General features: G+C 43.3%; 3 protein-coding genes and 1 long non-coding RNA gene across 5 annotated transcripts; all 4 read left to right on the forward strand.

The window, feature by feature from the left end:
- The first annotated feature begins 14,987 nt into the window (after positions 1–14,987).
- Positions 14,988–26,733, forward strand: LOC133896631 (DNA-directed RNA polymerase 1B, mitochondrial-like). The gene is made up of 19 exons (XM_062337227.1): positions 14,988–15,963; positions 16,841–17,056; positions 17,153–17,286; positions 17,378–17,444; positions 17,544–17,602; positions 17,943–18,060; positions 18,520–18,633; positions 18,733–18,864; positions 18,959–19,375; positions 20,283–20,333; positions 20,450–20,520; positions 21,142–21,226; positions 22,895–23,047; positions 23,140–23,214; positions 23,870–23,959; positions 24,097–24,144; positions 25,084–25,198; positions 25,312–25,415; positions 25,996–26,733. Exons 1-19 carry the CDS (start codon positions 15,106–15,108, stop codon positions 26,104–26,106), a joined length of 3,018 nt encoding a protein of 1,005 aa, XP_062193211.1. The 5' UTR covers positions 14,988–15,105; the 3' UTR covers positions 26,107–26,733.
- An 8,716-nt stretch (positions 26,734–35,449) lies between these two features.
- LOC133896632 (uncharacterized) lies at positions 35,450–36,477 on the forward strand. Of its 2 annotated transcripts, none has more exons than XM_062337229.1 (2): positions 35,450–35,953; positions 36,043–36,477. In XM_062337229.1, exons 1-2 carry the CDS (start codon positions 35,734–35,736, stop codon positions 36,165–36,167), a joined length of 345 nt encoding a protein of 114 aa, XP_062193213.1. In that variant the 5' UTR covers positions 35,450–35,733; the 3' UTR covers positions 36,168–36,477. The 2 variants fall into 2 exon arrangements, with proteins under 2 accessions (XP_062193213.1, XP_062193214.1); XM_062337230.1 differs by having other exon boundaries at positions 36,155–36,477.
- A 10,229-nt stretch (positions 36,478–46,706) lies between these two features.
- Positions 46,707–50,942, forward strand: LOC133896633 (uncharacterized). The gene is made up of 2 exons (XR_009905809.1): positions 46,707–49,774; positions 49,923–50,942. It is a non-coding gene; the product is annotated as an uncharacterized LOC133896633 (long non-coding RNA).
- Positions 50,943–52,913: 1,971 nt separating this feature from the next.
- Positions 52,914–59,902, forward strand: LOC133896842 (uncharacterized). The gene is made up of 3 exons (XM_062337489.1): positions 52,914–56,100; positions 56,340–59,146; positions 59,741–59,902. Exons 1-3 carry the CDS (start codon positions 52,914–52,916, stop codon positions 59,900–59,902), a joined length of 6,156 nt encoding a protein of 2,051 aa, XP_062193473.1.
- The last annotated feature ends 11,910 nt before the right edge of the window (positions 59,903–71,812 follow it).

Here is a 71,812-nt window from a genome sequence, read left to right on the forward strand (position 1 = left end):
CCTGGATGAAGCTTTGGATGAGCTTCAGGACACCCGCAAGCACCTTCGTGATGCCGAAGCACAGATCAGGGAGGTGCAGAAGAGCCTCAATGGGATGTCTAGCTCTTCTGACTCAGAGGACTAGTCCGTCCACTCACCCTCTCCCAAGAGGCCGCGCCGCAGTGATCCTTCTAGTGAGGAGTCTTCGAAGGACGACGACCAGTCAACTGTTAAACCATCTGTCGGGTCACATGCTTAGGAGACCACCTGGAGCCAGTTTAATAAATCATATAGATCATTTGTGTCGTCTGTTCTAGTCTTTGTGTGGTCGTGTCTGTTTTGTGATCAATGTTTTGCGTTGGATCTTTGCGTGATTGTTGATGTAAGGTGGATGCTCTTTCTCCACGTTGCATCAGTTATCTTATAATATAATAATTAGTTGGGAACCTTTTGCTCTTGTTCTATCTGTTTCGGCCATATCTTGTCATCTTTGCTTTTTCCCTCTGTTCTCCGCTCATACCTTGGCAACCAGCAGATGGTGAACACCAAGAGAAACCCCCGCGCCGACAACAACAATGTCAACAACAACCAGCAACTGCCGCATCCTCCTCCGCCACCTCAGTTCAACATGGAGCAAATGATGGCCATGCAAACGCAAATTCTTCAGGGACTAGCTCAGACTATGGCAAATATGCAGCAGGCCCCCGTGCACATGCAAGCTCCTCCTCCTCCACCGCAGAATAGGTTGGGAGAGTTCATGAGAGCCAAACCCCCAGTGTTCTCATAGGCTGTGGAACCAATGGATGCTGACGACTGGTTGAAAGCCACGGAGAAGAAACTCCGGATAGCTTAGTGCAACGACAGGGAAAAGGTCTTGTTTGCTTCACATCAACTTTCTGGACCAGCAGCAGATTGGTGGGACGCATATGTCAATCAATGCCCATGAAGACACACAAGCCATTACGTGGGCGGAGTTTCGGACCAGCTTTCGCATTCACCATATACCAGCTGGGGCAATGAAACTCAAAAGGAAGGAATTTCATGAGCTTAAACAAGGAGCTATGTCTGTGAGTGAATATGTGGCAAAGTTCACACAACTATTTAGGTATGCCCCCGAGGATGTCGATACGAATGAGAAAAAGCAGGAGCACTTCCTAGAGGGCCTGAATGATGGTATCCAATATGCATTGCTTCCCCAAGACTTTGCAAGCTTCTGGGCTATGGTGAATAAAGCCCTGGTGGTGGAACACAAACGCCGCCAGATGGATCATAAGAGGAAAATATCTTCTCAAGGCCAAGGATTAAGTAGTCACTCTCGACCCCACTATAACCCACCTCAGCAAGGACTAATGTTCCGCCAACAGAACCAGTATCAAAATCAGAACCAGCATCAGAACCAGAACAAGTTACAGATGGAAGCTCAACGCTCGAACTTCCAAGCCCCTCGTCAGACCCAACCACCGGCACCTCAACAGAAGTTTGGCGATCAAGCACCTTCCACCGGAAAAGCATGTTTCATCTGTGGTGAAGTAGGGCATTATGCCAATAAATGCTCGAGGAAGAAACCCAACAACCCTCCCATGCAGTATGGCAATGGGAATGCTCCAAAGCCAGGACAGCATCAAGCTCCAGGCCGCAATGGGAACCCGGCACTAGCTCCAACCAACCGGGCTCAACAGAACTACGCACGTGGGCGAGTCAACCATGTCACTGCTGAAGAAGTCCAAGAAGCGCAAGATGTGGTGCTTGGTATGTTCCTTGTCAACTCAAACCCAGCATCAGTTTTATTTGATTCAGGAGCATCGCATTCATTCATCACTACAAGATATGTTGCAAAGTATAATATGCCAATTGTGCATATGAAGCAGCAAATGATTATTAGCTCTCCTGGAGGAGAGATGAGGGAAAAGTTTATATGCTCAAAGCTAAGCCTTTATATAAGGGGGGTAGACTTCTTAGTCAACCTTGTAGTTCTGGAATCCAGTGGAATTGATGTTATCTTGGGTATGGACTGGCTGGTGAAATATAAGGGAATCACAGACTGCGCCAGAAGAGCAGTTCAACTGACCAACAGAGAAGGCACGCAGGTCGAGTTTGTTGCGACTATACCCTCAGCAGAGGAATGCTCACTAAATCAAATGAAGGGCATCCCTATAGGAGAGATGAATGTGGTGAACGAGTTTCTGGACATTTTTCCCGATGATCTTCCAGGTATGCCGCCAGATCGTGAAATAGAATTTGTTATTGAGTTAGTGCCAGGAACTGCACCTATATATAAGAGACCTTATAGAATGGATGCCAATCAGCTGGTAGAGCTCAATGAGCAAATCCAAGAGCTGTTAGATAGAGGGTTTATCTGCCCTAGTTCTTCGCCCTGGGGAGCTCCAGTCATCTTTGTACCAAAGAAAGATGGAACGCAAAGGATGTGCATAGACTATCGGGCTCTCAATGAAGTAACTATCAAGAACAAATACCCACTGCCTCACATTGATGGTCTATTTGATCAGTTGAAAGGAGCGTGTATTTTCTCCAAGATTGATCTTCGGTCCGGATACCACCAGTTGAAGATTCGCGCTTCGGATATTCCAAAGACCGCGTTCATTACCCGATATGGCCTTTGTGAGTTCACGGTAATGTCTTTTGGCTTGACAAATGCACCCGATTACTTCATGTACCTAATGAATAAGGTCTTCATGGAGTTTCTGGACATGTTTGTCATGATGTTTATTGATGATATCCTGATCTTCTCCAAGGACGAGGAAGAACACGAGGAACACTTAAGGATGGTATTACAGAAACTCAGAGACAACCAGCTATATGCCAAATTGAGTAAGTGTGAGTTTTGGTTGACAGAAGTACATTTCCTTGGTCATATTATTTCATCAGGAGGTGTATCTGTGGATCCATCCAAAGTAAGGGATGTTCTAAACTGGAAAACCCCGCAGAACGTTTCGGAGATCCGCAGTTTATTAGGTTTAGCAGGGTATTACCGCCGATTTATAGAAGGTTTTTCCAAGATAGCGAAACCAATGACAGAACTACTAGGAAAAAGAGCAGAATTCAAATGGATAGCCGCTCGAGAAACCAGTTTCAATGAGTTGAAGAAAAGTTGACCACCGCACCGGTTCTTATTATGCCAAATACCCAGAAGTCGTTCTCTGTGTATTGTGATGCGTCTCGATAAGGGTTGGGATGTGTGCTTATGCAAGAAGGTCATGTGGTAGCATATGCATCCAGGCAGTTGAGGAAACATTAGGAAAATTATCCGACCCATGATTTGGAGTTAGCTGCAGTGGTTCATGCCCTAAAAATTTGGAGGCACTACCTCATTGGCAACCGATGTGAAATATATTCAGATCCTAAAAGCTTAAAGTATATTTTCACCCAATCGGATCTTAATCTTCGGCAACGTAGATGGTTGGAATTAATCAAAGATTATGATGTGGGAATACATTACCACCCTGGGAAAGCAAATGTTGTGGCAGGTGCCCTGAGTAGGAAGGGTTATTGCAATATGACTATGTTGCAAGGAAGTCAGCCAGAATTATGCAAGGAGTTTGAGAGGTTAAATTTAGGTTTTGTTGCTGACATGGATGCAACGGTAATAGAAAGGAAGTCACAATTGGAACAAGACATCCGAAAAGGACAATGGGAAGATGAGAAAATAAAGGAGATCAAAGAACTCATAAAAATAAATAAAGCACCGGGATTCTCGGAAGATAATCAAGGAACAGTGTGGTTTGGGAAAAGGATTTGTGTGCCCAACCGAAAAGTTTTGAAGGATTTGATTTTGTGAGAAGCACATAATTCTGCATATTCCATTCACCCCGGAAGCACTAAGATGTATCAGGATCTGAAAGAGTATTATTGGTGGTATGGTATGAAGAGAGATATCGCAGAATATTTAGCTTTGTGTGACACCTGTCAGAGAGTAAAGGCAGAACATCAAAGGCCAGCAGGATTATTGTAACCCTTGAAAGTTCCAGAGTGGAAGTGGGAAGAAATCAGTATGGATTTCATCATTAGGTTACCCCGTACTCAAGCAGGCTATGATTCTATCTGGGTAGTGATGGATCGCTTAACGAAAGTTGCGCATTTTATCCCACTCAAGATAACATATTCAAGTGCAAAACTTGCCGAGTTGTATATGTCAAGGATTGTGTGTCTACATGGGGTACCCAAAAAGATCGTGTCAGATAGAGGTACCCAATTTACCTCTCGCTTCTGGCAGAAGCTACATGAATCCTTGGACACGAGACTGGACTTCAGTTCTGCATATCACCCCCAAACCGATGGACAGACAGAGAGGACCAACCAAGTGTTGGAGGACATGTTAAGAGCCTGCACCTTGAAGTACAAGCAGAGTTGGGATAAAAGCTTACCATATGCAGAGTTTTCTTACAATAACAGCTACCAAGCCAGTCTCAAAATGTCTCCATTTGAAGCTTTATATGGTAGAAAGTGCATAAATCCGCTGTATTGGAACGAAACTGGAGAAAGCCAAGTGTTTGGGCCAAAAGTTCTTAGGAGAACAGAAGAGCAGGTTCAGACCATACGGGAAAACTTGAGGGTTGCACAGTCCCGACAAAAGAGTTATGTGGATAATCGATGGAGAGAATTGACCTTTCAAGTGGGAGATATGGTGTATGTGAAAGTCTCACCTATCAGAGGTCTCCACAAGTTTAAGGTTAAAGGGAAATTGACACCCAGGTATATTGGACCATTCAAGATAGTCGCTAGACGTGGAGAGGTAGCATATCAGCTGGAACTACCTTCTACACTGGCTGATGTGCATGACGTATTTCATGTATCTCAATTAAAGAAATGTTTAAGAATGCCAGAGGAACAGTTGTCCCTAGAAGAAGTGGACCCAAAAGAAGATCTGACATATGCAGAATATCCTATCAGAATTCTGGACACTACAGAGTGAATGACGAGAAGAAAGGTTATTAGAATGTGCAAGGTTCAATGGAGTCATCGCTCAGAAGATCAGGCAACCTGGGAGCGAGAAGATGATCTGAAGGCAGAATTCCCGCAGCTGTTCGAAGATCAACCCGAATCTCGAGGGCGAGATACATCCTAAGGGTGGTAGGTTTGTAACACCCAAAAATTTAATATTTGCAATAATTTAAAATTTTGCTAGAATTAATCAGGTGTTGCAATTTAGCTCAATAGGAAATTAATTTATAAATTTAACTTGGCCTAGGATAATTGTTTGTATGCATTCATGTCGTTGTAGATGCAATAAGGTTCTATTGGGTGGAAAAAGTTTGCAAAATTTTGCTAGGATTTGCCGCTTTAATACCTCATTTTGAAATATGTTGAAATTCAATTGGAAAAGGTTTTGGAAATAAAGAAATTGCGCTTGGGCCGAATTCTTTCTTCCGGCTCAGTTTCCCTTCCTCCCCTCCCTTCTTTCCCCTCCCGCGTGGGCCGGCCTTTCTCTCAGCGCCAGCACAAGTCGGCCGAGCGCCCGCCCGAGCTGACCTCTCCAGCCGGTTGCCGCCCTTGCTCTCGCTGCCCGATGGGCCCGGCTCAAGACGGTTGCGAGCCAAGCCGACGGCTCCTCTTCTCCTTCCTCCGGTCGCGCCCGAGCTTCAATGGCCGCCGGCCGATCCTCTTCCCCGGTGCCCTCCCCTCTCCCTATAACCGCCGAATTCAAACCCTTAAGCTCCACCAAGTGTTCCCCGGCTGTTTCCCTCTCTTTCCCCCCTCTCTATTGCGCGGTGATTGCAAGGAAACCCTAGAGAATATGAAACCTTGGTTCAAGCCACCATATCAAATTTGATTTTTCCCCCCACTTGTTGAGTATTGGAAATACTCACGCTAGCTATTTCAGAAGGTGAAACTTTGGAAGAATTCCCTGAGGATGATTTCCCTGAAGATGATGCCAAGTTCTAGGCTTGTGGAACTCCCGGTCGGCTGCCTGTTGGTGTGGAGCTACACTGTTCTGCTCCGCTGTGGTGTATTTTCTTTTAGACCCGTGTGTGGTTATTTTGTAATAATTAGCGTTGTAATAAGAAGCATTGTGTCTGTTACACTAATGAAGTCGCTATATGTATGAATAAACTAATCTTGGCATACATATAGTTTACATCTGGTTTTGGTCTTAAAACTGGGTGTGACAGGTGCTATATGATGGGCCAGACGATTAGACCTAGGAGCATAAGAGTAGATGAATGAATTGTCCTATGTGAACTATTTGTGAACGTGATATGTAATCATCGTCGATGAGCAATGAATATTTGGAATTTTGATCTAATTAGAATATGCCAACAAATTTGCTCCTCTTGGGGTCACATGTTTTAATGGATTTTGTAGCATTATTATTCCATGATATTGCCATAATATTGCAATAATATAGCATAAAATGTGTAGATTAAATCAATAACTAAGGAAACAATACACATGAAGATTATCCTAGTTAAGTACCTATTGAGTGCAGAAAGAAGATTGCTCAAATTAAGTTATCTATTATTTCACTAATGGGATTACGAAGGTGTCAAATGAAAATACGGAAAATACAAATTGACCTCCTCTTCCTCCATACGGATGCATGTGAAGCAAAAAGGAAGTGTTTTTAGTTGAATGGGTTGCATCAAGACTACCTTGTGAACATATAAGCTATTTGTAAAATTAGAAATTATTTATCCTAGCAGTGGCATCCATCATACATAGATATTGTCCTAGCATTGCTCTTCTTTCTCTCTGAGTCACGCCAAACACCCTGGCGTGACTAGGAACCTTGTCACGCCAAGGTCCCTGGTGTGACTAGCAGGGTTGTCACGCCGGGCCTTTACAAATTCCAGCACCCCCCCCCCCCCGGATCGTAGGGGGGAATGTGATCGGCGTGACCTAGTTGCCGTGTCACGCCAAGCCTTCTGGCGTGACTAACACAGGTGTCATGCCAAGGCTTTGCAATTTTCAGCACCACCACATTCCTGATGAGTCATGCTAAGGCCCCTGGCGTGACTAACTTTGTAGTCGCGCCAGGGCTTTGCAAATTGCAGCACACGACCGGGCCCGAGGTGGGGGGGGGGGGAGTTGGTCGGCGTGACTCTGACTTGTGTCATGTCGAAGCCCCTGGCGTGACAAAGAACTTAGTCACGCCATGACGGATGGCGCAACTACGTGTTTAGTCACGTCATAGGGCGCGGCGTGACTAACTGGTCAGCAATTTAAAATGCCACGCTTGTTGTTCCCAAACTGGATCAGATATCTTTCTGAAATATTTGATGCCGAGTGGTTCATCTCATCTCAGGCATGTAAGTCATTGTATTGTAGCTTTGTTCGTTCCCAACATATGTTAGTTTTATCCTCTATTATCATTTGCCTTAACAATTTCAGTTACTTTTGTCTGATATGAATTCAACAATAGAGATATTCCATATGCCTTGCAGTCAATTGCCCATTTTTACATTCTAGTGATCAACCATGTAGCAACCATTGTGTACAAACTACGGCACAAATACGAGGCATCTAGCAGGATTTGCAAAAATATATACTTAGTCTGCTAATTGTAAATTCGGAGACTTGTTATCAAATACGAATTTGTAAATTCAGAGGTTAACATTATGCGAAGCAGCAATGTCGGAATAGTACATATTTGGCGTACAAAGCAACACACGCAACTCGCCAAGCCAAAAATGTCATCGTTCACAACCCGGGGGTGTATGGCTTCTTCTTCCTCCTTTTGCGGGCCGTATTGGACGGAAGGACATTGCCACTCGCAATGTCGGTCTTATCTCAGTGACGTCGTGGGGGCTATGTAGGCTGGGTCGCTGGAGGGGCGCCTGCGAGCTGTGAGGTCCCCATCACATCCGCGTCGTACGATGGGTCTCCACTGTCCGAGCTCTGTTCCTTGCTCTCGGAGTTTCCTCTCGTGGGGCCTTGCCTCGTGCAGCCATGCCAACGGAAGTAGAGGTGGCTCCGGTCATACTATGCGACTACGTCCGAGCCACACTAGTACTGCGTGTGCGAATCCGGGTACAGTAATGCACCAGCATATGCTGTGTCGAAGCAGCCATGTGGCCGACAGATGGCTCCGAAGAAGGCCCACCGTGTGCAAGCTCCACATCCGGGGTCGTCATGCAGCTCATCTTTTACGCAAGGTGGCGATAGCTCCTACGAACCCTCTGCAAACAAGTAGGTGAAATTTTCTGAGTGCTTCAACAAGTAGGAGAAACTTTGCACAATTGAAAATTTGTCAACTATTACCTCTACAAAAGCGCGAAGATGGCCAACCTCCTCCGCTGAACCTGGAGGGACAAGCAAAGCTTGCCCAGCCTCATTTGCAAGGCATCCGAGTTGTTGTCCCTGCAAACATGATGTAATGCGTAAAGTACGGTACAAACCATGAATGAATATAATGTTGCTATTGCAAATTACAAATACCATGTAGTTGTGAAGCGGGGCACGCTCAGGCTGGAGACTATGTCAAGTGATCTGATCGTACTCATCTACGAGGTCGTCCTCGTCATCGGAGTCTGGCAAATCCTCCGCTCCAACTGCAACTCGAGGTGGGTTGATTGTCAACTTGGAGTTGTCGTGCAGCCACCTCAAGTACTCGCAGTACGGACCCGAGCGGTGGGCGGCTCCACCATGCACGATTGTCTGTGCCCGGTTGCTCCACTGCACCAAGTAGTTATGGTGGATGTCCCGCCAATCTCGAGCACCCCTTTGTTTCCTCCTATCAATTCTGCAAGATGGCAAAATCAGAAACAAATGTAACCTCACATAAACGATCCCTTGAACCATGCAAGAAGTATTTGTACTCACTTGTGCAAAGCCACGGATGTGTGTGTCGTGTTTGGAGGCGTACGCTGTAACCTCCCAAACTGTCTCATCACACGGTTCGAACAGTGCATCTCAACAATGTAAAAGCAAATAAGCGGGAGAACGGATCGCCAATACTCACTGTCTCATGTGCACAATGGGCTAAGACCCATGGAAAGGATCTCATGCCGGTCATATGGCTCCCACGTCACCTGAAAATTAACGAAAATGTCAATTGACACATGCAAGTGTGTGAAATAAGTAATTCATAACCAATTGCACTCACGTGGCTTTGCATGATGCAGTCTAGCTCGTTGGTGTAGAAGAGGTACCGCCTGCCTACGTTTCCAGTCACGGCCCGGACGTTCCTCCAAAGGAAAGCAACGGTCGAAAGCGAGCCCTCATCCTCGAACTACCAAACCAACAGTTCAAACGCATCATATCACATTTCAAAATATCCACTAACAATATGAATTTAAGCAGAACTAAAAATACGTACCCCGGGGGAGAATCAATCGGGTCTACCAACCGGCAGGCGCTCCTATATCCACACCTGCAGCAGGTACGCGCATCCACCAAGGTTGGCATGGTCCCCACTACGCCTGCAAGCATCACATAACTGTAGGTACAGCCATGCGAGTGTGGCCGATCCCCAACTGTAAAGGCCGACATTCTCCCATTGCTCGCCTAGTATTGGCAAGTACATCCACGAGACTGTGTTCCCACTCCCATCCGGAAACAAGTAGCCGCCCACAAGATGCCACAACCACGCCCGAGCGTACCTCTCGATGACATGCTCCAGTGCATCGTCAGGACACTCCGTGAAGTTCTGAGCCAACCAGGCGGAGCTGACGCCAGAAGGTTTCTTGTCCTTCGCGTCCTGCGCAGGCTCAGGTGGCCTACTACCAACAACCAGCTCCACCATGTCGCTCCATCCTGCAGGTTGCACATTCCCACACACAGGCTGCCCATCCACTGGAAGCCCGAGAATCATGGCCATATCCTGTAGAGTGACCGTGAGCTCCCTGCAGGGGAGGTGGAAGGTGTGTGTCTCGGTCCTTCAGCGGCCGACTAGCGTAGTTAGAGCTGCATTGTCGAACATCGGCAACCCCGCCATGACCAACTATGCCAATAGTAGGAATCCTGCATGCCCAATGTATGGGGCGTACCTCTCATCCCACCTAAGAGGGTTGTGAGTGCGAATCTGAAGTGGTGATAGCACCTGAAAGGAACATTGTAATTTCAAAATGTTACTGACACCTGCATCTTATGTAGCACTTAGATGTAAGAAGTACGGATAAATCATACCACGCCGTCATCGACCATCAGGTGTGCTCGGTGCTCCCTGTTGTAAAACGTCTCAAGGAGCAGGTAGTCGGGGTGCACCATCTCCCTATAATGTAAGTAGTGAGAGGATTATTAGAGAACGAAAAAAATATATAATTTACGGCACATATCAAACATTAAAAATAGAACAAATAAACAATAGCGAGTAGTTCACCTCTAGCTGTCTGCGATTTACTTCCCCGCTACTAGAATTCCCCTTTTTCCTACGATTTGGCTTATTCTTCGGGCCCTCCTTGTGTTGTTCCATCCTGTGCCCAAACCGGTGGCATATAGAGCAATGAATTTTAATAGGTGCCTCATCAAAGTCGCCTGCTCCATACATGTCTTCACCGTAACATTTACTGCTATCATCCATCTCATTCTGAAGACGTTTCCTCTTCCTCCTCCCTGCCTTTTGTTTCAGTAGACCACAATCGGGCACATATTCGTCGCCATTGTAATCAGGCCACTATGAAGCATCAAGTAAAGGCTCGAAGGTGGACTCACAAGTCTTTAGAGCCATCCTTTTAGAGTACACTGGGGTCAAGTAGTCGGGACATGTATGGTCAACTCTTCTCATCTGGCATGCTGTGATAACATGAGAGCATGGGATATGCAGGAATTGTGGGGTCCTGCACGTGCACTGAACTGTAGTTAAGTCGACTTTATAGATTCTGCCGCCGGAGCCCTCACCCCCCACGCAGGTCCAAAAAGTGGATCTCACGTTGTAAACATAGCTCCTTGGATCAAAGAGTTGAGCCTCCTGTGTAGCAGATATTTCCCCCTGCGTTGTGAGGTGCTTAGCGATGGCTTTTCCCCACACCTCACCAGCATCAATACCTGAACGTGCTTTCTTCCACCGATCGACAAAATAGTAGTTGCATTTGTGAAAAGTGTACTCAACGATGGCAGAAACCGGCATTGCACGGATGCCTTTGAGGACGTTGTTGAATACGTCCGAGATATTTGTGGTCATGGTTCCGTACCTACAGCCACCAGCATTAAACGCCAGCGCCCATTTGGACTTATTAGCTATTTCGCTCTTCAACCACTCTGTTGCAGGCTCGTTCAATATCTCCAATTCTACGAGCTTCTTGTCGAACTGTCTCTCCTCTTTAACCTTGCAAAGTATCTTCAGTTTGTTAAGTACCTCCTTGCTCTTCTACCTTCTCCAAATGTTCGCAGCAAAATGACGCATGCACCACCGGTGCACGAGAGGAGGGTAACCTTCCATGTGTTCCCTTGCTGCATTAAGGAGACCCTGGTGCTGATCCGATATCATACATACTTGGCGCCCCACGCCAATTACGTGACAGTGAACCAGGAACAAAAACCAAGACCAACTACAGTTTCGCTCTCCCTCCATCAGCGCAAATGCTAGGGGGATCAACTGATCCTCTGCATCGATGCCAACAGCAATCATCAGTGCACCCTTGTACTTTCCTGTCAAGAAAGTGGTGTCAACACTTATCACAGGCCGACAATGCTTGAATACCTTCACGCATTGATGAAAGCACCAAAACACACGCTGCATGATCGGCTTAATGACACCGCCATCACTGCCCATCATGCCACCAGTTGAAATGAACCACTTCGTCCAAGGATTGAAGTGTGAAATTGCATTCAAGATCCTAGGGACCCTCGCGTATGCCTCCTTCCAATCTCCCCATAGTAATGCCATGGCATGTTGCTTCGCTCTCCATGCCTTGCCGTACAATACCCGGTAATTTGTGAATCCAACTATAGACTCAATTAGAGAGACCACAGTCATGTCCGGATCCACCCTAACGATTGGGGCGATGTGTCAACCAAGACAAGTAGCCGCGCACTAGGAGTGCACTTGTTCTGGCCTTGCAGACCCGCAAGTGTGAGGCTATTTCACATTTGTGACCTTCCATCGTTTGCCGTCACCTGGGATACGACGGACCCATACACCCCATCCACAACCTTTCTGGCATTTTAAAGTGTACCTCTCCTTCGCATTCGAACGAACCACGTCGTACGGCCGGTGGTGCCGAACTGAGTAGTCCCTGAACCAGAACTTCACTTCATCAAGACTATCAAATAACATCCCCTTCTTAACCAACTCCTTCTCACTGTCTTGTTCCTCCTCCGTCAACATTAAGCCATTATCACAAAGAGCATTCTTTGTCAATGAAATGTCCTCGTAACTCGGCACCTCGGGCACATCCACATGTACCACCTTGAGTGTCCTTATCTCCTGCTCCGTGTAAATTCCGTCCCACCAAGCTGCCTCATCATCCTCTCCCGCTTCTCCTCCCACCTCAACACCCTCGTGTCATTGCCTAACATGTTCCACTTCTTCTGCCTCATCATCTTCGACGTCATCCTCACTGTTCGAGGAAAATATTTCAGTTTTCTCGACATTTCCCTGAGCCTCCTCATCCTCAAAATAACCATCGTCGAAATCATTACATACAACAGCCAGATCAAATTTATTGGAACCACCGGCATGTACTTCCTTAACAGATATCTGAGTTAACTCTGCAACTATACCATCTGCGAGTACGACGATACCGGCAACCTCTGCGACAATACATGGAATTTCCTGGGTCAAATGCTCAACAGGCTCCACTTCCTGGCTACTACTGCCCGGTACATCTTGAACCGATGGCATTGAGCTTCCTCTGACACCGATATCAACTACCAACTCCGCGCAACAAGTTTGAGAACCATTCAAACATTCCTTGTACAACTTCCAATCAATTTCTGACGCTAACTCCATAACAACATAGTGAGCCCTACCACCCCTGCCGGTATCCAACCTTCCCCGTACGGTAACATTACTTACATCCGCATCAACATTCAAAACTGCCCTAACCCGAGCAACAATTTCATCGAAGCAAGGAGGGTTTCCAAATTTCAACACTTCCTCCCTCATCTTATCGAACTCTCCATTTCTACTAACTGTGCCACCATAAAATATACGCACAATCCATTCCATCTACACAAACTATCCAAACATCACACGTGTACACAAGTATCATTGCTATAACACATTAAAAACCTACACATTATACATTTCAATTCGACTAAATTTCATCTCTACAATGCAAAAATTCCTCCGCTAGTGTATGCAAAAAAACATGCATTGCTCATATACATTTAGTATAGCTATATGTATTTCAATTTCCTACGCTCAACCAATTGCATGCAACAAATTTCACACGATACATATGCGTTACTATACATACATAGCGCGATATATGACCTCCGATCTAGACCAAAATGTATAAATTTTATAGATCAACCGAATCAAAGTCCAAACCCTAACTACCCAAAAACTAGCAATGCAAACCGAAATAACCAAAAATACTTGGAGGGATTAGAGGAGATACCTTCCTAGGACTCTTTCCCCTCAAATCTCCTTCGAATCGGGCTCCAAATCGGTGTAGAATAGAGTGGAGGAGGGCGCCGGCGACGTGGGAGCGGCTGCTGCCCGTGGCTGGTGCGGGAGAGAATGCCTTCGGTGCGGGAGAGAAGGCTGGTGCGCGGCCTGTATACCCCTGTGTCATACCAAAGGGGGTGGTGTGACTCCAATGCGCCAGCCCCCTTGGCGCGACACAGGGGGACAGACGGCCCGCCTGTTTGGCGCTCTGTCACGCCAGATTGGGTGGCGCGACTGGAGTCGCGCCATACACCCTAGCGCGATTGAGGGCTACCACATCGGCACGCCCTCGTGGCACGGGACCGGCCGCGCGCCAGCGTGGCACCCCAGTCACGCCAGGCTTCTTGGCGTGACCAAGTAGTGAGTCACGCCAAAGCCCTTGGCATGACAAAAGGGGCTAGTTTCTGAAAATTTAAATCCCCACGTACTATTATTAAAATATTAATATTAAATAGGCTAAAAAAAATTTCGCAGCTAGGCTAGCTTCAAGGAAGAAGTTAACTCCAAGGAAGAATTTTGTGCCATTAACTATGTGTGTAAGACTATGTGTGATAGCTAAAGTGTCTCTATGCAAGATTATGCCATTGAACTATGTTGTCTATGTATAAGTCTGTTATTTTCAATGTGCAAAACCTAGTCAATGTATGTGTGCAAGAACTATATGACGTAATCAGGAGATAAAAACATGTATGGTCAGTTATGCTACTATCTGTTACTATGTTTCTCAAGTGTGTCCATCTCTGCTCATCTGGTTCTAGAAGTGAAACACTTATTTTCATTCATATAACAAAGAAAATCATGTACAAAACACAGAAATCAACATGTTGACAGCCATCATCAACCACCATCAGAACAATGTACTTCGGCATATAAACAGGAAAATGTGCAAGCATTCTCATAGAAGAGTGTTGAACACAAGATCGATGCTCCTTCTAGCCTGGTCTCCACAGTCCGGCCGTCGGGTAGTACAACAGATATTGTTCCTGCACCTTGTGTAGTGGGATATTGAGCTGTTGTGCAAGCACGCCGAGCGAGTTAGCGTGGATGCTGGTGATGACATTGCCACTGAGCTCAATGGCGGCATTATCCCGTCGAGGCAAGACGTGTAGGCGCTGTCACCGGGGCACGAACATCCCTCGAAGACGAGCACGCGGAGGCTGAAACGGAGGAGCTGGTGTGAAATGGCGATCCTGCGCCGATGACAAGGACGGAGGCTACGACAATGCTCTAAGGTGCGATATTGGGTACAACTTGGTCCGACTGCACCCAAGCGTGGCGAGCGAGTTTAGGGGGTAGAATGAACATTTTCTGTTTGATTCCACGTCAGCAAGGATAAGAAAAATGAAAATACTAGATTGCGGTGGAAAATGCCTCAAAATAGAAATAAGAGTGTTTTTTGTTTCATGTGGTATTTTGACACATCAGTTTAGGTGTCATTTGGAAAAATAAAATAAAATAATTAAGGATAGAGAAAAATCTCCACATCTGAACCCCGAAATCGAGTGTCAGGTGGCAAGGGTTTAAGCCGGCCGAAGCGAAGTCGGCGTGCCACCGTCCCCAACCCCTGCTCCCGCTTGGCGGCGGCGCCACCCTCCCTGCCCCGCGCCCTCCTGTTGATGCTCTCAGCCCTAACTCCGACCACTGCGGCCGTCTACCCCTCGCCTCTAGCTCGCCCTGCTCTCTTCCCCCCGGCGCAAACCCTAGCCCCTACCCGCGCACCCCTCATGTGGCGCCGCCTCCCCGCCCGCCGCCTCGCCTCCGCCCTCCTCTTCTCCTCCCTCCCGCGCGCCGCCGCCCCGCACCCCCCTACTCCTTCTCTGTACTGCGAGCTCCTTCCCGCGGCCTCCGGTCTCCGCCCGCCCCCCTGTCTCCCCCCGTGGCAGCAGCCGCGGTTCGCCTCCTCCTCTGCCGCCGCGGCCGAGGCGGTGTCCTCCGAGGAGGCTGAGGAGCTGCACCACGCGCTCGAGGAGATCGTCCGCGCTGAGCCGAAGCAGCAGCCGCCTCAACGGGCTGCGGGGGAGGCGGCAGGGAGGAACCGGCGGCGGAGGAGCGGGCGGGGCCGGCAGGCGGCGGTGACGGCGGCGGAGCATGGGATGACGTTCCACAAGTACACGGCGCTGCGGCGGCGGCAGATCCGGATCGAGACGGAGGCGTGGGAGCAGGCGGCAAAAGAGTACCGCGAGCTGCTCGCGGACATGTGCGAGCAGAAGCTCGCGCCCAACCTGCCGTACGTCAAGTCGCTCTTCCTTGGCTGGTTCGAGTCGCTGAGGGACCAGATCATCTCAGAGCAGGAGCTCGTGGCGGAGCGCGGGGCGCGCGCCTCCCACGCCCCGTACTTCAACATGCTTCCGGCCGACATGATGGCCGTTATCACCATGCACAAACTCATGGGCCTGCTCATGACGGGCAGTGGAGACGGGAGTGTTCGAGTCATACAGGCTGCGTGCCAGATCGGCGAGGCAGTCGAGCACGAGGTATGTGGATCCTGGGTGGAGGGACTTTCTTGTTTGTTTGCAATTGTGCCGCTGCATTAAAAACTAGTTTCCAGCACAGGGAATTGGTGGTCCTGGTTTGTTGGAAATATGAAGTGCATGAGCATTGGTGGAGGTTCAGATGATTGAACTAATAATATTTCTGTTCTTGTCTCAATGAACTATTTTTTAATGGAAGAAATCTATGGATAGGCATAACCGGAAGCTGAAATGATTGGAGTAGTATTATTCTGGTAAAGATGGAGGTTTTAATCTACAATTGATAAATTACGTGAATCATACTTGATAGAAATGGGTGTGAAGATAAGCCCCCTTCTTAAATATGGTCAGGGTAAATTTAGGGGAAAGAGGCCTTAGAAGAAATACAGCACTTAACTGACTGGATAGCTGCTTACTAATTAGTATTCCTTCTTGGAGTCATTTAGGGGTAGGCACTGTCATTGTTTTTGCTAGTAATCAGAGATGTTGCGGCAGAAGATTATAGCCATCTTAACTGCTCTCCTGTATCTGGAAATGATGTGCGATTTTTTGCTGACATGCTAGTAATTTGTTGTAGCATGCCATAATCTTGAATTTTCATATACTCTGTTTGAAATCACCATTTTAAGTATGCCGCAATCTAGTGATTTCATGTTTTCTCTTTGAGCACACCATTTGAAGTATGAATTTCCAATCATTGTCATATATATTTGAAGTTGTGCCATCAAGCTGCTTCTGTTTTGTTACTTTTTTTGGTTTCTATTAGTCTGGAGTGTGGCTTTAAACTTATCATTATTTGGTTATTTCAGTGACAACATTTTGTGTCATGAGTATCAGTTACTAATGAACCATTTTACCTTTTATTTTTGCCGTTGACTAGGTTCGAATCCACAAATTTCTAGAGAAGACAAAGAAAAAGAGCAACAAAGAAATAGACAATGAAGAAGAAGTTGGTGATTCGGACATTGCCAAAGAACATCAGCGTCTAAGAAAGAAAGTTTCTGATCTGATGAAAAAGCAAAAATTACGGCAAGTAAGGAATATAGTGAAGAGTCAAGATAACTCCAGGCCATGGGGTCAAGATGGTCAAGCAAAAGTATGAATCCAATGTTAAACATGTGGATCGATATTTGTTCACTACCTGCACTATTTTAACTGATGACATTTCTTATTATCTTTTGCTGTTCTATAGGTTGGTAGTCGTTTGATTGAGCTATTTATTGAAACAGCACATATACAACCACCTGCTAGCCAGTCATCAGATGGTCCACCTGACATCCGTCCTGCTTTCAGACATGAAATGAGAACCGTGCCGAAAGAACAACAGTAATAATGTTATATCTTATTTAATACATTTTTGTTCCAAAAGTAGTTAGCTGCTTCATCCTAACCTATCTCATGCCTTCTATTTTTACAGGAAGAATAGTCGCCGATATGGTGTGATCAAGTGTGATCCAATGGTGCGGCAAGGCCTGGATAGAACAGTTAGTTGACCTTCTGCAGTAATCTTTATTTTTACTAAAATACTCTTCTCCTAGTTTTGCATTCCTTGATCACTTAATGGAGCACCTTTTCTTCAACAGGCAAAGCACATGGTCATCCCGTACATGCCTATGTTGATTCCCCCGATCTGTTGGACCGGGTTAGTATTTTTTTTTGCCTATTTTCTTTTTGACTTCTGTTGGCTGTTACATGATGCATCATAATAAATCAGAAAATTAATTATGTTACTGAAGTTGATGGTTTGGAACTTTAGATTTTCATAAAGTGTGTTAAGTTACAAAATGTTATTTATGAGTGATTGAAATTTGGATGAGCAGTCATTTCTTGATTAATTCAGCATGTGGTTCTGATTCATGCAAATGGATGCTTTTATATGACTATTACTCCTATCACTTGACATTTTGAATAACTAGTGAATTTTCCCTCTTCTTTTCTGTAACTCCATGCTTTTAATTATTTGTTACTGTTAAAATTTACAGATATGACAAGGGAGCACACTTGTTTTTGCCATCCTATGTGATGCGCACCCATGGAGCTAGGCAACAGAGGGAGGTTGTAAAAAAGGCTCCAAGGGAACAAATGCAATCAGTTTTTGCGGTACTGTTCCCTGTTTCTGACTTGCAAATTAGATGAACAATCCTGTGTGGAATACTTTCCTAAATTCGTTTTTACACGGAGATCCTATTCCCATCACATACAAGAGCTGCTTCTATACATTTTATTGTTATTTATTGTAAGTATAGATAGACTTGTGTATATAGCTTCTTTTTTTTTTATTTGGCCCATATGCCACGTTAGGCCAGTGTGTATGTAGATGTACCAAATTGTTACACAATACAATTTATTACTTAGGTATCTTACAAGGTATAGGAGCCATTTGTCCAAATTGAAGACTTGGCTAACACCATTGTTTAAAAAATAATAATGGGCCACCTTGAGTCCACATCTTAGTATATTGCCAACCTTTTAGGCACACTAATTGTTGCATGAAATTGAATAATTTACACTGTAATATCTGTATGATGGATTTCATTATTTGAGCCTTGTTGGTTCCAGGCCTTGAATACTCTTGGAAGCACAAAGTGGAGGGTCAACAAAAGAGTTCTTAGTATTATTGACAGAATATGGTCAAGTGGTGGCCGACTTGGTTGCTTGGTTGATAGAGCTGATGTGAGTTGCCATTTATTTCTCATGAAAATGTGTTATGACTTTATTTGATGGGGGTGTATTCTAGCTTTAGATCTCTGCTGAAGTGTTTCGTTTACTCAGGTTCCCCTACCAGAAAAGCCAGACACTGAAGATGAAACTGAGCTGAAGAAGTTTAGGTGGCACATGAGGTCGGTGAAGAAGGCAAACAGGGAAATGCATTCTCAGAGATGTGATGTTGAACTAAAACTCGCCGTAAGCTACTAGAGGGGTCTTTCTATTGTTATCCATCAAGCTGGCTACCATATATTCAACACTATTGCATCTAATGCATACATATTGGTAACAGGTCGCTCGAAAAATGAAGGATGAAGAGGGGTTTTACTATCCACACAATCTTGATTTTAGAGGTCGTGCTTATCCAATGCATCCTTACTTGAACCACTTGGGTTCAGATCTTTGTCGTGGCGTTTTGGAGTTTGCTGAAGGTCGGCCACTTGGCGAGTCAGGCTTACGCTGGTTGAAAATACACCTAGCAAATTTGTATGCTGGTGGTGTTGACAAGTTATCATATGATGGCCGAATTACATTTACCGAGAATCACTTGGAGGAAATATTTGACTCAGCTGATAGGCCTCTAGAAGGCAAACGATGGTGGCTTGGGGCTGAGGATCCATTCCAGTGCCTGGCAGTATGCATGAATCTTACTGAAGCTTTAAGAAGCTCCTCACCAGAAACAACGATCTCACATATTCCTGTGCATCAGGTACTGACATGCATCATGCAACATAGGAAGATATTGACCAATATAGTACTACACATTCATATTTTCTGGTTCCTGATAGAAGATCACTCTTTTGTGCAACATATTTACGTGCGTTCCATTTGACCGGGCAGTACTTCAATGTGTATCAGTATGCTTATTTCTACCAATACACTTGGATGTGACAAGTGTTAGGAATATAGAGTCCTTATCCATTACTTATAGGTTAGGTTACTAGAGTCCTTATCCTGTACTCCTGTACTTTATATATTGCCCTCAAAGGCTACTATTGAATACAAGTTGCTATTCCTATCATGGTATTCAGAGCCAAGTTTTTTTTGGACGTCGCAACTCATCCAGATCCAATCTATCCCGCCGCCGCTGGCTTTCTCTCTCTGGTCGGTTGGCTCCCCCTCTCTCCTGTCGGTTTCTCTCTTGCTGATTCCTTGCCTGCAGTTTGGATCTACAGTGCACCAATTGACAACCGCCTCTTGGCATCGCTCAGCTAACAACAATGAGGGCCTATGTGATTTCACATGGTTGACCGCAATGTTCAACATTAACCTCAGTTATACTTGTATGTGTTGAACCTCCTAGCATTTTAATGGCATGTCAGTTGTGAAAAATGGTTGTGTAAATGTCTCAACAACTCTGCTTAGAGCATAAAAGTTGGAAAGAAACATCTGTATATCACTGACAAGTAACCTTCAGGATGCACTTTGCAGCCTCATGTTGGATGTTATTTAGATGGTTTTCCCAAACAGAGATATATCACTCTGGTGACTCAATATATGTTCATCTTTTAATAACTTTTGTCCATAAAACAACATATATTCTAGGACAATTTCAATTTTAGTAATGTCGGACTCTTATGTTTTAGAGAATTACATTTAAACATTCTATTTTTCAGGATGGTTCTTGTAATGGCCTGCAACACTATGCGGCTCTTGGGAGGGATAAGGTCAGTTCATATCTGAATAATTATGCTGTTTCCTTTAAGATTGTTTTGGTTCCTATGAAGAACTATGTAATTATGTCTAATAGACTTAGTAATTTTTTTAATTAAATATCATCCAGTTGGGAGCCATCGCTGTCAACTTAGTCACTGGAGAGAAGCCTTCAGATGTTTACTCCGAAATAGCTGCCAGGTATGCTGTCCTTGTGGAATTGTGTTTTGCACTGAAACTTATTGATGATAGAACTTGGTGTGCCATTGGACCATGTAGCACTCTATATGCTGTATCGCTTTATTCAAGAATTCTAAACTATGATGTGGCTGCATCCGAAGTCATAAATTGCTCTAGAAAAAGAGATGACCAAATACAGTTCACTGTAATTCCTTCCAAACGCAATCGATGGTTACCAGCAAGGTACCATGGTAGTTTCTAGCTATAAACCAGGTTATGCCTGATTGTCTTGAGTTGTAACTGTATTAGGTAATTTGTGGCCTTACAGGATACTACAAAGTGCGGCAGCTGGGTGGTGCTTTTAGATTACTGATCCTTTTAACCTCTAGACTTTATGAATTAGTCTTATTGAAGTCGCACATAAAGTCTTACATGAATTAATCTTTTTTAAAATTGTTAAGATCCTTCTTAATAGTTTCAACTATCAATATCGTAGACCCTTATGTAGAGATTGAATTGTTTATTCAGGATTCACCATCGCTAATACTTCATCTAGATGCATCATTTGACTGGTTTAGTCATATTCTTTTTTGTACTCATGACGGAGAATTTATAGTCATATTTTCTATACTTGTGCTCCAGGGTGGTGGAAATTATGAGGAGAGATGCACAAAAAGATCCTTCTACAGATATTGAAGCAACACGTGCTCGTCTGATAGTTGATCAGGTGTCACTTTTTATTTAGTATTTTTTATATCTTAGTTCCCACTATGTTTGTGTTATGATCCTAAGATCATAAAGGGGTAAACATCCGCCGGGAGGATAGCCAGGCGACGTCGGCTGTTAGGGGAGAGATTAGACTATAGATGAGGGAGACTTAGATTAATTCTTCTCTTGCTTAATTACAATGATGTGTGGCTGCCCCTTTATAGAGAGGGAAAATAATAATCTTAAATCAATTCCAACTCCTAACTTTTCTCCTACCAAACTTATCTCTAAGCAGTGTAATTCAATCCGACTTCTAACTTATCTCTAAACAAATCATCTTGAATCTTAACATACTGAATTTATCTCCTAATTAAATCCAACTCGTACTAAACTTATCTCATAGCTTGATCTCCTGCCGTGGTGCTCCTTGTGCCCATACGAGCGGCTGGCTGGCCGCCATGACAGTTTGGCCTCATTAAATGGATAAGGATGAAAGTCCTCAAAGCTGAAGAATATTTTATAAGTTATATTTACGCGGCACTAAATCTTGTACCTAGTTAGCATCTATAGGTGTTGTTATGCTAAATCAATGTGGCTTTTAGTGTTTCAATATTTTATAATGGATTTTCCAATGGAAATTTGTTTTGTAATAATTGCATATTCGGTGGCGCTATTGAACACACTGTGGTAGAATAATATTCTACACCCCAGACTTAGTTACTGAAGAAAATGTTGTGATTTTACTGAACTGAAAGCTCAGTTTTAGTGAATCTCATTCAGTGTCAGTACATTTTAGCAAGTTTTAGTAACTCTGTTCAGTAAACCTAGCTACACACAAGGTGTAGATTAGCATGTCTGTGCCGTAGTTGCCTAATTATTTCATGAGCAACAATTCTTTGAAATGCTTGAACAACAAGCACTGATTGATGATTTATTTTTCATAAGAATAATCATCACCAATTTATTTGTAATATATTATGCCCATTAGAACTCTTTGAGTGCAAACTTAGCTGATCTGTTGCACTTAATAAATTAAGCTTACTGATAAATTACTTTGTGGAGCCCTGATATCTGTTACTCCCACTAGAGTCTAGTCAGAAATGAGTGATGTTTTGGACAGAGTTCTCAAAGCACAAATTCGACCACTAATTTTATTTTGATATATTTATAGAGTATAAAATTGTAATACTATGAGTGCACTTTCTGATACGAATATGCAAATATCATTTTCATTTATCCAGTCGAAATTTTCATAATGATATTGCTATGTTCATAATAATATTGCCAATATGTCACTTATTATTTATTGGAGGGAGTATTCAGCTGATGTGAAAGCCTTCTGCCTAATTGGGCGTGATAAGATCTATGTTAAGGTTTAGTTTGTGGATTGCTGTGCTCTGCAGAATCTAGTTTGGGAAATCTTTACTAATTCTAGTATGATTTTTCTGTTTCAGCTCCACAAAAGATGCTCTCAACAAACTACCACCCAAATTTAGAGTTAAATAAGTGCTTTTGAAAATCCACCGCAATGCCGAATGGAGCCTAAGTAGCATAATGAAGAAAGATTATCTTTAGCTATTTCAGGGGATGTTTTGATATCTGTTGCTGTTTGAAGTTTATATGAAACCTCGAGAACTTTGTGCTTAGTGTTTCCTTGTTAGTTTTACCTGCTTATTTATAAATGCAGGTGGATAGAAAGCTGGTAAAGCAAACTGTGATGACATCCGTGTATGGTGTCACTTATGTTGGAGCACGTGAACAAATAAAACGAAGATTAAAGGAGAGGGGGGTCATTGGTGACGACACAGAACTTTTTGGTGCATCGTGCTATGCTGCTAAGGTGGAAGATCCTACCCAGTGAAACTGTTTATTTTTTTATCTGGTATGTACATCCAATTGAGTATAATGCCCGATTCTTTCTATCTCTGATAGGTTACACTGACAGCACTTGGTGAGATGTTCCAAGCTGCCCGTAGTATCATGAACTGGCTTGGTGACTGTGCCAAGGTACCACCCACCGTGTCATATTTGTCTTCTGAACATTGAATGACATCATTTGATGTTAAATGCTACATGTACACGGCATCAAGAAAACCCATTTCAGTACCATGTTTGGGCAGTGTCATTCTACCGGGTTATAGAACTAGCCTTTTGTATCTGGTAACCGCACTTGCTGCAAGCTGTGAAAAGTTGTTTTTTTGCCTTATGGTTGAATCTTTTCAGGTAGAAAAATTAGCCCACTATAACAAACTAGGCCTGAAATGGACTGAATATTGATCAATTCAATTATTTGTGATGACATACTATGTATGCTGCGATAGATATAATATCTAAGAATACAGAAGTGAGATGAATGCCTTTCATATTAACAGAGGCAAAAGTAAAAATTAAGGAAATTAAGCCACCTACATGTCATAGCAGCATGAACTATAGTTAAGCCTTAGAAGACATACAATAATGAAAACACCTAAAACCCATGGTTCTACCTGAAGATTGAACAGTTTGTCAAGGCAAAACGCTCTCAGTCACCTTCCAGTTCTGACGTCCTTTGATAGTCAAGCCCAGATGCCCTATGTGGTTGAATTGATTTCATTGCTGTTTCTGAATGAGTTAGCCTTATAATCATGGATATATAACTGCATCCACCTATTTTGCATTGCAGGTAATTGCTTGTGAAAACGAACCAGTGAAATGGACAACCCCTCTTGGGCTTCCAGTTGTTCAACCATATCGCAAACTAGGGAGGCATCTTGTAGGTGTTTCAGTACAATTGTTTTATTCTTGACCTTCTGTTTATTGTTTCAATGTGCCTTCCAGATGAAATAATGATGTCTATGTTGTTGACTTTATATTAATGTCAATGTGACATTCTTGATGTTTCCCTTGTAGATTAAAACATCGTTACAAGTCCTGACCCTTCAACGGGAGACTGATAAGGTATGTGCTTCTTTGCATGGGCTCATTCCACACATTTTTTTTTTTTGGATAAGTGATCATTGGTAACTGCTTGTTGCTGAGTGAGATGTCCTTGTGATGGCATGAAGTAGTGGCCTTTCTGGTTTTGTAAAGGTGTCATTGCATTACGATTTATGAGTTAGTCCATCCTAGACATCTGAATTTTGTTGCATGACCTCATTTCTCATTATCTAGCCATATGGAAATATGGAATGACATGGTGATTGAGTAACTCAACCCATATCTTATTGATAGCCAAGGCTAGCTGCCTTATTTGGTTGCTCGTGTTGTGCTAGTGTTAGATGTTCACATCCCATTAATCTCCTAACTAGTTAAATAATGCTAACATATAGCTTTTCTTTACTTGCAACAGGTCTAATTTGTTATTACGATAGATGGTAATTGCAAAAAATAGAGAACTTGTTCTTAACCTCCTTGTATTGTTGTGTTTTCACTTTTCATAGGTGGTATTATGCATCACTGCATATATTTCAACGTTCTTTCTTCAAATTTGGTTGTTTTATACTTTAAAGTTGGTGGTAACCGTGTGGTTCCTGGTGAGGTTCTGACCACACTGGTCATAACTTTTTGTTTTGGATTTATAAAAAAAAAAAATACCACCTGGCTTTTATGCAAGTCCCAGCATGGACCTGGTTTGAATTTGCTAGAACTTTCGGGTATTGGCAAAAGAGCTGCTAATCTCCATGGAACAAGACCAAGCTATATTTAAACCCTGCTTACCATACAGTTTAGTGAAATGAATAGTCGGCATAAATTGTGCGTCACAGTGGTTTGGTCATTGAAACATGTGAATAACTATTGTCATGGTCACAGTGCTTATGGTATCTCTTTTATTATTTTGGAATTTAGTAAATCAGTTGAGTACTTTGGTCCTTACCCGCAATAAATGACTCAAACCAGGTTATGGTCAAGCGGCAGAGGACAGCTTTCCCACCAAACTTTGTGCATTCCCTTGACGGCTCTCATATGATGATGACTGCTGTTGCTTGCAGAAGGCAAGGTCTTACCTTTGCAGGTTGGTGTTCCTCTTCACTATTTTCTGTAGAGTGTTGATAGAACCCTTGTGTAAATCGCCTGAAGTTAAAAATGCATTACTCCTAATATTTTTTAAAACAAAAATCAATGCAGGAGTTCATGATTCATATTGGACCCATGCTTGTGATGTTGATACAATGAACAAAATACTTCGGGAGAAGTTTGTGGAGCTATACGATACACCTATTTTAGAAAATGTACGTATTTCCTTACCCCAGCTGTAAGCATTGAGTTTTAAACAATAATTGTTTCTTATGTCAGAAAACATTATTAAAAAATTCACCAGATCTGTTTTTGCATGCAATACTTTTTTATGCTGCCCTCAGTTTCTACTCTGTTTTAGTGTTTCTAAATTAGGATGCTGCTTTCTTAGAAACGATATCCTTTATTTCTACTCCCTCTTAACAATGTTTTCAGTTTATTTGGAATAGTTTCTACAAAACTTGTCCAATGGTGGGATCGAGTGTAATTGTGTAATCATTGTGTTCTCCCTTTCCTGATTGTGCGTCCAAAGCTGAGAGAATGTTGAGTTTAGAGTATTTCATATTTTAGGGGTACACAAGTTGGTCACAACTTTTATTTTCTTGATTTATACCCCGTTTGTCTGTGTGTATATGGTATTGGTGCAGAGACAATGTTAAACAAAAGTACTCTGCTTTGAACTATCACATTTGTCTTACTCAAGCAATACCTTATTCAGATTTGCTATCTTTTGTGGTTCCTGATTGTTGAATAGCAGATATTAATCTGTTTCTGAACTGAGTATATTTGATGCAGTTGTTGGAGAGCTTTGAGAAATCTTTCCCTAAGGTTAAATTCCCACCATTGCCAGAGAGGGGAGATTTTGATCTAAAGGATGTCCTAGAGTCTCCATATTTTTTCAACTAGCTCAATTATGGTGAAATTGCATTGTCCTACACTGCTGCTCGGTTGTGGCCTAACGCCCATCCTGAGTTCTGAGGACATAGCTGCCAACTCCAATGAAGCTAATTCTTTTGCTGGGTGATGTACCACCTTGTAAACAGCGTGCATGGGCATAACCTAAGGAGTGGATTTAAGAAGGTATTCAGAAGATGCTATAGATCTGCTGTACAAGTTCATACTTTGTGTAGTCAGACCTTGAAATTGGCAATTAAAAAGTATGCTCAGGAAGTGGTTCGCGGTTTTGTGCAAACAACATAGCCAAATAAGTGGAAGCCATGATCAAGCTCAATGGAGAGGGTTTTGCTGTGCTTAGGCTTTAGTGTAGTTTTGATCGATGCCTTCTTTTTTTCTTCCTTTTCCCTTTTTGATCACAATGCTCCCGAGTAGCATGAACACATTTCTAAAGCTATCCCTGTAAATGTAATTTTGTAATTTTTGGGCCTGTTCACTAATGTTTTTGTTGTGGTTGGTTTATAGAGGCGTGTTCAGCCGAGTGGAACAATGCTCGGCTGGTGCTGACAAAAGATTGTTTTATAGTTTATTATAGTTGTAAGGTAATATTTTTAATAATAAAGTTATAGTTCATCTTTCTGTGCTGCAGATGCTGAGATCTCGCGATTGTATTGAACTTAATTCAAGTTTCTGATGTAACATCGTGAGATCAATTAGGATACATTTTGGATGATGCATCTTTTTTTTTTTTTTTTTTTTTTTTTTTTTTTTTTGCCTTCGGATACTATTGATGAAGTTAGTATAATAAGAGATTTTTTTTACTTACCTATGTTTTAAAAAATATTTACAGGCCCAAACTAAAGTCTTCACTAATTTCTGTCATCAGTTTGTTTCTCTCAAGTATCGTGTGGTACTTCAGTCATAAATACTTTTTGATAAGATTTCATCAAACTTTTAAAACCTTAACTTTCAGTAACTTCTAAAATATTTAGTTTGAAAACTAAAAATCGGTCAGATGGTTCAAAGTGATCAAATGGTTAGCAAATATACGCTTTGGTTAAGTGTGAATTCCTCCAAAACTACACATGACATTCAACCCAACTGAAATTAACCTTGAAATTCGTGGAGCTTGTGAGTGATGGCAGGTGAGGTGATGACGACCTGAGAAACAGGTTATTGGTGCAGGGAATAAAATTTTGAGCAACATTAAATGGTCACAAAAAATTCAGGTGCATTTGAATTCAAAAGGGTCAAAAAGAGGTTAAAAAAATCGATACTTCTAGTATAACAGTATAACAACGTAGCTGGTAGAGTGGTTTAGTGCTCGGGTCGCAATGAGCCATGCCTTGGGTTAGACTTTCCATCGGGTATTTGTAAAAAGGACTTCACGAGTTTGATGGCTTCCGCTCGACATAATCCAACGTATCATGTGAATTCAGAGAGCTTAGTTCTTTTTTCATATCATTCAATTTTTTGTTCTAAATGAGTGGCTAATGGTGTGGCACATGTTTGTGCATAAGTCTCCCGTCCGAGAGACTGCAAGCATAGGTTAAGTTAATAAAGCTCTCGGTTAAAATTAGGACCTAATAGAATAACCATTTTTATACTGTTACTACCTCCTCGTATAGTCATATCACATGCATCTATAATAGAAAGGTTGAATACAAGTACGTGAAGATATGACCATCAAGACAAAAGCCACCAACACAGAGAAAAAAAAAACATAGGTAGGAGGATGTCGCTCTCCCGCTCCTGCCCTCACTCTTCCTCCACCTTTGCCTCCACCACTTGCCCCGCCGCCACCTTTACCTTCCCTCCTCATGTCACCTTCTAAGCTTGGTGCTCCGGGCCGTCGTGGATGGAGGACTATCCGCCCGCCTCTTCTTCAAGCTAGGATTTCTCCCAGGGCAAGTTTCAAGCAGAAGTCCTTGTCAGGTTCAATTCTCCGATACACCACCCCTCCTCTTCTACTCGTGGTTGTTTCTTTATGTTAGCTATATTCCAGTGTTTCACCTTTCTCTTTATGGAAGACTCTGTGAGCTTTGCGCTTCATGCGTTTCTAGGTGGCTCGCCAGTTGGTCTTCATGTTCATTTTGAATCGGATCATCATTTCCGATTCTAGGTAGCCAACAAAGCGGTAGCTTTCTTCATTTGCTCCCAGCGAAGGATCACCACTACCTTTTGATGTCTATTTCCATCTATGGAGAGATGGGGGCTCAGATTGGAAGCATGAGAGAGATCTTTGGATTCGTGAAGAATGTTTCTAAAAAGGTGAAGTCGATGGTGAAGAATGTTTCCTTTGATAAGAATTTAGTTCTTAGACTTTCCCCAAGGCCCCATGTTCCTTCTCTTTCACATCTTCCCATAAAAAATGGAGATCTTTCTTGCCCTGTCACTCCTTCCCTGTTGGATCATTCATGTTCAAGTGGCATTGGTTCTTCTTGGGTTTTTGGAAAGCACTCGCCTCTAGCAAATTCAAATTGTGATTTCTCGAGGACAAGCAAGGCTCATAGTTTGGATTTCCATGTGTACCCTAGCCATTCTGAAGCTAGCATGAGAAGGAAATTTTATAAGATCTGACCTTTCGAAAGGCCCACTCTCCTCACGCGACATGTATCTCCTGCTCTCTCCTGCACACGTGCCAGCTGTTGGATCGAGAAGGGACGGCGTGGATCAAAATATCACATCGATCTTTCACATGAGAGTCTTATAAAATTTCCTTCCGCTAGCATGCCTACCCTCTCCCCATCTAGGCATGGCCATCGACCTAGATTGGTCAGCTCGTGTGGCCTATCAACACAAGCCAAAGATTTTGTCAGGGTCCCAAGGAAATCTCCTGTAGCTCCGATTTCCCTTCCCAAGGCTAACCAGTTGAAAAGCTGGGGTACTAATAGAGAAAACTCTTTGGAAGTTGTGGAATTCCCTTCCTAATGCAACTTTCTTAGCTCTGATGTGCCGTGGCACACTCATGTGCTGTCACCTCTCAGGGGCTACTGGCCGCCCGACCCGCTAGATTGTGATAGTCACCTTGGAAGTTGTTCTCACTGCTTGGTCAGGTCCACCTCATTAGAGAGTGTTCTAGTGACATTCGTTATTGGTTTTGTTTTGCGTATGGGCACATTAGAAAATTCCGTCTCAAAAAGCGAACTAATCAACGGCTGAGATGGAAAGCCAAGATCCTCAAAGAAACCCCTCCGTCTGGTACCTTGGATCGACTCTTCTCATCTAAGCCTCAAGCAGTTCCAAGAAGTGGTTCATTGTCAGTTCCCCCTTTATCATAGACAACCGCTTCATCTCCCTCCACATAACTCCTCGCTCTCATCCCTGTAGAGAGGATTTTCTACCCCAATCATGTTCGGAGCAAAAGCCTCATGGCCAACTTTGTAATCGATCCTCTGAGGTTCCTTCCAATAGATATAAGGGTAGAAGATGGAGGTGAAGACATAATCTCGCATACTCATGTCTCCCTCTTAGGAAACCATGCCCAAAACCATGAAGAGTATTTGGTTGCGATCGATGGTGAGGAAGAGATCAACCCTCAGGAGTACCATGTCTTCATCCCTCAGGTCAAAGACTACATCTAGAATGTGTTGCATCTCCAAGTCCAGTACTATTGCCAGCATCCGTTAGGAATAGGGCTTTTTCAACTCAGAGATGTTTCCAACGAGATAGCCTGTTCAATGGCAACCCCATGTCATTGATGGTTTCATAGTAACTTTCATCCAACATGACAACAAAAAACCTGCACAACTTCCCCTTGGCTCACATTGGTTGGTTCATGTTGCTAGGATTTCCCCTGGACTACTTGAAGATAGAGTTTCTTGGTCAGACTTGTGCTTCTTTTGGGAAGTTAGTTCACTAGCACTCTAGTTGTAGGAGCAAAGCTTATGCCTTGGTGAGATGTCTGTTTGAAAATGTTGAGTCAGTCCCGCAGAGTTTGGTGATCAAGCAGGGTCACAAAATGGGAGGTGTTGGTCGCTCTTGGACTATTCCGATTCACAAGATGACATCCCACCTGATGAAGATCTACCATAACAAAACAATGGTAACCCTCATCCCTTCCACCCCCAAGATCCCCATGAGGTTTAGGTTCATTTCCTGCCTCCTTAGCAGCAGGGTCAGCTAGACCTGGTTTGGAACCAGGCTGCTCAGGATTTGAGGATGAATGCACAGCAGGGCTAGCTAGCCTGGCCTCCTCAACACCAAAGTCAGAACCAGCCCTCCATCCAGCATGCCTCGATCCAACAACACAATGAACAATCCCTCTCTGTTAGCGATAGGATTTGTTGTACATATCCCCCTAATTGTGGTGCATATCCTAACAGCTGTAATCCCTGTAATTGTTCTTTGAGATTTATATAAATGGAACCCCAGGCGTCCAGCCATAGTGTGGCTTCCCAAAATCTCTCTCCCGATATACTTTTGCATGGTATTAGAGCGAGTTCTTTCCTAGCTCGGCCTACAACCCTAAGCTACCGCCGCTGGCATCTCCATCGCCGGCCTACATCTTTCGCTGCTAATAATGGGGTCCGAATCTACCCTATCCTCTTCTTCCTCTGATGCTCTTGGCTCCGGCTCCTCCTCGAGCCTTGTCCCATGCTCCTTGAGCGCCATGGCACCCCTCACCATCTTCGATGCCGCTGAGCTCATTGGTTCCAGCCATGCGCCCATACCGGTCCTCCTCGACTTCAACACCGGCAACTTCACCAAGTGGAATATCTTCCTCTTTGCCCTTCTCGATCACCATAAGTTGCTCACCCACATCGACGGCACCGCCGCCCAACCCGTCGATCCTGTGTGGATCCAAGACATTGCGCCGCCCTCTCCATCGTGTATGGCTGCATGACCCAGGAGGTTTTGGACATCATCCTTGACAAGAACATGAGCGCTCATGCGCTTTGGGCTGCTACCGAGGAGCTCTTTCTCGACAACAAGGAGAGCCATTCCATCGTCCTCCTCAACGACTTCCACACGCTGCAACAAGGTGATCTCAACATCACCACCTACTGCAAGGGGCAGAAACGGCTCACCGACGCCCTTTGCGATGTCGACTCCCCTGTCGAGGAACGTCGTCTCGTTCTCAACATTCTCCGTGGCCTCAATCCATGGATGTCACAGGCGGCCTCCTTCATCTCCATGTTGACGCTGCTACCCTCCTTCACCAAGACTCAGTCAATGCTCCTCGCCGAGGAGATGCGGCTCGCGAACACAGCCAAACCTACTGTTGCTACCGCTCTCCTCTCCAGTGCCTCTCGGCTGCCCTCTTGCTCCGGCTCCTCCTGCCGCGGCATCAACTTGACCATCCCAAAGAACAAAGGGAAAGGAAAGATGAAGGGCGACTACGGCTCGTCCAAGGGTGGCAATAGTGGCTGCTCAGGCTCATCCACGCCCGGTCCTTGGATTTGCTTCAACCCCGGGACGAACACGTGTGCCACTTCGACTCCAGGCGACGCCGACATTCTTGGTGCCCGACCCCAATAGGCACTCACCACAATGGTCGCTCCTCTGTACCAGTTGACGCTGTTCCCGGTGGGCTCTGCTCCCGCTTCTTGGGACATCACTGCTCTTGTCGCTGCCTTGAACAACCTCACCATGAATGGTGGGTGGGTTGTCGACTCTGGAGCCTCCATGCATATGACGTCAAACGATGGTATACTCCGGTCCCCACATTCCCCATCCTCTCCCTTTTCTGTCACGGTCGGGAATGGCACCTCCATGCCCGTCTCTCGCTTGGGACACACATCTTTTTCTACCCCATCCGGCCATTCGTTTGCTTTGAACGATGTTCTCCATGTCCCGTCTCTCGTCCGTAATCTTTTATCCGTTCGTAAATTTACTCATGATAATTCATGCTCCATTGAGTTTGATTCTCTCGGTTTCTCTATGAAGGACCTGCGGACGAAGGCCGTGATTTTTGCTGTAATAGCGGGAGCGATCTATACACTATACCGTCTTCTTCCACTACCACCATAGCCTCCACCTTTATTTCTTCGGTTGTCTCCGCTGAAGTTTGGCACTGCCGCCTTGGTCATCCTAGTCGTGACGCTACTGCCACACTCCAGCAATCATCGTTCATTCCCCCCAATTAAAGTAGTTGTCACTTATGTCATGCTTGTTAGTTGGGCAAGCATGTTCGTTTGCCTTTTGTTTCCTCCACTTCTTTGTCTTGTGCTGCTTTTGATTTAATACACTGCAATCTATGGACATCTCCTGTCATGGGTACTTCGGGTTATCAATATTACCTAGTTATTGTGGATGCTATCTCGCATTTCTATTGGTGTTTTCCTCTTCACACCAAGTCGTCAGTTTTTGCCACCCTCGAGTCTTTCTTTGCGTATGTTCGCACTCAATTCGGGGTTTCCGTGCGTTCCATACAAACTGACAATGGCACATAATTTGTAAACTCCACGACCACTTTGTTTTTTTGATCACCTTAGTGTTGTTCTTCACCTCTCATGTCCGTATACATCTCCTCAAAACGGTAATGCTGAGCGTGCTATACACACCATTAATGACACTATGCGTACTCTACTCTTCCAAGCACACATGCCTCCTCCCTTTTGGGAAGAGGCCCTCGGCGTTGCCGTTTACCTCCTTAATCGCCACCCTTGTCGTGCTCTAGGATCAGCGACACCATACTTCAAGCTTCATGGCACCTCATCGTCTTACTTCCATCTATGGGTATTCGGTTGCCTTTGCTATCCAAACATGTGCGTCACTGCATCCAACAAACTCTAGCCCTCTCTGTCGCATGCATCTTCCTTGGTTATCCTTGTTCCCACGGAGTTACCGATGCTATGACCAAGCCACTCATCAGATCATCATATCACGCCATGTGGTCTTTGACAAGTCTGTTTTTCCCTTCGCCTCGTCGAACTCACATCCACAAACTGTGGCCAGCCAGCTAGATTTTTTGTAGGACTTCTCACTGCCGGAGCTTCCTCTACCTCGTGTCCATGCTCCCAACAACAAGCATGCATGGGGTGCCCCTCAATCCGGCGCTACTCCACCTCGTGTCCATGCTCCCACCAACGGACACGCATGGGGACCTTCAGCTCCTTCAGGCGCCTCGATTCACTCCGGGGCTGCTTCTCCGATTGTGGCATCGCCCTCACCCATGGCCTCCATGTCCAGGCCATCAGAGGACAGCTCCGCAAGACCTACGATTGGCGCCTTCGCTGGGCACCTAGGTCACACAACCGCCACCGCACCATGCGCGGCCACGACTGTCGCGCCACGCATGGCTCCAGATGCACACCGCAGACTGTTCGGTGTCCAACCCGACATGTTCAATCCCCTTACCGGAGTGTTTGGTGCCCCACCCGTACCACTGGATCGAGGAGGCTCGTTCGCACCCGCTGCCACGACACATGCACCGTAGCCCCTTGCCAGGTCGGCATCGGATCCTCATCATATGCGAACGTGTGCCAAGGACGGGATTATCATTCCCGTCGAGCGGCTCAACTGTCGGCCGTTCATGATGCTCCTTCACCAATCCCAAAGACATATCGCGCCGCTCTTTAGGACGCTCAATGGCGTCAAGCTATGCCCAATGAGTACACTGCACTCATGGATAACAGGACATGGACTATAGTCCCTCATCCACCTGGTGCTAATATCGTCTCTAGGAAGTGGGTCTACAAACATAAGTTCCATTCTGATAGATCCCTCGTATCCCTCGCACGCTACAAGGCTCGTTGGGTCGTTCGTGGCTTCTCTCAATAGCCAGGAATCGACTATGACGAGGCTTTTAGCCTAATTGTGAAGCCAGTAACCATCCGAGTTGTGTTGAGCATTGCTGCCTCTCTCTCCTAGCTGATTCGTTAGCTCGACGTCAAGAACACCTTTCTACATGGTACACTAGACGAGGAGGTGTTCTGTGAGCAACCATCTGGCTTCATCGACTCTTCTCAACCTTAGCACGTCTGTCATCTCCAGAAGTCTCTGTACGGCTTCAAGCAGGCGCCTCGTGCTTCGTACCAGCGGTTCACCACTTATGCTTGGTAGCTGGGCTTTGTGGCGTCCTTCTCTGACACACCGCCTTTCGTTCTTTGTGAAGGCAATGATGCCTCCTACTTGCTTCTGTACATCGATGACATTGTCATCACTGCTTCCTCCATCAAGCTTCTTTCAGGCATCACCCGTTGGCTCCACGACGAATTTTCCATGACGGACCTCGGTGACACTACTTCCTCAGCATTTTGGTGAGTCATTCACCGTCCGGGCTCTTCCTGTCTTAGAGACAGTACGCTATCGATCTTCTTCAGCGCGTTGGTATGGCTGAGTGTCACTCCACCACAATGCCTGTGGACACTCAGGCCAAGCTACCCGCCACAGCTGGCGATACAGTCAAGGACCCGACAGAGTATCGGAGTCTTGCTGGTGCACTTCAGTACTTGACTCTGACATGTCCCGGCATCACCTACGCTGTTCAGCAAGTATGTCTTTACATGCATGCTCCTCACGAACCACATCTTACGCTCATCAAGCGCATTTTGTGGTATGTGAAGGGCACGCTCGGCTTCGATCTTCGTCTCCATGTTACATTAGCCACCTCTCTCACCGCATACTCTGACGCGGATTGGGCTGGTTGCCCTAACTCTTGGCGTTCCACTTTCGGCTTCTGCGTCTACTTGGGATATAATTTGGTCTCATGGTTGTCAAAGTGACAGACTACAATCTCCCACTCTAGTGCTGAAGCGGAATATCGTGCTGTCGCTCATGCGGTTGCTGAATGCTGCTGGCTTCAACAGTTACTTCAGGAGCTTCATCTACCACTACAGACTACTACTCTCGTTTGTTGCGACAATGTGAGTGCCGTCTACTTGTCGTCCAACCCCGTCCAACATCGACAAACCAAGCATATCGAGATCGACATTCACTTTATGCGAGAAAAGGTCTCCATCGGTCACGTTCGTGTCTTACAAGTGCCATCCGATCTTCAGTTCGCCGACATCATGACAAAAGGGTTACCGACTCAGCTGTTTCTTGATTTCCGGTCCAGTCTTTGCGTCCGATCCCCTTCCACTGCAACTGCGGGGGAATGTTAGTGATAGGATTTGTTGTACATATCCCTCTAATTGTGGTGCATATCCTAACAACTGTAATCCCTATAATTACTAACTGAGCTTTATATAAATGGAACCCAGACGTCCTGTCATAGTGTGGCTTCCCCAAATCTCTCTCTCCCGATATACTTTTGCACTCTCCTCTGGGATCAACTCGATGGTGGCTAACTCCTCTTCGTCCAATAACAAGAGCTTGGGCAGTCAGGTGGGCCCTGAGGTCTCCTCCCACCAATACCAATATAAAGAAGACATGCAGCTGGTCAATCAAGGTCACATGGACGTGCCACCTAATTGGATTGGGCCTTTTCTGTCTGAGGCCCTGAGAAATCTTCTGATGACAGTTTTCCCAGAAGCTCAACCTTCTTGGTGGAAAAAGCTCCAGTTCTCTTTGCCTCACCCCTTTGCTGAAGTTCGCTGCACCATAGAGTCATCTTCCCAGTCTCAGAATAATCAGAGATTGCTAAAGCTTCAGTCGCCTTGGCTTGTCCACCCCCTATAGAAAGCTGCCAAAAACAGCGGGGTCAAAATTACAGAGCTTGAAACAGAAAAATTTTCCTCCACAATTGGGACGATGACCCTTCCTGAGGGCTCCAAGGACCTTCGGAACAAGGAAAAGGCCTGCAGATATGACATGAAAGGCAAAAAGGTCAACTCCAAGACCTATAGTAGAAGGAGCCAGATGAAAGAGAAGATGAACAAGTCCATGGAGGAAGGAAACCTTTTTGCTCATGCTACTTCCAGGCTGATCGGAACCAACAGGAGGAGCAAGAAGCTGGAAGAGAAGGCAAAAGGTAAAACATATCCAGCATTTCTTAAGTTCTTGGAAAAACTAGAATAGCTGTCAATTCACCTGCTGCACCAGTCTGTTCTAATTTTCTAGGTACTTCTTTCCCCCCTCTTCTATTTTCACTGGTCCTATCAAATTTCCTGATTTATCTGACCTTGAGGAGAGGCAAGAACCGTACCCAGAAATTTCGGTTAATGTCTTGCAGCAAGTGGCAATAGAGAGGTGCAGCATTCCTCCGAGGGAGGTGTCCGATGCGGAGCTGCTGAGGCCGAGGGATCTACAGCTGCAACTTTGCAAGGAGGATGCCTCAAATGAACAATTGTTGGATAATGATGACACTTGACTTCTGTGGAGACCGTGGGGTGTCTTTTCCCCCTAGTTTATTTGTCTTTTGTAACCATACTGTTGCTAAGTAATCCTTGCTTTCTCAATTGCAACTGTGTAACGATCTACATGAGGTCTGCTGGTTCCTTTTTGGATTACTTTTTTCATCAGTTTGGTTCAGTCATGGGGTCTTTTTGAGATGAACTGCCGGTGTATGGTCCTTTCTGAGTGGCCCTGGGTTCGCAGAATGAGGATTCTTTTGCTAGTTCATTTTTATGCTTCCTCCCCTTTTAGTTTGAGCTTAGGGGATTACAACTACTCTAAGTCCTCTATGTGCGGGCCCTTCCATCTCGATCCTATCATCCATCCTCCCAACGGTTTGGACCAGCATGATATCAATCGTACCATCATCTTCGAACTGAGACCTAGATGACACTACTCACTATCTGACAACAAAGAGCGGGGGGTTGTCATTGCTTGTATCTGTGATCCAAGCTTTTCTGCCTCTTTGTTTCAGAGTGTTTTAGATGAATCAACGTCAAATGGACTGCAGTGAGAAATAAAATTGAAGAAAGTGCTTGTTCTATCTTCTGTCTACAGGAAACCAAAAGGGAAATAATTGACACAGCCTTCATGAAAAAGATTGTCCCCAAAATATTTAACAAGTTTGCCTTCTCTCCCTCAGCTGGTGCTTTTGATGGAATTCTAATTGGCTGGAACAATGCTCTTTTTGTGGGGAATGTAACCTTCTTGGCGTCTTTTGCTATCACCATCTCTTTTACCTCAGTGCTCAATGCGGATTCTTGGTACCTCACCCTGTCAGGTTGACGCCAGGGTGTCCTTTACCCATTGGCTTGCCAACTTAGACATTCAGGATGATGAAAATGGGATCAGTATGGGAGATTTCAATTTCTATCGTAGTGATCAAGATAGAAATAGGCCGGGAGGAAATATTAATGACATGTTAATCTTCAATGAGATCATTAGCAGGTTGAGCTTGATTGAGGTTCCTCTTAAAGGTAGGAATTTCACTTGGAGTAATATGCAAGAGGACCCCCTTCTAGTTCAGCTGGATTGGTGCTTCACCACAGTTAACAAGTCTTTGTCCTACCCTAACACCCTCCTTATTCCTTTGGCAAGACCAACCTCTGACCACACTCCCTGCTATGCTCAAATTGGTACATCCATTCCTAAGGCTGTGATATTCAGATTTTAAAACTTTTGGATTAATATGCCCAACTTCATGGAGACTGTCCAAACTTCCTGGAGCACTCCTATCCAAGCTCAAAATGGGGCACAAAAGATAACAACTCAACTCAAAAGACTTAGGGTTGTGCTCAAGAGACGCTAAGTCTTTGTTCACTCTTCAGAAGATCATTAATCAATGCAATGCAGTTTTAAAACTAAGTCTCTGTTCACTCTTCAAGAATTCAATTTTAGGACCATAATTAAAGCTCACACTATGCACATGCTTAGGGCACAAAGAGATTATTGGAAGAAGAGATATACCTTCAGATGGGTTCAGATGGAAGATGAGAATACTAAGTTTTTTCATGCTACATCTACTGAAAGATACATAATCAACACAATCACAAGCCTTGAAGAAAGTGTGGATAGAATTGTCTCTAATCATGGGGAAAATGCTGCAATCATATGGGAAACTTTTAAGGCCAGGATGGGTTGTTCTAATATGGCAATTATGCACTTTGACTTGGATGATCTTGTTCTACCAAGAGAAAACTTGGATTTGCTATCAGCCCCTTTCACCAAAGAAGAAATAGATGGTATTGTTAGAGAGATGCGTTTGGACAAAACTCTGGGTCCTGACGGCTTTAATGGTTGCTTTATCAAAAGATGCTGGCAGGTTATAAAGGATGACTTCTATCAACTCTTCAGTGAATTATACAATGGGCATTTGGATTTGTAGTCCATTAATAGCTCCTTTATCACTCTCGTTCTCAAGGTCAACAACCCAGTCAAAGTCAATGACTTCAAACCCATCTCTCTGTTGAATGTGGCTCTCAAATTGCTCACTAAGCTACTAGCTAATAGATTGCAGACAGGAATTTTGAAGCTAATTCATACAAACCAGTATGGTTTCATCAGAAGTAGATCTATCCAGGAGGGAAATTGCAATCCTAAAGCTTGACTTTGAAAAGGCCTTTGATACTGTTGAACACACAATGATTCTTCAGATGCTGGATAAGTTAGGCTTTGATGGAAAATGGATAGGTTGGATCTAGACCATCCTAAACTCAAGCACTTCGGCGGTCCTGCTAAATGGAGTTCCCGGCAAGCCTTTTCCCTGCAAAAGAGGAGTTAGACAAGATGATCCTCTTTCTTCTTTTCTTTTTGTCATAGCAGCCGACCTGCTTCAGTGTATATCAACAGAGGAAACATATGAGTTTATTCTCTCCCACATTGATCTGACTCATACAAAAGACTTACGATTGTCCAGTATGCAGATGACCCAATTCTAGTCCTAAAAGCCTCACAAAGGGAATTATTATGTTTGAAAGGTACCCTCCAAAGCTTCTCTCAGTCCACAGGCCTAAAGGTGAACTATGCCAAATCATGCATGATCCCAATAAATATCCAAAATGACAAGATGACTCAATTGGCAGGTGTTTTCAGTTGCAAAGTGGGTTCTCTTCTTTTCACTTACCTAGGCTTACCCCTAGGTACCAGAAGGGCTGAAGGTTGAGGATTATACTCCTTCAATGAACAACATGCAAAGAGGCTAATGGCAACTTCCTCGCTCTTAGGTTTGGCTGGCAGGTTGACCCTTGTAAATGCAGTGCTCTCTGCCCTACCAACCTACACGATGTGCACTGTCCAATTGCCCAAGAAGGAGCTTCAAATGATTGATAGGACCAGAAAACATTGCTTGTGGAGAGGAAACAATGCAACTCTAAAAGGTAAATGTCTGGCAGATTGGAAGCAAGTATGCACTCCTAAGAACAAAGGAGGGTTAGGAGTAATCAACTTCCAAATCCAGAATGAAGCTCTCCTTGTCAAACATCTTCACAAATTCTACAACAAGCTAGATATTCCATGGGTTATGCTGATTTGGAACACCCACTATGTTGGTGGGCGTGTTCCCCATGCCATGGCACCCAAAGGGTCCTTCTAGTGGAAAGATGTTATGGAAGGTTGTGATCATTTCAGAGGCATTGCCTCAGCCCTTCCAGTACTGGTTTTTCTATTCTGCTTTGGCAGGATGTTTGGAATGGACATTACCTGAAAAGCAAGCTCCGAAGGATCTATACCTTTGTCTTAAATCAGAACAACATTATTGAACAATTCAGAGTAGAGGAAGGCCCTATCAGGCACTTTTATACTCCTCTTACAACACAAGCCTATGCAGAATTACAATTGTTACATGAGGTTCTTAATAATATCCAGAATAATAACAATGACAAGGATGCCTGGGTTTATACTTAGGACTCTCAATACTACTCTACCCAAAAATTCTATTCCCTGCCTTTCAAGTGCTTGTCCCCCTAGCACCCTTCATTTGGATTTGGGAAACTAAATGTGCTAACATAATTAAGATGCTCATCTGGCTCCTCTTCAAAGAAAGACTAAACTCAACAAATTTGTTAAGAAGGAAAAACTTTGCTATTCAGGAGGACAATTACAACTGTGTGCTCTGTGATCTAAATACTGAAGAAACTACTTTTCATCTCTTCTTTGAATGTGCTTTTAGTGTTCGATGTTGGTCTCAGATTGGCATTTATTGGAACCATGATCTTGACATCTTTGAGATGATGCAGCAAGCCGGACTTGATTTTCAAAACCGTGTCTTCATGGAGGTTTTCTCTATTGCAGCTTGGGAAATCTGCGTAATGCGCAAATCTTTGAAAGATTTGTTTCCGTGATACCGCATCTGCTCAATCTCACAAAATGAACTCCACTCTTAATCCTCAGTTTTTGGCTTGGCTAAATCCCAGATGCAGCACCGGCAGCCGAGCAACAGATTCAGGACTGCCAAGATAATGATGCACATTTTTACACAGCAAGACCATGTCGTTCTGGTAAATAGCGACTTTGATCTCAATGTTCTGCCAACTGACAAAGGGTCCCATGTAGCAGAAGCACAGCTACTGTCCATCCATCCGCCTAATGATATGTTATCTACAGCCAGATCTGAGATGGAATATGCTTTAGGCCACAATATTGGGTTGGAAAGTAAACTGAGCAACAGAAGGAAGGAACGTATGAAGAGTCAGATATAGATCTAGGGACTACCACCACTCTTATGCCTGTTGTTCAGCAGGAGAATGTCATCCATGGAAGCAATATTGATATGCAGATTCAGGTAGGAGTTGTCCAACTGATTGAAGAAAGGCCCACAGCTTCAGTCTTCCAAAAAGGAACTTTCAATCTCTCACCCACTAAGCAGCAAGGCTTCTTCTGCCTACAAGGCACAAAGCTTTGGGCGCATCATTTTGCACCTACACATGCAAGTAATTCATTAGTGGACATCCCAGCAAATTGGGGCAACTTTTTCACTGCCATGCTTCCCATCCGGAAAGTTTTGACTGGGAAAAGTAGTTTCTTACCTCTCTGGCATGGTGTAATACCGAATATTAAAAAGAAGAAAAGGATACCAAATAACTGAAAAAGAAGAAATTGAGAAAATTGACCAAAAGTTGACTTTAAGAACCGTTGCTCGTATGAACAATCGGATACCGCAGTCGCGTTCATCTCGTCGAGACGAACCCATTTTGCTATTCACACGTCCGTTCCGAGCACTTTGTGACCCGTGCAAGCCCAATAAATTTAAACCGTTGATTTTTTTTTAATAAAAAAAGGGGATAAAGCTCGGGCCGGTCGTCAACCCGACCCATCCAGAGAACTCTCGAACACTCTCTCTCTCGCGGCCATCTCTCTGCTGCTCTCTTCACCGCACCGTCGCCCCCTCCGACCGCCGTCGCTCCCGACGGCCGATGCCGCAGCTGCGCTCATCGCCGTCTCCGCGCCGCCTCCGGCCTTGCGTGCCGCCGCCACCCTTTGTCACCGGTCTCCGTCGCCGTCTACCGAGCACTGCCCCCTGCGCACGCCGTTGCGCCGCGCCGTGCACCGGCCGAGCTCCCCGCCGCCGCGCCGTGCTGCCTCCGCCGGCCTGAGTTGCTCCGCCAGCCTTCTCGCGCCTCCGCGCCGTCGCGCCGGCTCACCGCTGCCGGCTGCCGTGCTGCTGACTGCCATCGAGCACCGCTGTGGTCGCTCTCCGGCCAACGTGCTTCGTTGACCGAGAGGCAGACCGAAGGAAGCAGGCGCAGACCGAAGCAAGGAAGCAGGCCGAAGAAGAAAACCAGGAAAGGGAAGGAAGAGAAGGAAAAGAAAAGAAAAGAGAAGAGGAGAGAGAAGAAGAAGAAAGAAAAAGAAAAAGGGAAGAAAGAAAAAGAAAAAGGAAGAAAAAGGGAAAAGTTGGAATTTTTGTAATTTTGTCGGATCCGTCGTTAATCCTCCAAAGGTGATTCTTCAGTAATTCCTAGACGTTTGTGGCTGAATTGAATCAATTAATTCCCGTCAAATATGTGATCGGTGATCCAGTTTACTTTCAATGATCGTTGTTGCGACAAAGATGTAACACCAAAGTGATATGTCCTTTCTGTTAATTGAACAAGATCTAATCAGTAGAGGAGAACCTGATTTGACTTTAAGGTGGAGGTGTCACAACTTTTCTTGCCGTATGAGTCTCTGTTAGACATGCTCCGAAGTATTGACGTATATGTGACGTTTTTGAGTGTAGGAAGAACATTCTTGTACTATATACGTTATTGATGTACTTTAGTACTAAAATATAATTGTGCAGGTGGTAACTCTCCAAGCGTGCTTAAGCAGAGTTTCTTTACCACCGTCGGGTAAAAGGCAAGTAACGTAGGGGTTGTATTTCAATGCTATGTTTATATTCATATCTTACTTTTTGCAAGTGAAATTGAATTATTCAATATTCTCTAATCTATTCCGAGCACAGATGATATTACATTCTGTCGAACTTAAATTCAGTCAATTATATCAATTTTGATTATTTTGTTAGCGTCTTGAATCAATTGCAATGTTATTTAACATGAGACATCAAAAGAAGAATATAAGAATTGACATCAATTCACATGCATACATATGCACATATGCATTTCATATGGTGATAAAGGCCGGTCACTACCATCGTGCATGACTTGTACCGGTATATGGAGTTGCATGAGAGGTTGGCATCGTCCAACGCAAAACTCTCAAATGGAGTTGCATCACGGCATTCATACATTTGGAAATCATTCAAAGAATATAAAATTATGGAATGTTTAATGCCATGATATACAGGAAACTGTATTGGAGGTTGTCATTGTGTTCTGTCGATGAATATATTTTAAGTGGTAACATTGTTTCTTTAAACTCATATGTTTAATTTTTTCCATTGTGAGGAAAATGGTTGTTTTCCAATAATCTTTACTAAGTGAGGTATATTTATATTCATAGCCATTGCTTGCTGAGCTTGTCTCACCCCCGTTAACTCTTTTCAGGTACGCTCAGGCCGTTACCGTGCATTTTGGGATATAGAATTTGGTAACTGCACGCACTGCCTCCTCACTATGGAAATGATCCAACTTGTGGTTGAAAACTATGTTTTGTTAGTTGTTGTCGTGTTGTAATAAGTTTATGGTTCGGCCGTATGGTTCGGTTGCGTCGTGAGTTTTTTTTTATATCGCCTATATCATATATATCTTGCCTGTGATTATTTTGTCAGATATACCGTACTTTTAGAGGAGATGTTGCCAAATTTTTATTTTTAGCTGTTTTAAGCTTAGTCGTCTAGTAGGGTGTTACAGTTTGGTATCAGAGCCTAGGCTTTAGATCCTAGGGTAAGAAGTTAATAAAATTGACACACTTTGCACAAATAGGATGGGAGAGGGATCTGCATTTCATTGCATGCGCTTTCATGTTTCTATGCAATGTTTATCATTTATACTACTATGTGTTAGGGTTATCTAATGATTGCGCTCTCTCAATATTTATTGATCAAACAAATTGATTAATCGATGTTGCTGCTCATCGTTTCAATAGTAAGAAGTGACATGGTCTGTAGAACCTGAGAAGATTTAGTGGATCAGTAGCATATCTGTTCTGTGGCATTGCAGATGAGTTAAGTGGAAGGCCCCCATGATGCCTCCTCTGCATTGTCAAGTGAGGTTGACCAAGTGTTAGGTGCGATCCAACTATCCACATACAGAGCGAATGTTTTGGGTACGAGATGGACTGGCCTCCATGTCGTTTACTCTAACTATTCGTTCTTGAGATGTTGGAGAAGTGGGTCCAGGTGTGCCTTACCCTAGAAGGCAGAGTGACGACATTTTCAGCCAAAACCTTAGAATGGTGTAAGGAGATTCCCTATGGAGTCAAGGCAATTTGTTGCCGACCGTGAAGATGTGTTGAAAGCGAAACCCGAGTGGGGTTTTGGGAGGTGTTTCTAATCTTTTGCTAGGCCTTTATCCTAGTTGTTTATGTTTGAGATATAGTTAACATCCACGTTTAAGCTGGATTGCTTGCATGTCTTATGTGCTGGCTTCTTTAATGCTTGAGAGTAACCTCTGGTAGTTGGAATGTTTATGCAGGTTTTAGAATGGTTATTTGAGGTAATTATTTTGTTGAATTAGCCTAAGTGGAATAGTCCATTGGCTATGGAGTTGGAGTTATCGGTTGCATTGTAGTAACTGATTTGTGTCATAGCGACGCTAGTGGAGCGATGCCTTCCTTAAGGTGGCGTCGGTTGTTTTAAACCTGCTTGTGAAATTTTAGGGGTGAGTATTGAATGTTGGCCCCTGTAGAGGCAAAATAGGATTGTTGGTTGATTCGTGATGTGCTTCCTTGCGTCGTTTAGTAAAACCTGTCATCTTTGATAGGGGGATTCATTTACTTTGAAGCTTGAGGCTAAGTTTATACTTGGTCTGTAAGAGCGTTGGTGTTATTTAGAGTTTGTTGAAAGGACTGCGGCCTATAACATCATTGTGAAATGATATGTTGGTTCGTCATCATGGGCATTATTGGTAGTTGAGTCTGATAAATTCAACTCGCCGAGTAGATTCTGAAGTTAAGGGGGTTATTTGAATCTTTCCTGGCTCAGTAACCGGAGGTATCACTAGAGCCTATTGTGGCATTTCTTCGAGTGATTCTTAGTATGTGGTCTATTATGAGACCTTCTTACTTTAGCTCTCATGGATCGGGTGGAACGAAAGAAATGGCTAGTTTCTAGCTTAAGGTTTTCCCGCGATGGAGCAGGTTTTAGTTGATTGCTCCAGTTTGTTCTCTAAGATGGAGATTTAACCGGGAAATGTCTGGGTAGGTTTGCATGTTGGAAGTTTCCCTATTGGAAGCCAGTATCTGCTATTACATAAAGCGATACTTTGGGTGTTTGGTGGCTAAGATATTAATGTTTTGAAAATAACATATAGTTGATTTTATCCAAACCCTAATTTGAGGAAAGGGCGTTGTAAAAGTGGAGTTTACCCCGGAGTTTAAGCGTTCAGATTAGAGTTATGTTTGGAAGCTAAGGGTTGCTCCCCTGTTTAAAGGAGTGTTGTGAAAGAGGATGGCCCGTGTTGGGACATATTTTTGTAATCTTTGTTGTTGTCAGGAAAGGGTATGCCCTCTAAGGACCTGAAGAGAAGCATTGTCTGCTAGTGCTTATCCTGTTGGTTATAAGTCGGTGTTGCAAAGAATACTTCTTAATCTGGCTTTGTAAAACAACTATCCTTGAGTTGGGATGATAGAATTGAACTTCTAGAAGTTATTTTCTTTTAGTCCTCTATATGGGCTTTTTATAACGACCGTCCTACCGTTTGGATTAAGCCGACGTCTCTCTTGTTTTCACGGAGATGGTGTTTCTGGATGCGACATTACTTTGAAGAAGTTATGGTATGGTTACTGATAGTTGGCAGGCTTGAGAGCTTGAACAAATTGAGAAATTCTCTAGTGTGCCAGTCTGGTGTGTTTTTTTTTTTGGATGTGGCGTCAAGCGTCGTCTGACTTTTGGTTAGATACTCTATAGATTGAAGTTTTCTTTGTGCTTGGGGTTAGAGAATACAAGTCTAAGATTATATTTTGAAGGACGAGTTGTTGGATATTCAAGATGTTTGAGATAGGTAAGTGGTCATAATTTTATTGGTTGCCCCTTCTAAACTTGGTGATGCACCGAAATAAAAACGACCAGCTGGAGGTTTATGTCTTTAACGTTGTGACCGTCTCTTGTGTACATTTACCCGCATTCGTATTTTGGAATTAACGGTGTTGGTAGAAGCAGTGAAGTGTTAATGTTTTTTTTATCCTAAACTGTAAATGTTTTAAACTTATTCCCCCTGGGAAGGATTTGAATTTAAAGCAAAGAAGGTTGTATGTTCACATTGGATTTTTTTATCCGAGGTGGTGGTGTTTTTTTGAGCATAATTCTTTTGGGGGGTGTTTTTGCACCCACCAAAGGGAAGTGTTCTAGGCAAGTAATGCCTTAGTTTTGGAGTTTCCTTGGATTCGTTGGCTAATACCCGAGCTTTATACATGATTCCTCCATCGTGCATAGCCTATGACTAAACTTACTTAGAAGGGCATTCCATTTATATGGGACTGATAATTATGAGGTTAGTTTTCAAATCTTGAGGAATAAATTAGTGAATGCACTTATTCTGACTTTGCCTGAGAGTGGCAAGCATTTAACAGTCTATACCGATCCTTCTCGAATTGGACTTGGTTGTGTGCTTATGCAAGAAGCTCATGTAATTGCCTATGCTTCCAAATAATTAAAGATTCATGGACAGAATTATCTCATTCATGACTTAAGGGTTGGCTGTAGTGGTTTTTTGGCTTAAAGAGTTGGAGACACTTACCTCTATTGCGAACTATGTGATATTTTCATTAGTCATAAGGGTGAATATGGTGGCAGATGCTCTTAGCGGAACAAGTGTTCCTAAGATAGAATTATCTCTGCTTCCGGATTTGGATCAAATGTGGATCTCTTTCTGCCTTGTTGGTGCTATATAGAAGGAGACTTAGATGCTCACTCGGTTTGCTATACTAAGTATGCACGCCAAACTTAACATCAAGGTTGTTTTCTTTTAGAAGTTCAAAAGAGAATTTTGATGGGAAGATAGCAAGAATTTAGCGATGATGAATGCAGTGCAATGCGCTGCGTTTATTATGCACCGCAGAAGGCAGATGTGAAAATGGATATGTTGAGAGAGGCTCATTAGACTCTTTACACAGTTCATTCAGGTGAAATCAAGATGTATCAGGACTTAAAACAAAACTTTTGGTGGAAAAGGATGAAAGTGGACATTGCTAAATACGTTGCAGCTTGTGGTGTTTGCCAACAAATAAAGGTCGAACATAAATGCTTGAGTTCCAAAATGGAAATGAGAACATTTTACTATGGATATCATAATCGGATCGCCTCGCTCACCTCGAGACAGAGTTGTTATTTGGGTTGTCGTGGATAGGCTTATCAAATCTGTGCATTTCACCCCAATGAGGACTACTAGTTTAGCACATGATTTGACTCCCTTGTACATTAAGGAAATAGTGGGGTTGCATGGTGTCCTAAAATCGATTATTTCAGATTGAGATCCCAAATTTGTATCCCAGTTTTGGCAGAGCTTGGGGAATACCTTGGGTGCAAAACTCTTTCTTAACACAACTTTCTACCCACAATCGGATAGTCAATCAGAATGAACTATCCAGATCTTGAAGGACATGCTTTATGCTTGTGCCCTATTTTGAAAATGCTTGGAGAATCATCTAGCCCTAGTGGAGTTTGATTATAATAATAGCCACCGGACTAGTATTCAAATGGCTCTTTTTAGATCTTGTATGGATGAAGGTGTGCTTCCTCTTTTGTGTTTGGTTTTCGTTGGAGAAAGATTGTTGTTGGGGTCTAGATTTAATTCAACAACCATCAAAGAAGCTATACTGAATATGTTAGAACAGGTTGACTGCTCAGAGTCAACAAAAGAGCTATATAGATATCCGAAGATGAAACCTTGAGTTGGCAGTTGACCACCATGTTCTTCTCAGAATGTCACCAATCAAAGATGTTGTATGGTTTGGTACCTCTGAAAAAGCTTAGCCCGAGGTAAATTGGCCCATTTCGGGTCATAGCCTGAGTAAGCAGTTTGGCTTACTATCTTGATTTACTGGATTTGATGAGTGGAGTACATAATATCTCCTATATGTATATGCTAAGGAGATATCGAAGAGACCCTGAGTATAAAATTGACATTGAATCGATCATAGTGGAGCAAGACGTGACTATTAAGTGTCGCCTAATAGGCATCTTGGACACTTCAGAGTGAATCATAAGTTTTGAGGTGTTTTACCTCTATCTTATAGTTGTTATGGAAGCGACAGAATTTGGGACGAATTCTTTTAAGGAGGGGAGAGTGTAATACCGAATATTAAAAAGAAGAAAGGATACCAAATAACTGAAAAAGAAGAAATTGAGAAAATTGACCAAAAGTTGACTTTAAGAACCGTTGCTCGTATGAACAATCGGATACCGCAGTCGCGTTCATCTCGTCGAGATGAACCCATTTTGCTATTCACACGACCGTTCCGAGCACTTTGTGACCCGTAGCAAGCCCAATGAATTTAAATCATTGATTTTTTTAATAAAAAAAGGGGATAAAGCTCTGGACGGGCCGGTCGTCAACCCGACCCATCCAGAGAACTCTCGAACACACACTCTCTCTCTCTCAGCCATCTCTCTTCTGCTCTCTTCACGGAACCGTGGCCCCCTCCGACCGCCGTCACTCCTGTCGGCCGATGCCGCAACTGCGCTCGCGGCCGTCTCCGCACCGCCACCGGCCTTGCGCGCCGCAGCCACCCTCTGTCACTGGCCGCCGTCGCCGTCTACCGAGCACCGCCTGCCGTGCACGCCGTTGCGCCGCGCCGTGCACCGGCCGAGCTCCCCGCTACCGCGCCGTGCCGCCTCCGCCGGCCTAAGCTGCTCCACTAGCTGTCTCGCGCCTCCGCGCCATCACGCCGGCTCGCCGTGCTGCTGACCGCCATCGAGCATCGTCGCGGTCGCTCTCCGGCCAACGTGCTTCGTTGACAGAGAGGCAGACCGAAGGAAGCAGGCACAGACCGAAGCAAGGAAGCCAGCCGAAGAAGAAAACTAGGAAAGGGAAGGAAGAGAAGGAAAAGAAAAGAAAAGAGAAAAGGAAAGAGAAGAAGAAGAAAGAAAAAAAAAGGGAAGAAAGAAAAGAAAAAAGGGAAAAGTTGGAATTTTCGCAATTTTGTCGGATTCGTCGTCAATCCTCCAAAGGTGATTCTTCAGTAATTCCTAGACGTTTGTGGTTGAATTGAATCAATCAATTCCCGTCAAATATGTGATCAGTGATCCGGTTTACTTTCAATGATTGTTGTTGAGACAAAGATGTAACACCAAAGTGATATGTCTTTTCTGTTAATTGAACAAGATCTAATTAGTAGAGGAGAACCTGATTTGACTTTAAGGTGGAGGTGTCACAACTTTTCTTGCCGTATGAGTCTCTGTTCGACATGCTCCGAAGTATTGACGTATATGTGACGTTTTTGAGTGTAGGAAGAACATTCTTGTACTATATACGTTATTGATGTACTTTAGTACTAAAATATAATTGTGCAGGTGGTAACTCTTCTGAGCGTGCTTAAGCGGAGTTTCTTTACCACCGTCGGGTAAAAGGCAAGTAACGTAGGGGTTGTATTTCAATGCTATGTTTATATTCATATCTTACTTTTTGCAAGTGAAATTGAATTATTCAATATTCTCTAATCTATTCCGAGCACGGATGATATTACATTCTGTCGAACTTAAATTCAGTCAAGTATATCAATTTTGATTATTTTGTTAGCGTCCTGAATCAATTGCAATGTTATTTAACATGAGACATCAAAAGAAGAATATAAGAATTGACGTCAATTCACATGCATACATATGCATATATGCATTTCATACGGTGATAAAGGCCGGTCACTGCCATCGTGCGTGACTCGTACCGGTATATGGAGTTGCATGAGAGGTTGGCATCGTCCAACGCAAAACTCTCAAATGGAGTTGCATCATGGCATTCATACATTTGGAAATCATTCAAAGAATATAAAATTATGGAATGTTTAATGCCATGATATACAGGAAACTGTATTGGAGGTTGTCGTTGTGTTCTGTCGATGAATATGTTTTAAGTGGTAACATGGTTTCTTTAAACTCATATGTTTAATTTTTCCATTGTGAGGAAAATGGTTGTTTTCGAATATAATCTTTACTAAGTGAGGTATGTTTATATTCATAGCCGTTGCTTGCTGAGTTTGTCTCACCCCCGTTAACTCTTTTCAGGTACACTCAGGCCGTTACCGTGCATTTTGGGATATAAAATCATTCAAAGAATATAAAATTATGGAATGTTTAATGCCATGATATACAGGAAACTGTATTGGAGGTTGTCGTTGTGTTCTGTCGATGAATATGTTTTAAGTGGTAACATGGTTTCTTTAAACTCATATGTTTAATTTTTCCATTGTGAGGAAAATGGTTGTTTTCGAATATAGTCTTTACTAAGTGAGGTATGTTTATATTCATAGCCGTTACTTGCTGAGCTTGTCTCACCCCCGTTAACTCTTTTCAGGTACGCTCAGGCCGTTACCGTGCATTTTGGGATATAGAATTTGGTAACTGCACGCACTGCCTCCTCACTATGGAAATGATCCAACTTGTGGTTGAAAACTATGTTTTGTTAGTTGTCGTACTTTTAGATGAGATGTTGCCAAATTTTTATTTTTAGCTGTTTTAAGCTTAGTTGTCTAGGAGGGTGTTACACATGGTATATGCTAAACAGCCCTACAGACAATTGCATCCATAAAGGTTTGCCATACTGGATTCTTGTCCAGTGTTCAGTGTCCTTCCTGATTCCTGCTCTGAATTTGTTGATGTAATAACTGGGAAAGGTAAGCAAGTCATGCATGAGAATGTTTCAGACAAAGCTATATACTTCACACCAAAGAAAGTGGTTCAAACCTTTCAAACTGAAGCTTCCTCCACCACTGCCATGTATAGAAAAAAGGCCTTCAAATGCCCACCTCTGGTTGAATCAGATGTCAGAAGAAGTGGCCGAATCAGAGAATAGAATAAAGGGTACAAAAGGAATACATGCCTGGACAAAAATTGTCTAGCATGCGCCATTGACCCGCCCAAGCTCCACAAGAATTATCAAAAGACTTGGAGATGAATTCTGCAAAGTGACAAAAGGAGCTATCACTGATGCCAAGCTGCTAGAAAAGAAAAAGACCAAGAAGATGCCTGATGCAAGTACAACTGAAGACAAGATGCCAATCAAGAAAAAGAGTAAGAAGGTGGTACCTGAGGTTATCACTGCAGAGAAGCTGCCTACCACTATTGCCAGAAAGAAGATCAAGAAGGTAGTCAGCAAGAAGATTGACTCTTCTGTTGCCAATGAAGACAACCAAAAAATGATGTTATGGGCCAGTTCTGCACTGGCATTTTGTGCTTTTTGGGCCAGTTTTGCAATACCATTTTGGGTTTCATTTGGCAACCTTGTACTAGTCTTCTGTGTCAAGTCTCTCAATATTGTTCTATCAGTTTAAACTCTCCTAGCCTCAAGAGCTTATCTAGTAATTTGAGCAGTGTTTCTCAGCAACAGATAGCTCTATCTATGAACTCTTCTTTTGATATGATAATGCTTCATTCAGTTTTCTGGTCACATGGTTCTGTTTCACATGATGTAGTCCGTTTTGCTCTTGCTTTGAAACTGGTTCAGATGGTTCTCTGGGCACATGGTTTTGATTCCCATGGTGCAGTTCTGTGCTACCTTATAAATTGTTATGATGAATAGGCAATGGAATGTTTTGAACTGGAATATCAGGGGTATCAACTCTGATACAAAATGGGATGCAATTCTTAACAAAATTGAAGAGAGCGGTTGTTCAATCCTTTGCCTTCAAGAAACAAAAAGAGAACACTTTGATGCCCAATACATCAAGAAATTTTGCCCAAGGAGATTCAATAAATTCGAATACCTTCCCTCTAATGGAGCCTCAGGGGGGTTGCTAATTGCATGGAATGATTCTGTTTTTGTGGGACATTTGCTATTTCAAAATGAATTCTCTCTTAGTGTTTAGTTCACTTCCACCCTCAATGGGCAAACTTGGATCCTGACAAATATATATAGGCCATGTCTACCAGAGAAAAGAACTGAATTCATTGGTTCAAAAACCTTCAAGTGCCTGATTCCATTGACTGGTTAATAGTAGACTTCAACTTTCTAAGATCACATGAAGATAGAAATAGGGATGGAGGAGATTTGAATGACATGTTCATTTTTAATGAAGCAATCAGTCAGTTGGGCATTGTAGAACTTCCTCTCAAAGGAAGGACATACACATGGAGCAATACGCAAGACTTACCTCTTCTTGAAAGATTAGATTGGTTTTTTACTTCAAACTCTTGGACGATAAACTATCCAAACACGGTGGTGCTACCACTAGTGAGGATTACATCTGACCATGTCCATGTGTTATTCAGATTGACACCAAGATTCCAAAATCTACGATTTTCAGGTTTGAGAACTACTGGATGGAGCATACTGACTTTAAAACTGTGGTTCAAAATGCTTGGGCTTCACAACCAACTCTAGGTGACAGTACCAAAAGCATCAATGCAAAATTCAAAGCTCTTAGGAGAGTTCTTAAAGACTGGGCAAAAAAACTGTCCAGGCTGGCCCTTCTCATCACAAACACCAATCAGTTGATCCTATTTCTTGATACTCTAGAAGAATTCAGGACTCTCACAACAGAGGAAGGCAACTTTAGGAATATTCTGAAGGAGCATATCTACCAACTCATTCATAAGCAAAGAATATACTGGAAGCAGAGAGGGACAATCAAATGGGTCAAATTTGGTGATGAAAACACAAAGTTCTTCCAGGCTCTAGCTACCGAGAATTATCGAAGAAATCACGTTACTTCTGTACAAACTGCAGATGGATCAGTAGTACATGAGCACAATGCAAAGACAGCAACTTTTTGGCTTGCTTAAAAAGAGAGGCTTGGCACAAGTGACAAGCCAGTGATGCATTTTGACCTTGACACAATGTTACAGCAAGCAAATGGGTTAGAACAATTAGAAATGCCATTTACAAAGGAAGAAATTGATCACGTTGTAGCTAGTTTGCCATCAAACAAGTCACGTGGCCCATACGGTTTTCACAGTGACTTTATAAAGCATTGTTGGTCCATCATACGGCCAGATTTTTATAAATTATGTGATGACTTCTTCCATGGCAGAGTGTCACTTTAGAGCATAAATTCTTCCTTTATCACCTTGGTGCCGAAAAAGGATGGACCAGCTACAGTAATTGACTATAGACCTATCTCCCTCCTGAACAGTTCCCTCAAGCTTTTAACGAAGTTGCTGGCAAATAGACTACAAAAAATAATCTTCAAAGCCATCCACACCAATCAGTATGGCTTCATCAAATCAAGAACACTACAAGATTGTTTGGCCTGGTCATATGAGTACTTACATTCATGTCATCAAACAAAAAGGGAGGTAATAATTCTTAAGGGAAGAGGAGGATACCATCATGCTCTGGCTCCCGGCGATGCGCGCGGCGCGTCGTCATCGGTGGTCTGTCAAGCGGGATGTCGAGGTTGCTAGGAAGGAGGTTGCGGCTGGGCGTCGGGAGTGTGCTCGGGATCATCTGGATCGTGCGGTCGCGGCGGGGATCCTTCGTTCTGCGCCATCTGCGGTTGTAGGCCAAGGTGATGAGGTTCCTGTTCCGCCTGATCCCAAGGTTGGCGAGGCTAGTGGCTTGGGGTCCGTGGTGCCTAGGATTTCTTCACGGTCAAAGCCTAATCCTTGGATTGGCCCTTTGCCGAGGCCTAGGATTTCTCCCAGGCGTACTCTTGGAGATGTGTTCCCGGCCGTGCTATGTTCACCGGATGAGAATTCAGTCTCCATCTCCGGCGGACGGAAGATCTCTGCAGATCGGATGGTTCAAATTTCAAATGTGGATGCGGAATTTGGGCTGGCAGGTGGGTCCGCGGGGCGTGATGGGTGCCTCTCTGATTGGGCCATCCGTTTTCCGGGTCTTTCGTCTCTTCGATCCAGGATTTGGCGTAGACCCAACCCTGCTTGGTCGGGCTTTGTTTCTGGCGATCGCCGTGCGTTCGTGAGAGACCTCCGCGTCTGCGCTATGACCGGTGGCGGCCAATCTGTTGGGGGCAGTGGAGGCTCCAAGAGTCGCTATGGCAATGGAGGAGGCGGCGGCGGAAGTGCTCCTCGTGGTGGTGGCCATGGCGGGAAAGGAAGTGGCGGCGCGGCACCTGGTGACCGTGTCGGTGGAAGAGGTGTTTTGAGTGGCAGGTCAAGACCAGCACGTTTTTTCGCTCCTTATGGACGGGGTCGCAGCGTCTTCCGGTGGGAGAACCGGCAGTGCGGCGAAGGGCGTGGCCGTCGTGTGGATGTGCTGGCTCCTCAGGTCCATGGCGCTGAGGAAAATGCCTCTCTAGGGCAGGTTCGTGATGATAAGGTGGGCAGAGAGGCTCTCCTGGCTGCTGACCAGAGCCGTAACAGATGTTTGGAGAAGCATGTTGATTCTAATCAGATTAATAAGGGTAAGAAGCCAATTATTTTATGTTGTCAGATTTGTGAAGAGGAGCATTTCACTCCTCAATGCCCTCTTCTGCGAGCCCCAAAGCCTTCGGCTATTTTCTGTGGTTTTGCTGGTGATGGTCTGGGCTTCTTCCAAATTCCTCATGATGGTATTGCCAAGGCGGTCAAACACGATGCTGCGACTGCTCTGATCCGGGTTAAGGAGGGTTTCATCCCGGCAGAGCTAATACAATCTGAATTGGCTCGTCTCATTCCTGTCAAATGGCAGTGGGTAGTTGAAGAGCATGGTATTGGGGAATATATTGTTCCTTTCCCTTGCCATGTTGAACTGCAGCGTATGGTGGCTATAAAAGAAATTAGGACATGCAATGCGGAGGGAGTGATGGTTTTTGAGGAATGGAACCAGAAGATTGAACCTTGCCAATTTCTTCAGCATGTCTGGGTTAATGTGTATGGAGTCCCGTTCGAAATCCGATCTTTTTTGCCTCTTTGGGCTGTCGGCTCAATTTTGGGAGCGACTCAAAAGGTTGATATGGTTTATCTAAGAAAGACGGGGGTAGTCCGTATTTGTGTGGCAGTTACTGATGTTAATAAAATCCCGGATGCCACTGATATTACTGTTGATGATGCGGTCTATGAAATTTCCTTTAAGGTGGACAAAGTCCTTCCATCGGCTAAAACTGATGGTGTTTCAGATGGAGGGCTGGGTAATGACGGAGATACCCAGCAGGACGTGGAGGATAATCTTCATGGTGACCGTGGATACAAGACGGCCAAGGGAATGGAGAATCAGGGAAGTTCTTCTGAGGCTCTTCCTGAGGAAAAACCATCTGGTGACAGTGCAATGCAGGAGAAGTGTCTTAAGCATGCGGCAGTTTCTTCACCTGCCTTTGGGTCGACAGAGCCTCTTGTGCATTCGGCTGTGGGGTGTGGAGATCTTGGTGGTAATCTGGGCGTGGTTATAGAGATGCCGGTGTGCTGGCCGTCTGAGCTGCTTTCGGACGTGGGCCGCCGGAGGGATGCACAAGTCTTGGAACTCAGGGAGGTTGGAACGGCTCAGGCGTTGGCTGAAGATCCTTTGCAGTCCTCTGAAGATTCTGTGGTTCAGTCCTCTGAAGATTCTGTGGTTCAAATCGCTAAGAAGGTGTTGACTGCTTGCTGGCCGGCTGAGTTGTTGGTGGAAATTGTTGGCCGGGGTGATGCTCAGGCCTTGGCGCTCAGGGAGACGGGGACTGTGATTCCTTTAAAATCGGTAGAAACAGCTGGATGGGTTGATGTTTCCTCTGATTGGTGCTTGCCAGGGTGTGGTCTGCCTGAAAACTCTTCCGTGCTGTCTCCGTTCGGGTCCTCTGAAGTTTCAGGCTCTCAAGATGCAAAGAAATTGCTGCTGCAGGTTTCTTCTTCGATGGTGCCTGTTGAGAAATCTGTTTCTTTGCCTGTTGAAAGCTTATGCAATGCAGCAGCTCCTGCAATTGTGCGCTGCCCAGAGCCTCTCTCTTCCCTAAATCATCAGGATCTTGTTGAGAGGGGCGATCACTCGTACAGAGCAAATAGCTCAAATGCTTTTTCTGGTCTTCCAAGATTTGTGCTTCAGAACCTCTCCAAGCAGAACGGAATTCGCGCAAATATATCTAATAGGGGAATGGCGGAGGCGCTGCAGGCACTTGACTCTGTGGTTGGAATTGATATGATTTCAGATTTGAGGAATAAGTCAAAGGTGCAAACTGTGAGTACCCAGGGGGTGCTTAATCTAGCAATCATTCCTGGGGAGGATAATTCTAACAGAAGGACTAGCAGGAGGACAGCAGCTTTGGGGGATGAGCATATTCTGGCAAAGGCAAAGATCCTGAAGGCAAAAAGGAACTTAGATGATGGTATGTCTAACAACTCCTTTATTTCTATGCCTTTACACAATCTTAAATCCAATATATCAAACTTAGGTGTTTCGATGGGTAGAAATAATAGTGATATCTTGCAGTCTGTTATTTCTATTAAAAACATAGAAGTTGATCGTCTTTCAGTTGCTACTAAAAACTCTTTGTCTAAGAGCAATAACCTTTCTTCTAAGATTCGTAGCTGTGTTGGTGATGTTGAGAAGGACGATGAGTTGGATGGTTTTGATGCGCACCTCAGTCACATATGCCGTGATTTTACTGAGGCCCTCGATGATGAGGGTTTGGATCAAATATGCTATGATCTAAATGCGGTACCAAGGAAGAAGAAGATTAATTCTTCAAATAAAAAGGGCAAGATAAACCGCCAATCCAAAAAACCCAATACTCCTTCAAAATTAGTTATCTCATGAAAGGAATCTTCTGGAATAGCAGAGGTCTTGGTGACTTGGCTAAACATAGTTTTCTTTCGAATACTGTAAAAGAACAACATATTGACTTCATTGCAATTATGGAGACAGGTAGAAGCGATTTTCATGCTTCAGCCCTTAGACACCTATGTGGTGGCCTTGAGTACATGTGGCATATAATGTCTCCAAGAGGGAGATCTGGGGGTATGCTAGTTGGAGTCAATGCAAGAATATTTGACATTGGCTCTATCGTGGAAGGAGATTTTTATACTAAATTCGTTCTAAAGAACAAAGAGGATGGCTTCACATGGGCTTTATTAGCGGTATATGGACCGGCCCAAGAGGACCTTAAGTCCGCCTTCCTATCAGAATTGGCTCACATTTGTACTGCTGAAACCTATCCAATATTAATCGGGGGGGATTTCAACATCATGCGGAAGCCAGAGGATAAGAATAATGATAATTTTGATCCACGTTGGCCTCATTTATTCAATGCTGTAATTGACACAGTTGATTTACGGGAGATTGTTATGAAAGGGCGCCGATATACATGGGCAAATAACCTTAATCCTCCAACATATGAAAAACTTGATAGGATTCTAATGAGTACGGAGTGGGAAGCTAAATATCCGAAGGTCTCAGTAGAAGCATTGGACAGGTCAAGATCGGATCATACTCCGTTATTGCTTAATACAGGAGCTCCCTTCCAATTCGGAAATCAGCCTCAATTCAAATTTGAATTGGGATGGTTAATTCGTGATGGTTTCTATGAGATGGTTGCCAACATCTGGCTTGGTGAGCATAGGGGTACTAATGCCATCGAAAAATGGCAATTCAAAATCCGATCCCTTAGACAATATTTGAGGGGTTGGGCAAAACATACAGCTGGAACTTTAAAGAAAGAAAAGAAACAGTTGACAAATAAAATTGATGAGCTAGACAAAAAGGCGGAAATAAATCCTTTAACACCTCCTGAGGTGGCCTTTAAGCATTACCTCAATGAGAGGCTCGCACATTTACTGCGAGAAGAAGAGCTTAAGTGGTACCAGCGTGCCAAAGTGAAAGAGCTACTTGAGAGGGATAACAATTCTAAATATTTCCAACTCGTAGCTAACGGCAAACACCGAAAGCAGCGGATATACAAACTTGAAGATGAGAATGGCAGTTTCATTAGGGAAACTGACCTCAAAAAGTATATCACAAAATTTTATAAGGGGTTATTTGGTAAGCCGGAGCATAATACTTTTGCGATGGACGAGTCATACATATATGATATACCCCAAGTTAGTGAAGAAGAGAATGACATGCTTACATCACCCTTTGATGAACAAGAGGTGAAGTATGCAATATTTCAGATGGAGCATAATAAAGCACCGGGCCCTGATGGCTTCCCTGCTGAATTTTATCAGGTTTTTTGGGAAGTCATCAAAGGTGACCTTATGGCTTTGTTCTCTGATTTCCACCATGGAAATTTGGCCATCTATAGCCTTAATTTTGGGGTCATAACTCTTGTCCCAAAAATTCAAGAGGCTTTAAAGATTCAACAGTTCCGTCCTATATGTCTGTTAAATGTCAGCTTTAAGATATTCACCAAGGTGGTCACTAACCGGATTGGGGCTGTGACAGAGAAGGTAATAAAACCTTCACAAACTGCCTTCATGCCAGGAAGAAACATTATGGAGGGTGTGATTATTTTACATGAGACCATCCATGAATTACATAGGAAGAAACAAAATGGTGTGATTTTGAAACTTGATTTTGAGAAGGCCTACGATAAAGTGAAATGGCCGTCTTTACAACAAACTCTTCGAATGAAAGGATTCTCCACAAAATGGTGTGAGTGGATCCAAAATATTGTGTCGGGAGGACATGTAGGAATTAAGGTCAATGATGAGGTGGGCCCCTACTTTCAAACACATAAAGGTTTAAGGCAGGGTGACCCCCTATCACCCATCCTTTTTAATATTGTAGCAGATATGCTTGCAATATTAATATCAAGAGCCAAAATGGATGGCCAAATAACAGGCTTGGTCCCACATTTAGTAGATGATGGTCTGTCTATTCTACAATATGCGGATGACACCATCATTTTCATGGAACATAATTTGGAACAGGCTAAGAATATGAAACTCATCCTTTGTGTGTTTGAGCAGCTCTCAGGGTTGAAAATAAACTTCCACAAGAGTGAGCTTTTTTGCTTTGGTTTGGCAAAGGAATGTGAACTCCAATATACTCAGTTATTTGGGTGTAATATGAAGACATACCCTTTTAAATACCTGGGCATTCCAATACATCATCACAAATTAAGAAATAGTGATTGGAAGGAGGTTGAAAATAGATTCGAAAGGAGATTGAGCGGTTGGAAAGGAAAGATGATGTCAGCTGGAGGCCGATTAGTACTCCTTAACTCGGTCCTCAGTAGCCTCCCAATTTTCATGATGTCTTTCTTTGAGATCCCTCGGGGAGTCCTCAAAAGACTGGATTATCTACGGTCTAGGTTTTTTTGGCAAGGAGACAATCACAAGAAAAAATATAGACTTACACGTTGGGATATTCTCTGCCTACCCAAGGACCAAGGGGGTTTGGGAATTACCAACCTTTCGGTAAAGAATATCTGCCTACGAAGCAAATGGCTTTTCAAGCTGCTTAATGAGGATGGGGTTTGGCAACAAATGCTCAGGAATAAGTATCTTGGTTCCAAAACGCTCACGCAAGTCCAAGGACAGCCAGGAGATTCACAATTCTGGGCTGGCCTTATGAAAATTAAGAATGAATTCCTCAATTGGGGTTCTTTTCATGTACAGAATGGGAAGCAAACTCGATTTTGGAACGATATTTGGCTAGGTAAAAGCCCACTAAGCCATCTTTATCCCCTGTTGTATCAGGTTGTGAGACATAAACAGGCCACAGTAGCAGAAGTAATGAGAAGCATACCTCTTAATTTATCCTTTCGTAGACCGATAATAGGAAATAAGTTGATTGAATGGCAACAATTGACGTTGCAACTTGTTCATATTCGTCTCTCTAATGATAGAGACACGTTTAATTGGGATTTGAATGGGAAAGGACAATTTACTGTCCAGTCGATGTACAAACAAATGCTAAACCAACCCATTAGTATTCCAAACAAGAGGCTGTGGCATCTAAAGCTCCCGTTAAAAATAAAAATTTTCATTTGGTACATAGGTCATGGGGTGATTTTGACCAAAGATAACCTGGCCAAAAGAAACTGGAAGGGCAGTCTCAAGTGTGCCTTTTGTAATCATGATGAATCTATCCAGCACCTCTTTTTTGAATGTTCTTTAGCTAAGACTATCTGGTATATAATCAGAATAGCCTTAGGGATTAAGAAACCGGGGAACATGTCACATTTGATCGGTACTTGGTTACGGGAGATAGGAGCAGAGAAAAAGAGAAGAATCTTAGTGGGGATATCAGCTATGTTCTGGGCTATTTGGCTCTGTCGTAATGATATAGTGTTTCATAAAAAATCAATGATGTCATTCATGCAGGTACTGTTCAGAGGCACTTACTGGCTAAGGTTCTGGAGACTACTTCACAGGGAGGATTTGAGGGAAGATTTTCTGTCGATCTGTCATATGTTGGAGGTGGTGGCATTGGAGCTCTTCGCCAAGCATGGATGGTCTTGTAGTTACAGATTGCAAGCTTCTTGATGTTTTTTTGGTGTGATGTGGGCTACTCTTGTTAGGAGTTGTAATAATTTGTTGGCTGTATGCATCTTTGAATGCAAAAAGCCGGATGTTTTTATCCATTTTCTAAAAAAAAATAATTCTTAAGTTAGACTTCGAGAAAGCTTTTGATAAAATTGAGCACACAGTCATCCTTGATATTATGAGGCACTAGGGCTTTGGGGACAAATGGATTTCTTGGATAGATAACATCTTGAGAACAGGAACATCTTCTGTGCTGTTGAATGGAGTGCCTGGGAAAACATTCCACTGCAGACGGGGAGTCAGACAAGGTGATCCCCTATGACCACTTCTCTTTGTGTTAGCAGCTGATTTTCTCCAGACTATTTTAAACAAGGCAAAGAACCAAGGTTTGCTGCAATCCCCGATAAGATCACAAGCATGCCCAGACTTTCCTGTGGTACAATATGGAGATGACACGCTAATTATCATGCCAGCATGTGCAAGGCAACTTTTTTCCCTCAAGAACATCCTCAATACTTTTGCCACATCCACTGGGCTCAAGGTAAATTTTCAGAAGTCCTGCCTTGTACCAATCAATGTTCCTGAGGAAAAGGTGGAGATTTTGTTAAGAACCCTGGACTGTCAAAGAGGTTCACTGCCCTTTACTTACCTAGGACTACCACTGGGACTGACCTGGCCTAAGGTTGAAGACTTCTTTCCAGTAATACAAAAAATAGACAGAAGATTAGCAAGCTGTGCACAATGGTTGACAATGGTAAATGCTGTACTTTCAGCCTTGCCAACATTTTACATGTGCAGCTTGATGCTCCCGGCTGGGGTGATTAAGCAAATTGATAGAGCCAGGAAGCACTGCCTTTGGAGAGGTTCAGACCTAACAGCAACGGGACCGGCACTTGCTAAATGGAGTATGGTCTGTAGGCCCAAAATGCATGGTGGCCTAGGAGTGATCATGTTGACAACCCAAAACAAGGCACTACTGCTCAAGAATGCACAAGTTCTTCAACCGGCATGACCTTCCATGGGTTAAACTTATATGGGAAGCTCATTATCAGAAAAATAAACTCCCAGACAAACCTAATGTTGGTTCCTTTTGGTGGCGTGACAATCTGAAACTTTTAGATCTATACAAAGGCATTGCTCAATGTGCGGTGGGAGACGGTCGAACGGTATATTACTGGACAGATGTTTGGAGCAACAAGATCAGGCAGCATGAGTTTAGTCAGTTGGCTTCCTTCAAGAAATCAGAAACAATAACAGTTCAACAAATAGCTTCAGTGGATCAAATCTCAGCCCTCTACAACCTTCCCCTTTCAGAGGTAGCATATGAACAATTTTTAACCATGCAGGATGAATTACCAGAGGTGATCCAAGAGGGTGAAAAGGACAGATGGACATATATTTGGGGTACTAATACATATCATTCAGTTAAAATGTATAAGCTCTCAATGGGTCAAAGTCTGGCTCCAGTAACTTTCAAATGGCTATGGGAAAATTCATGTCAAAACAGGCACAAGATTTTCTTCTGGTTGCTTATGCAACGTTGCCTCAACACTAGAAATTTGTTAAACAGGAAAAAACTATCATCTCCCAACATATAATTGTGTCTACTGTGCACGAGGCACAGAGGAAACCTTAGAGCACTTATTTTTCAACTGTGAATTTGCAAGCAATTGCTGGGACAAAATATGCCCGCAAAGAGAATGATGCACCATGGCCCAAGATGCCATAATTGATATGAGAGGGAAGCTCAAGGTTTCTTGCTACATGGAGTTAATAATTCTTGGAGCATGGGGCATTTGGATCACAAGGAACAACATGATTTTCAATCAGGTGCTATCGACCGTGGAGTAGTGGGAAGGAATTTTCAGAAAAGAGCTTGCTTTGGCTATCCATCAAGCTACGCCAAAAATTGCACAGTCTATCTCACAATGGATTGCCTCTTTTGTATAATTTGTATCTTCTTCATCTTCTTCTTTTCTTTTTTGTCCTTTTCTATATATAACTTTTCTCTTCTCTCCGTTTTGGTTTATATAATTTTGCAGTAGGATACTCTCCTACTGTTTTTTGCTCAAAAAAAAAAAAATAGTGTTGTAAAGAGTTGGCATCTTAAGCTTGTGGTGTATAGAGTCCTCCCTCGCTGTCTTCTCTCCTCTCTTGTACATATCTTGTACTTATCTCTATCTTCTGTCTTTTCACCTTTTTGGCTTTAATAAAATTCACAGTGGGGGCCTCCCTCGCTGTTTTCCGTTAAACAAAAAGCCACCAACACCATGGATGTGAACCTCATTGTTGCAAGAAAAAGTTTGTGGTGGTGTTTACCTATCGGTCTTGCTTGGAGCACCTAATGGAGTTCGGAGGCGTTGGCGTAGGGCTTATGATTTTTTGGAAACAAATCAAAGTATACTTATTGCTGAGTTGCAGCACAACAAGAGAAATTAAGGATGAACAATAGAACTATGCCATATTAAAGTGAATGGCTTTTTACCAGCTGTTTGGAAAAGAAGTCATGTATTCAAGGATGTTTTTATGATAACAAATATATGCATAACTTTTGTGGAATTAGCCAGATCAGCATACCGTGGGCATGGTTTAAATAATAACTAGAAAATAGCATGCCGTTGGCACACCGTGTGGCCCGTCAACGAGGATGACCAGTGATATGTGCAAGGCAGCGCTATGTAACATAATATTCAGATTAATTAGATGAGAGGTCAGTGTAAATACTGTGAGCAAACTAACAAAATGTGGTGTAATACTCAGTGATGCTGATTAGGAAAGCAATGCAGCCTAACTATATCCTCGAGACCTAGAAGGAAATATGGGTAAAGAAGTGAATTATAAAGTTTATGGGCACCATTACTTTGCATCAACTCAGGTCCGTTAAATGAAAAATCTAGTCAATTTTTGTTGGTTAACCAATTAAATGGAAAATACCCACTGCTTGATGTAACAACCATTGTACGAAGGAAATTTATAACTAAAAATCTACATTTCAAGAATTCTGATTTTGGATAGAAGAAGGTGGTGGAAAAAAAAGGTATATTTCTGTCATAATGGTGCAAATAATCTGATTTTTTTAGAAGATGGACACTACATTGCAATTCAGTAAGACTAAGAGAAGCTGTTGTTCATGGATCCTTTTGAAACTTCTTGTGGAGATCATATTTTATCAACCACATCTTGCTCAGAAAGAGGCATAGATGAGGGCTATCCATGAGGGTGATTTCAACAGCAGCCAAGAATAGGGAGAACAAGTTGTTAAATTTCATGATAATAAATCATAAATAGTGTCAATAACTTGTCAAATTCACAATACTTGCTAAATTTTATGACAATAGATCATAAATAATTTGTCCATGGAAAATACATTTTCCTACTTTAGAAACTAAACAAAGAAAATGATGATGCTGAACTCACCTATTGGCTACCATAAAGAAGGGTTTAGCTTGGTCTCAAAGGCACGGCTCCATGCAGTAGCATCCAATTTGGAGCCTTGTTTATTCGGTACTTTTGTCTCTAAACCCAACAGTAACAACCAGGCAGGGTACCATGAGGACTTAATTGATTTGTGTATAATCTTGAGTCCAAGGAAACAAATTAATGAATAGCATGTTCCTAATTCACACATAGTGAGTATAAACATTAGAAATCACCGGAATAGTCCATCTGAATGTTCCTAAAAAGATACAGTTGCAAATATTAGTGCTTCAGGGTAGCCCAACCTTGCTTTTATCAAGGTATGCACCAATATCTCATATACTGTAGTTGAGCCTTGTGTTGTAGGCTTCACTACATTTATGTTTTGTCAAATTCACACACAGTGGGTATAAACAGTAGTAGTAAATTGTGGCCACAATACAAACACAACTATGTCTCGTCATTGCCACCTAGAGTTTGTCCTGGAAAGTTCGACCATGGCATGGATCATATTAAGGTAGGAACAAAAGAACAATATTTGGAAATGAGCAAATGCAAAACAGAGAGTAACGTGCGTGCTTCTTATCATCAGAATTCTTAGCACGCTTTGCATCAGACAGTGCATAACAAATAGCCATGGATAGTCAAATTGTGAGGTAAATCATTATCTAGAGCAATATTATATGTGTAGATGGTGCTAAATGGTTGTGACATGTGACAAACTCAAGGAATTAAAGGGGAAAGAAATACTCTAACCTGCAAGGTTAGCCAACCCAAAGTAGCAAGGCCACCTTGACCATAAATCTAGTGATTATGTCCATACAATCATATAATATGCATCGGGAACATGCAACAATTAAGAAGAATAGTAATAAAAATACTTGAATGTACGTGATGTCACCTAGAGGGGGTGAATAGGTGTTTCCTCAAAATTAAAACTTCACAGCAGATTACAGATTCCGGATACTCCGGGTCAATTCAGAGACTCCAGGGTTTGGAGGTTCTGAGCTCAACCCTGATAGTCTGGATGGAATAGGAAATCAAAAATTAAGAACACCTAAGCAAGTCTAATTGAATCTAAGGGTTACCACAAGTTTCAAAGGAAGCTTAAAGATATTTTCACCAACCACCTGCAGCTACAAACTCGCAAACAGATAGATCAGACAAATTGCCCCAAAGATCAACTAGAATGAGAAAGTATGCAAGAAAGTAAAGGAGAAAAGAGTTTATTTTCCGAAGTTCAGATCAAACGATCCTACATCTCCGTTGAGGTTCTCACAAAGAGCAGGGTCTCTTTCAACCCTTATCCTCACCAAGCAACTACGAAGATCGAGCTTGGGCTTACTCAAAGCTTCATCTTCCCTTGCGGAGACGAGGATGACCTTCACAAACTTTCTGGGGCACTCCATAAGATTGGGTGCTCTCCAGGTGATGCCTAGCCAACTAGAAGCTCTATGCTCCAAGAGTAACAAACATGAATCGATGGCTTGACGATGAGCTCAAGTGTTCAAAGGATGAATTTATGCTCACTATTACTCAATCTCACTTTCCCAACCCAACTATCAAAGTCTTGCAAGATTTGATGCACTAGATGAGTTAAGAGGGCTATTAAATGGCTATAAATGTTTTAGTCTCGAGTGGGTTCAGCAACAATATCATATTAAAGAAGAGGGTGAGGGGGTATATATACCCTCTAACAAAATTAGCCGTTATAATCATTTTTGTACTGACCCGGAGTATCCGGGTTATATCCACAGACTCCAGGTTGACACTTAAATGTGTAACCGAGAGCCCTGTTCAGAATCCAAGTCGAAGGGTTGGGATGACTGACAGAACCCAGAGTATCTAGGTCAATCCAGAGACTCCGGGTAAAAACTAACAGAGCACCCTTGCCAGAGTTGAACTCGAAGACTCTGGCTGACACACCAGAATCCGGAGTATTCGGTTCAGGACGGAGACTCTGAATCCAGACTAAAACATTTAACTTCCTAGTGTTTGTGTGGTGATTTGTGTCTCTCTTCTTTGGTCTAGATGGGTACTTTGAGTACTGAGATATCTTCAAGTCAATCTATACGCATCCCTCTTGATAGAACGACATACCTATATTCAAAATTGAAAATAAAATCAATTTAAATCTATTGAGTGACTACATGCCACTTCTCTTTTCTTTTTGAGGGACACCAATGCCATTTAACTTCTTTGATGGGACTAAAATCTGTTCATAACTTTGATAAACTCATTGCTCCCTTAATCGTTTATTATCAATTATCCAAAACCCACATAGGGGCCTGGATGCACTTTCAATATCCTTATTTTTGGCGATTGATGACAACACGATTAAAGCTTACAAAAGATAATTGAATTAAAGATTTGAATTCTAAGATATATGTGAGCTCCCCGTAAATATGTGCATTATATAAATTTGAATTTTAGATAAAATGCACATATTTAAAAGAATTTTTTTGCGAGGGCTCCCCCTATATCTTAGCATCTGTGTGGTGCAAAGGGTGTGAGTGAACATGATAACCCGTGATGCATATGACATGGTATATCACATAATAAAACAAAGAGAGAAATACACATTACACCATAGAATGTCATAAATATTTCACACTAACATAGATAAAGACTTACCAATTTAAAGATCGACAACTATCACACCGCCACATAGTTTATCACAAATTATTACAAGAGATAGGATATTGCCCTGAATCCGAATACTCCGGGTGAACCCGGAGACTCTGGATTTAGGCAGAGAAAAAGATAGCAGGAAGATAAAGGCATTCTCTCCCCCTTTGATATTAAGCACCAAAAAGGAAAGAGAAGCGAAGCTAAAGATCTAGTTGTTGCCCTTTTTATAGTCCTCATCTCCATTTCCATCCCCACTACCACTACCATCATCATCTTCTTGGGAGCTTTCCTAGGCACCACTCAAATCCTCTTCCTCGGTCTCTTCCTCATCAACCTCTTAAGCATGAGATGTTTCCGCACCCTTTGCAACAGTTTGAGCTCATACTAAGCCCATGGGTTCTCAAAAGCTTCGGGCTTGCTTACTTCTTCTTCAGAGGCAATCAGAGAGCAAGGAGGTTCAATCCTCAAATGTGTATGAATTGCTTTTTGCCTCTCCTCAATCCTTCTCAACCTCAAATTGGTCTTATCTTTGTGCTCCTTTATCTTCACAACATTGTGAGTGCAAACATTGAATATGGCTTTGAGGGCACTCTTGATAAAGGTTGGAGAGTCATATGAGGAAGATGCACGCCTCAGTGCTGCCCTTTGTGCTACACTAGGAGCTGACCTTGGAGGAGAAAGTGGTATAGATGAAGATGATTTTGAACCCACCAACCTTATCCTGTAAGGCTCATGCTTCACTTCCTTGAAGAAATTCTTCTTTGTGACCTTTTTGATCATAAACATGATATATGGCATATAGGCACAACTACTACTAGGTTTTTGAGATGTAGTGTGTATCTCTTCCCAAAGGAAGTCCACCACACTAAAAGGATCACCCTCATTAGACATCCTAGCGAGCAGATTCCTTGTGTTCTCCTGAACATTAGTGGAATCACCACTTTTTGGAGCTAAGGTGAGACAGAACAAAGAGTTTTGACATTTGTAGAACAACCTCAAGCCTTTTGTTGTCCCAAAAGTCACTTTACCTCGATTCTCATACATAAAATCCATTTCTTCAGAGGAGAGTTGTGGCTCATTATGAATCTTTGTCTTGCTTGTGCTTCGTACATCAAATCCAAACAAACAAGCAAAAAACCGATATTTGATCTTGTATTTCTCTCCCACGATGGTCCAAAATATTGATTGATTTTCCTTATGGTCATAGTAGAGAGTGGCATAAATTGTGCTATGACCTCATCACTCCAATCATATTTCAATGCCATGATATTCTTGATCTTTTTATCCTCACAAGCTGCAATAACCTCATTGAAGGTATGATCATTTTTGTTAGCCATGTAGTTCCAATCAATCTATTGGATTGGGGTGACCGGCTTCTTCTTTTTGAGGATCATGGTTTCATAGAAATCCACATGGAAATCATTCCAAAACCGATGATCTGGCGCATTTTTCTCATAAACATATGGATCTTCATATCTTTCTTTTTTCACCTTGTTAGACCTTTTCATATAATCAATCACTTTTCTGCCCAGCTCATCGAATCTTACAACATTATATGGCTTGTGAGGCTTCAAAGGTTGCACAAAAGTTCTTTCTTCATCTTTCTCTTCCTCTAATTCCTCTTGCCCTTGAGCCCTTGAATCGGAAGCAACTGCCTTTCCCCTACCTCTCCTTGCTGCTGCTCCCCTTCCTCCTCTAGATGGCAAATCATCACCACGAGGCACATTGACAGTTTGAGCTGTCTCATCAATGTGAATGCCACCGACAGTTGAAGTCCTCACCTTATGAACCACCTTGCAGGTATGACCGTGTCCACTACCATGTCCACTGTCACTACCTTCGTCCTTTGAAGCATGCTGCTGTGATGGAGAGTCAGTTTGGGCTAGAGGATCAAATTTAGTCTTTGTCCTCCTTTCATAAGCTTGACCAACATCTTTTGCATGAACCATCTTGAATTGACCTAAGACAAACATGTATGTCATACTTTAGATATGAAAAGGATTGTGCAAGAATTGGAATTTAGGAACATATCTAGATAAACATGATCAGGACAACCCAAAGTATTCGAATTCAACTTGGACAATCTAGGTTCAACTCGGACTATCCAGGTTGCCCGATCTCGGAGCAAAATTGAGGGTTTGAGGGATTTAACAAATGCATTTGCAAACCCTTGGAATACATGATTCTAGGAAGGAAAAGGAGCATCTTCACCAAAGGAAATCAACTCTAGAGATAGGCATTTAGAGATCTAGAGGAAATGGTTTCTAGGTCTACCTTGAGATCAACCAAAGCACTCAGAGTTAATTCGGAGAGAGGGCTGGACAATCCGACCAAGAGATGAGTTCACTTGGAGAAGAACTTGGAAATCCCACAGTGGAAACCTTAGATCGCGAGGGGAGGTCACCATTGTGGGGGGATGAGAGAGGATGTGAAAGAGATAAAATGAAGGGGTAACTCCTTGGGTTGGGTATAAGTTTAGATAACCTAGAGTATCTAGGTGGACCAGAGACTCCAGGTTGGGATTTAACCGAAACAGAGAAGGGTCGCCCGGAGGGGAACTCAGACCCTCTGGGTTGAGTGATAGAATCCGGAGTATCCAGGTTAACGGTGACTCCGGGTTTTGTCAACTTGACAGAGACACCCAGGGCCTAAGGGCTTCTAGAATCCGGATACTTCGGGGTAGGCTAGACTTTCCGGTTTCTGGAACATGGCATAACTTGATTTTGAGCTGAGATTTGACACAGTGGCTGATTTTGAACATGGAACATGGAGAAGGATGGTTGGACATATAAGACATTTTTTCCACTTGTGATCAGCCAACAAACAGCAACACATAACAATGATCACTAGTAGTAAAATATGATCGAAAGATCAAAGAGTCAAATCTTTGGAAAATAGCACTAAAAAGAGATTTTCATAAACTTCTAGATACCAAAGCTATAAGACTAGAACAAAACATTATATGCAACATATTAAGCCACATTGTGAGAATCTAGGATATTTAGCTTACTTCTCAACTCGCAGAACCTTTGCTTATCTAGTAGCTTAGTGAGGATATTGGCTAGTTGTTTTTCAGTTCTCACATGGTGAATATCGATATCCCCTTTTGTTGAGTGGTCTCTTAAGAAATAATGTCGGATGTCTATATGTTTGGTTCTTGAGTGTTGCACGAGATTATTGGCTATTTTTATGGCACTCTCATTGTCACACAAAAGAGAAACTATGGTCATGTTGTAGCCATATTCTCTCAAGGTTTGCCTCATCCAAAGTAATTGAGCACAACAAGCGCCTGCGGCAACATACTCGGCTTCGGCGGTGGATAGGGCTACTAAATTTTGTTTCTTTGAGGACCAAGAAACCAAGGACCTACCCAAGAATTGGCCAGTTTCGGAGGTACTCTTCCTATCCACTTTGCAACCGGCATAATCGGAACTCGAATAGTCGATAAGGTCAAAGGTTGAACCTTTAGGATACCATAAGCCAATGTAAGGGGTATGAACCAAATATCTAAGGATCCTATTAATGGCTACTAAATGACATTCTTTTTGAGTGGCTTGAAATCTTGCACACATGCACACATTAATCATAATATCGGGCCAAGATGCACAAAGGTAAAGTAAAGAAGCAATCATGGAGCGATATACCTTTTGATCAACATCCTTGGCATCTTAATTGAGATCGAGATGTCCATTCAATTGCATAGGAGTCTTGATGGGCATGACGGCGCAATAACTCAGTCCTTAAACGGCCAGGGCAGATATCTTCCAGCAATGAATACAACAGAGGTAACTCAAGCCCCTGGGAGCATCCTCATCCAAAGTACCACTCCACTTGCCCCTGCCAAAACAGTTTTCACCCATTTTTACACATCACCATCCAAATCCCACACGACATTAAGGATTTCACAACCATCAAGGATTCATGGTATATGAGTTATCTTTGATAATAGTAAGTCTTATCTCCGAGGAGAGGTGTTTTAAAAGCAACATCTCTAAGGAGACGTATCCAATCCTAAGCATGCTGTATATCAAGACGTCGTCTGTCATTAATATATATAAAAATAGGTAATCCTAGGGTGATATATATTTTGGATGATAACATTAATGGTATGACAAGTGTTTAATAGGATTAATTGTTACAAGCAGATTGTAAAAGCGCAAAACATAGCACATGCTATATAAGTCTAGTTTTAGTTGATCATGTAAGTTCAATATGATCAAGGAGACAAGACATGCCTCCGCTGAGGTTTTCTTCAAGATCTTGGTTGTAGTCAGGATCTTCACGACTTGCCGCCGTGGAAGCTGATACAGTAGCTGACCCCCAAGCTGTCAGAAGATGAAGAAGAAACCGAAGGAGCCACCGTCAGGGCCTCCTCCCCCTTCTTCTCGGCCTCCTCCCTCACTACTGAAGCGTACTCCTCCTCATCGCTCTCCCTCCACAGGAGATCCCAATCGATCTCATCATCATCGTCAAAAATATCAATGATCTTGACAGGCGTGGTCTCCCGAACTGGGGGTTGAGTAGGGGCGGTAGGTAGCTGTCCACTCTACAGGGATGGAAGCAGGACATCCACCGGTGCCACTACTGGCAGCCGAGATGTCCTAGCCCCACTAGAAGCAGTCGAGATCATCAACATTTCCAAAGAGGATGAGGAGGAAGAAGATGCCATATTCAAAGTCAAGGTTGAGTGCTCGCTCGTGGGGCAGTGGCCCCAGCTTTATATCTAGGCCAAGCTGCCACGTACGCCTAGGAGATGAAGTGGAACCAATGTGGCATCGCTCCATGGCATCCCTCATTAATCTCTGGGGGCCCGTGGCCATATCCCAGTCATCCCACCAACACATGGCAACATCCCACGGCAACGCCTTGTTTTCTTGCATGAACGTCCCATCACATTAATGACCTAGACTCCTTTCGGTGTATGCTAGGGGAGTGGGCACAAGATCGTAAATGAACCCACCTATTATCTAGTCAGAACGCGCTAGTGATATATCCCATCCTACCATCCTCAAATAGGAAAATGTTGGGATTCCCGATCACACACGTAATCCCCCACTCTGAGAAACACAAATGGTGAGAAGACCCATCACCAAAAAAGTCCGAAGAATCTAAATCGGCCTCGGCACGGACCACTGAGCGCATCACCTCCACCAATGCCCCTCCGACCACGGCTCCCGATAACGCATACACCAACTCTAATAGACTCTGGAGCGTGCCTCCTTTGCTAATACGTCTTCGGTCTTCGACTTCAACTTCGACGCTAGCTGCACCTTTGATGAGCCCATGGCTCCTTCGGATACGATAAATACCACCAATAATCCTCAAATCATACAAGGTTCAATTACAAGAGCACGTGCACGACAATTAGACCACCAGATGAACTCGTTCCTTGCTATTCATGTTCCCTTGGATGGATTACTACTAAATTTTTGTGATGTTTTATTGCATAGGAATGTGGGAGAAGCACCACAACCTTACTTGGACGTCACTCCTCGAAGGCCAAGTCTACTCGGACTCAAGGCTGAGCTCTAGTTGTGGTCGTGGTCGAAGTTGTGGTTGTGGTTGAAGTCGAGCTCCAGGACAACACGTCAGTAAAACAGGCATAACTTTCTCATATAAAGTCCATTTTAGGCAATCTTGGATAGTTTGGAAAAGCCTTCTTGGCGAGGTCAACCACAGCTTGGCACGGTTAATAACCATAGAGTAGTGGTGTAGTAGTTGCGAGGGTTCTTGATCTGTTCTGATTGAAGCCTTTGGATCATAAACTCGAAACTCTACTAATCTACTTATCATATTACCTTTGCCCGATCTTCCAAAGGTAATATGATAAGTCAATTAGTGGAGTCTCGATGTTGATAATCC

Source organism: Phragmites australis, chromosome 17 (genome assembly GCF_958298935.1).
Source record: "Phragmites australis chromosome 17, lpPhrAust1.1, whole genome shotgun sequence".
NCBI classification, from domain to species: domain Eukaryota; kingdom Viridiplantae; phylum Streptophyta; class Magnoliopsida; order Poales; family Poaceae; genus Phragmites; species Phragmites australis.

Excerpts from the sequence above, each read along its gene's own strand:
- LOC133896842 (XM_062337489.1), top strand. The coding sequence starts at position 52,914 with ATGCGCGCGGCGCGTCGTCATCGGTGGTCTGTCAAGCGGGATGTCGAG. Across the intron at positions 56,101-56,339 it reads TGAGGCCCTCGATGATGAGG|GTAGAAGCGATTTTCATGCT; the intron begins GTTTGGATCAAA and ends TTATGGAGACAG. Across the intron at positions 59,147-59,740 it reads AACAGGCCACAGTAGCAGAA|GTACTGTTCAGAGGCACTTA; the intron begins GTAATGAGAAGC and ends TCATTCATGCAG.
- LOC133896631 (XM_062337227.1), top strand. The coding sequence starts at position 15,106 with ATGCTCTCAGCCCTAACTCCGACCACTGCGGCCGTCTACCCCTCGCCT. Across the intron at positions 17,603-17,942 it reads CCCCCGATCTGTTGGACCGG|ATATGACAAGGGAGCACACT; the intron begins GTTAGTATTTTT and ends TAAAATTTACAG. Across the intron at positions 19,376-20,282 it reads CACATATTCCTGTGCATCAG|GATGGTTCTTGTAATGGCCT; the intron begins GTACTGACATGC and ends TCTATTTTTCAG.
- LOC133896632 (XM_062337229.1), top strand. The coding sequence starts at position 35,734 with ATGACCCTTCCTGAGGGCTCCAAGGACCTTCGGAACAAGGAAAAGGCC. Across the intron at positions 35,954-36,042 it reads GCTGGAAGAGAAGGCAAAAG|GTACTTCTTTCCCCCCTCTT; the intron begins GTAAAACATATC and ends CTAATTTTCTAG.